This window comes from Barbus barbus (genome assembly GCF_936440315.1).
Source record: "Barbus barbus genome assembly, chromosome: 17".
Classification (NCBI taxonomy): domain Eukaryota; kingdom Metazoa; phylum Chordata; class Actinopteri; order Cypriniformes; family Cyprinidae; genus Barbus; species Barbus barbus.
This window is the reverse complement of record NC_136745.1, coordinates 27,714,339-27,777,074: the sequence shown is the minus strand read 5'-3', so window position 1 is coordinate 27,777,074 and position 62,736 is coordinate 27,714,339. Positions and strand designations below refer to the sequence as shown.

The window sequence follows — 62,736 nt, the reverse complement described above, 5'->3', positions numbered from 1 at the left end:
GTGAACCTTAATGTTTTTTGTTTGTTTGATTGTTTTTTGTTTTTTTTTACATTCTGAAACTAATAAGTAGTAATGTCTAAAAACCATTAGCTGAAAATACAACTACAATGTTTTAGAAAAAAACATTCCATGAGCGACATATAAATAACATTTCTTGTGCTAGCGTTTTGAGATTGTTATTAATGAACAAAGAAATAACCATTGAAGAGAATCTTGCCAGATCATTAGCTAAAGTTCTGAGAACATTCCTATTGTCTTCAGAAGAGTTTTGATGGTAATTGGTTTTTTCTGTCCTCTAATTCAGTGGTGTTTTTAAGTGCTGTGGAATGTAGGGGTAACTGTTGTATTTCTATTTCTGCTTTTCCATAAGCGTCACCTACTGTCAGACTGAATTTGATTTTCATTCAGCTTGTGTGCCGTTTTTGTTCAGACCAATATTATATTAAATACATAATCATTTAAAAATGTTCTTTTGTTAAAAAAAAAAAATGGTTTAAAACCAGAAATGTGTGGTCTAGTGACTAATTCATGCACAAGACAAGGCCTTCTGAAGGTCACGTCTGGGTTTGAGGATCAAGTGGACCAAGTCTTTGTGATGGTGGAGCTTGGTCAAGTACGTCCAGTACGTCATGAAGATAAAGGGCACAACCTTTCCTCTCTCCTGTGGAGAACCAACACCTTCTAAGGATGCTTCCCGCAGTCACAGCCAGTACTACGTCTGGGCCTGGCAGGAGCTCGTAGTGTTTTTCTTTTGTTTCTTTCAATGCATGCTTCCCTAACCTGAACAATGTCTTTTTTCTCCACAGCGGTTGCCATTTCATGCCAGCCGTCAAAGTGGCCTCATTCACGGGCTGAGCGTTAGCCCCCAAGCATGTCAATAACTCAGAATTACCAGGAATCACTTCAGAAATCACTTAAGATTCAGATCATTCCATATTTCTGGAGCTTTCAATGCAACCAGTGTTATTTTTACACTCCAGATGAAGATTAGTGAGAAAAATGGGTTTAAAAGAAATAAGAAAGCATAATGAACAGCTGTGGCAATCAGATCACCCCTACTGTGAGGCAGCTGGGCTCTGCTTTCAGAACAGATACCTATACAGAAGTGTTTCTTAATCAGGACTTCTGCAGAGGCTCACCGTTCATTCACCAGTACTGTATGACCAGGCTTTATCTCACAGAGTCCATAGTAGGATGGGGATATTTAGCCACTAGAGAGAAGATTGAAGGCCATCAGATGCTAGATAAAGGCATATTCATTAATGGATCTCATTGAGCCAAGCACATAATCTCAAACATCACAAAGCAGCATGAAAATGTACCTTAATTTGCATGCAAAAGCTCCCATACACTGTTTCTGTGAGGTCACCAAAGGATCACTGTTTTATTCTCAAAGTGAAACTGGAATTATTAACATCTCCCTATGAATGCACATACATTTTTTTTGTTAAAGAGCTGAATTTATTCTTATATATCTCCATATTCTCATATTGGATCCCCTCAAGACTTGAGTATGAAGGTATTGACCTCACATAAAATGTTTGCTGATGAGTTTAGTCATTACTTGTATGGTATCTCTTGAGACTGGCTTCTGGTGTACCCAGAGCGGCTAGCTCGGTGTCCTGGAACGGCACACCGGCAGGAGACGGCCAAACTAGCTGCTCAAGAGACGCCCGAAGGGATGGCGAGCTTCTCAGTTCTGCTACGTTTCCGGGCAGAAGTAACTGAGAGAAGCGCTCGCTGGAGACTGCTGCACCCTGGAACACTGGCAGGGTTGGCAGACCGATCTCCCGAGGGCACTGAGGAGAGACGTGCATCGTGTAATACGATGTACGCCGCTCTTCCCCAGAGGGGCCGGCCCTCAAAAGTCCTGGGTCATATGCAACAGGACGTTTTAGCCAAAGACTATCCAGCGAGAATGACGATCCGCAGATCTGCCTTCTAATAGAAAAGCCTTTGGCCCGGGAGCGCGACTCTGACTCCAATATTATCGGGAGTACGAGAAGTGATGCTCCCTAAATGAGGAGCTGGAACACGGTTCTCACTCGAGAAAAGTCCCAAGAGGCTCCTATATACACGTATGTGTATATACACACACATCTAACTTCTCCTAGTTAGATGAAATACATCATTTAATTCCTCAAAAATTAAATGCAGAAAGACAACCAGATGAGTGAACACAGACTGATATGAAAAGGATTCATAATGAGAATGATGTAATGCACCCAGTCGCCTCGGCAACGCGCGCTCTCACTAAAAGAGGAAGAACCGCACCGCGGGCTTCCAGCCCCAAGCGAGAGTGCTAGATCTGGGGAATGCAGGTGGAGATATGGCGAACCTGTCTCCAACCCATCCGCCAGATCCATGTTGCGATCCCCGCGATCTCACTCGCCACCATGCCTCAGCAGTGGCGGACCGGAACCGCGAGATCTTTCGGCGGGGAAGAGCACAATCAGTCCTTTATCTTAGAGCTGACAGCGCGAATATAATGATGTCGTCATTCATAATATGCTTGTGCAAACACTGCAGCTTTACAAAGCTCATCGACGTCTTTCACGTCCACCTCCTCGGAGGAAGACAAACGGAGCGTCGAGCCCTCTCTACGGGGGAAGAATCCGCGGCGTGGGCTTCCGAACACTGAGAACGGGCGCTGGATCTGATGGGAAAGGAAGAAGATAGGGGCTCTCCCGTCTCCATCCCCTCCACCTGATTCCGCGGGGCCAGCACCGTGAGGAACACTCGCAAAGGCTCCCTTCTCGAAGAGCGAAGCGGAAGCTGCTCACAGTGCAAGGCTCCCTCGAGAGCCAAATCCGCATGCTTCGCGCCCGGGCAGACCACACCACGCACAAACTGCGTGTATCCCCGCTCGTGATTGCAGCGAGAGCAGGGAGGAACACACAGCTTGAAGCGTGATCCGAGATCGCCCTTATGCTTTGATTTACTTATGGCCTTGGACATAGTGCTTTATTTTGACAAACAACACCAAATAAGACTCACAAAACAAATAACGGACTGACAGACACACAGTGAGCTTGCTGAATGACAGAAAGCTGAAGCCGGCTCCATCTCACGTGCTTTTAAAGCTTCCTGGTCGTGACGTCACCCGCCCGTGACGCCTTGCCCTTCCATTGGACTGATTGTACAGATAATTCAGAGCATGGTCATGCTGAAGGCGTTCCCAAAGCGTTTCAGATCCAGCTCGAGTTCCTGAAGGGGAAACATTATTTATACGTCATTCATGGAATGTTTTTTCTAAAACATTTTTGTAGTATTTTTGTCTAATGATTTTTAGACATTACTACTTATTACTTGTTTCAGAATGTCAAAAATAAAACATTCAAAAGTAATGTTCTCATAAAAGGTAAAATGGGATGCTCCCTTAATATATTCTTTGACATTTGCATAATCAAAAGAAGTGCTTTTAAAATGTTTTAAAAACCTATATTATTTGAACTGTAAAGTGGTTCAAAGCATCACTTTTATGGTGATTTTACAGCTTTGGATGTTACTTGGTGTTGTTTCAAAAAATGTTGATACCTAAACAACATCTAGTTCTATCTAAATATCAGATTTTTCAGATTTAAGAGGAGGTCTATTAATTAAATGTATTTTTTATTATTGATAATCTGTCCGGAGTTTGCAGGTATTGTACGCATAAAGCTCTGTATGTGTGATATTTGGATCCATCTACTCCATTTCGGTTGGGAAAATCTACAGGAAATGTGTTCATTAGAATATTGTTTCAAAATATTATTTCAGTTCCCCCAGAGAGTGTTTTCACAGGCCTGGATTTTAGTTCAGTGGATAATTGCTGGTAAAGCCCTTTAAGTTTCTCAAGCTAATTGTTGGCAAATGTCCACATTCAAAAGTTTACAAGTGAATCCAGCGAAATATAAGTCCCAACTGGGCTCAGATTTATGATGGGAAGGGTTGTTTTTTTCACTCTTTCCCAGAAACATTGCAGTATGATGAGCCTATATGGGATGTGTTCAGTGACACAACATGCCAATTAGCCATCACTAACCACTAAGAAATGCTTTCAGAAAACAAATCATTTTGCAGATTTGCCGTCTGCATTTTAACAGTATGTACAAAAATCTGAGAGTTTAACATTCCTCGAAATCTGGACGAAGAGCTGATTGAACATTCCATAAAGGTCCCACAAATGCAACAAAAATCTAAAAGCCTAAAAAACAAGCCTTCATTCTGACAAAAACATGAACATCAGTTAACCTGCTGCATCTCTGTCTTTTTAAGGACAGCATTTGCTAGTAATTGAAAGCACTTGCCTACGACAGAGCAGTTAAAGTCATTGTGCTCTTTGCCCTCCTTCATGTAAACTATATACTTCTGTGATAGAAGTCAAGCACTGTCACAGAAACAATCTGACAGTCCTTTTTAACTGCTCTCACAGGAATCTATTCATGTGCCATCTTCAAATGATTCAGAAGTCTTAGCAAGCGGCTGTTTGTGGCACTGCATACAGTCTTCACAGTATTCAGTCAAAAGCCTGCAGTCCCCTGATCAATGCATTCTATGTCGTTCTATTTGTGGCTCTCTTCGAATCCAGGGCATCATACCATTGATGCCTGGCCAAAATGTGGCTCCAATAGATCAATACCTTGACCTGTTACTAATATCTGCCATAAATTATGGCACACAAATCAGTTAATCAAGATAAATTGATTTGCACTTCGAAGAAAAGTCACTGCCAGACTTAATTAGGAAATCATGTTTTAGTGGATGTCCCAAAGTGTACTCTGAATTCACACCAGCCCGATCTCATTGGTGTATAAAGGTACTGCACACAACTTACGTGTTTTTTTTTTTTACATATGCTGAAACGTATCTAAATTAAAGGGAGCATTAAATGGAATTTCAATTTTTTATATGATGTTTTTCGAGGTTATTTTATGCATAATTTTTTGCACCATTAAAGGTCCAATATTTGTAAAACGACCATTTTCCATCCTCAGTTTCACATCAAAATCCACTGGCATATTTATTTATATCTACTCTGGCCAGTTTTTACTTGATCTGTGCACATTTCTCTCCTGATTCAGACAAGATTACTTTTTCACTGGAGAAAGCAATATTATGAATAGAGGACTCATATTTATGCCGGAAGCAACAGTTTGAAGGTAAAAATGTCTTGATAGATTTGTGAAGAAGCAAACATGCAGCTTTTCACTTCACTGCACTAATTGATGGACTGGAGTGGTGTAGATTACTTGTGGATTATTGTGATGTTTTTATCAGCTGTTCAGACTCTTATTCTGGCGGCACCCATTCACTGCAGAAGATCCATTGGTGAGCAAGTGATGTGATTCTAAATGTCTCCAAATCTGTTCTGATGAAGAAACAAACTCATCTACATCTTGCCTGAGGGCAAGTATATTGCCATTTTTGGCTTAAGTAGTCCTTTAGTGTAATTTTAGAAACACAATTTTAGGAATTTTAGCCACTTGTGAGCCCTTGGCTAATTGTTGCATCATTTATAGATCACTCAAGATAGTCAGAGACCATATCTAATGTCCAATGTCAGGTTCAGTCATGCAGTAGCTCAGAAGCACACTCCTGCACGTCATGTCAATGAACAGTTGCACTCAATTTAACGTAATTATAGGATGCAGTGTCCACGAGTCAGCTGACCCACACAAAGTGCTGCATACTGGCATAGGATAGTGTTTATTGATCAGAGCCACTGATGCCTACTGAGTGGGAACAATGAGGGGGAAGCAGATTGAGAGCCGCTGCAGAGTTTCACAGGGCCTGGAATAACATTTTTTATGGGTGGTCCACTTCGCCCCCGACTCCTGTGAGAAGCTTATATCATAGTGGGACCTCAGCTGGCCACTTTTTATGTTTCCCTCTGACGATGAATCTCGATAGATAAACACAATGATGCATAACAATAAAAATACAGACCCAGTATTCAGTCTGAGATGGAAAATAATGACTAATCTATCGCTCACCATGTAGAGCATGCATCCCTCAAGCTGGAATCTGCAGTAAAACCCTGAAAAACAGTTGTCACATAATGCTTTGATTGTGGAAAAGTTATCAGTCTGTTCGGCTGAATGTAATGACAGTGAGACATCAGTGTTTAAATACAGGATTTATGCAGTTCCAAGCTATGAAATTACTATTCTTGGCAGACTGACAATGTGTTTGCACGATTTGTGGGTAAAAAAGAGCTTTATTGTTAATCTATCAAAGCTTTTGTGATTTTCGCTTATGCACTATAAGCCTCACAGAATGATTGTAGCAGCTCCAAATCACATGTGGTACATTTAAAAAATCTGGGCTTAAATACAGGTTCACAATATGGTGAGAAATTAGTTCGAGCAAATGGATCAGCTTTAGATCTATTTGGATCTATCTAAACAGACCCAATCTTTTGTTAAATGGAGTTTTGTCGCGCGGTCCTGGAGCCAGAGCAGTCTGACTCTGTCTGACGGCAGAGGACTTTGCCCGTGGGCCCTGGTCATGAAAGTGGCTTCTCCCATATGCTCTCTGTCACCAAAATTCACTGTGTATTTAAAAAGAAATAGGTAACTCTGCCAGCAGAATTAAGCTGCTTTTTGTATATTTAATGTAACATAGTAGTGACTGAAACAGATATTCAGGGGAATATAAAACAATAACAAGCACATAGAAGTGATTTGATGGTCATTGTGTGATTTCTTGATTTGATTTTAATGGATTTTATGCGCTTAGTTGGTACTTGTCAGTGCTTGATGGATGATTTTAAGGTAGAATAACTGTAATATAATATTATCACAACCTGTGAAGGGAAATCTGGAGGTTGCACAGCTGGCTGTACCAAATGGCACTTGTTCAAGTGGAATAGGAATGAAAATCAGGACTGTCATTGTAATAAAAGCAGTAGAAGATAAATATTTTGTATATATATATATATATATATATATATATATAAATAAATACACAGTGCCCTCCAAAGGTATTGGAACAGTAAGGCCAATTCCTTTATTTTAGCTGTAGACTGAAAACATTTGGGTTTTACATCAAAAGATGAATATGAGATGAGAGATTAACTTTTCAGCTTTTATTTACAGGTATTTTCATCTGGATCTGATACACAACTTAGAAGATAGCACCTTTTGTTTGAACCCACCCATTTTTCATGTTACCAAAAGTATTGGAACATGTGACTGACAGGTGAGTTTTGTTGCCCTGGTGTGTCCTATTAATTGATTATTCAAACAATAAATAGCACTGAATGTCTGCGCTCAGTTTCAGATCCGTGCAGACTGCATTTATAGTTAGTTAGACGTGTAACCAACATAAAAACCAGAGAGGTGTCTATGGGTGAAAAACGAGCAATTGTGAAGCTGAGAGAAGATGAAAAATCAATCAAACCATTGCACAAACACTGGCAATAGCAAGTACAACCATTTGGAATCTCCTGAGGAAGAAAGAAACCACTGGTGTACTAAGTAACACCTCAAACGGGTAGATCAAGGAAAACATCTGCAGTTGATGACAGAAACATTGTGACAGCTGTAAAGAAAGACCCTAAAACAACTGTTAGTGACATCAGCAACAACCTCCAGAGGCCAGGAGTGAAGGTATCACAATCTACTGTTCGCAGAAGACTTCATGAACAAAAGTACAGAGGCTACACCAGAAGATGCAAACCACTCATTAGCAAGAAGAATAGGAGACGAGCCTCAAAAATTCTGTACACATTACACAGGTAATCTAATGACTTGGGCTTTCATCCCTTCTTCTGGGACAGGCTCATTAATCTTCATTAATGATGTAACAGATGATGGCAGCAGCAAAATTAACTCAGAAGTCTACAGAAATATTTTGTCTGACAATTTACAGAAAGATGCAACCAAACCGATCAGGAGATCCTTCATCATGCAGCAAGATGATGACCCAAATCATAGTGTCAAAACAACAAAGGAGTTCATCAGGGGCAAGAAGTGGAAGGTTTTAGACTGGCCAAGTCAATCTCCACACTTAAACGCTGTAGAGTATGCATTTTACCTGCTAAAGAAGAGACTAAAGGGAGTAACCCCCGAAACTGAAAGAGGCTGCGATGAAAGCCTGGAAAAGCATCACAAAAGAAGAATGCAAAAGTTTGGTGATGTCAATGGGTCACAGCTTGATGCAGTTATTGAAAGCAAAGGATTTGCAACTAAATATTAAATCTTTTTCACTTTAATCTGTTAATTCTATCTGTTCCAATACTTTTGCTCACATGAAAAATGGGTGGGTTCAAACAAAAGGTGCTATCTTCTAAGTTGTGTATCAGATCCAGATGAAAATACCCGTAAATAAAAGCTGAAATGTTAATCTCTCATCTCATATTCATCTTTTGATGTCAAACCCAAATGTTTTCAGTCTACAGCAAAAATAAAGGAATTGGCCTTACTGTTCCAATACTTTTGGAGGGCACTGTGTATATATATATATATATATATATATATAGAGAGAGAGAGAGAGAGAGAGAGAGAGAGAGAGAGAGAGAGAGAGAGAGAGAGAGAGAGAGAGAGAGAGAGAGAGAGAAATAATATACACTACTGTTCAAATGTTTGGCATCAGAAAAATATTTAATGTTATTAAAAGGGATCTCTTATGGACCAAGGCTGCTTTTATTTGATAGTAAAACAGTAATAGTGTGCAATTTTATTGAAATTTAAAATAAATATTTTCTATATTTATAGAAATATTTTAATGTAAATTTAAACAGCCTTTATTTAAAATGGGATTAAAAATACATATTTTGTAATAATGTGAAAGTCTTTACAGTCAAGTTTAATTTAATGCATCCTTTCTGAGTTATTCATTTCTATATTAATTTCTTTAAAACAAATCTTACTGACCCAAAACATCATATCATATCTATGTATGTATGTATGTATGTATGTATGTATGCATGTATGTATGCATGTATGTATGTATGTATGTATATATATATATATATATATATATATATATATATTATAATTACAGGGACAGATTATGGATTAATAAAGGCTTGATTCCTTACACAAAACTAGGCTATAGCCTATAAATGCTTCTCCATATAATGCATACTTATAAACTAATGCATTTTGATGTTTGAATCACATAACTAGTCTTTACAGTCAAGTTTGATTACTTTAATGCATCCTTTCTGAGTTATCAATTCTATATTAATTAATCTTACAGACCTTAAACATCTTAAAGAAAAAAAAAAACAGAGAAAGAAGAAAAAAAAGAAAGAAAAAACAGAAAGAGAACTTTGATAAGAAAAACCATAAATCTTCAATTTTGTAATATTATGTTAATATCTTTTATTAATGACTCAACCAAGATCCTGGATCGTTTGTACATAAAGCACCATGACCCAATATACTGTCTAAATGTTACTTTTAATAAGGTAAGGGACAAGAGGGACAATATATATCTAGAGGGTGAGGATGAATAAACCCGTATTGCATATTCTGTCAAAAAGCCTTTACTGAGCTGCTTCTTTTGGGTTTTTCATGCAATTGTATTATAAAAGGCCAGACCAGACATCTCTATCATCAAAGACACACCACAGAGAGTCTGTGATCGTGTGCTTCTGGAGGACCCAGATATGAACACTTCCTTGGGCAAGGCGATGAATCATCTACAAATGACTTCACCTCACAAAATACCAGTGCAAATTGCCTAAGGAGAAACCTGTAGATGCCCTATTCACGTCAGAATAATACCCTTGACAGTGAACAGCGGGGATATGCGATTGACCAGCAAACTCTTCAGGGAGAAACGTCTGACACCCTGTTGTTTCCCCACCACTCACCCGATCCATTAAAGGCTATTGTGGACAAGAATGTCTGCCGAATACCTGCCCCGATGCTATCTGGCCCTTGAGTTGGATATCTGCCTGGGATGTTGTTCTTAGAATTCAGATTTAGTTGTCATGGAGACCAACCAAACCGTCACTGCCCCAAAAGTGGCATGACACAGAGGCAATTTTGCTGTGTTTACCCTTGCCTCACACAGCCAAGGACAATATGACACATTAAAGTGATGGCTCACAATTCAGAGAAAAAGGAACAAATAAACAATAGATTGTGTGGAATAACTGCAGACTCAAAGCCCTCCGGGAACCTTCAGAAAAGAATGAGTTCATTTAAATAATTTCTATCCTCATATTTCAGACCCATATTCGAACTTATTTATAATGCGAATATCACTGCTTCATCATACTGAAAAGTATTTTTTGGACTGGTTGCAGACTCACTGGAAAAACATATGTCAAGCTCCAAAAGCACACCTATCCATGCAACTCAGTATTTCAATTAATTCTAGAGGCAATGAAATTCCATGTTTCTTTACACGCAAATTATGATTGCAGAGACCGATTATCGAACAATAAAGATTTGTTTTGCATGAATTGTAATCTAATGCATTTTTATGTTTTAATCACATAAACAGCTCAATACACATGACTTTTCTAACATAGTAAACTTGCTTGGTAGCGCACCTGGTAAACTACTGTATTTGCAATGCAGAGTCCCTTAAAACACAAATACTTGTTGAAACAAGCTAAAATGGCATCAGAAAATGTGTTTTTAATCTCAAATTTGCTTTTGTTAACATTATCAGAAAGGTTTATGGAAGGGTTCAAAGGTGGGGTAAGTGACATTTGAAATCACCAAAACAAACATGCCCCTACCCCAAAGAAGGGCTCTACAGTGCGACCATTTCTACTACTGCGTGCGACTTTGAAAAAATATAAAGGGAGCTTTAAAGGTTTCTAACGTACTTACGTGTTTTTGCAGCGTTGAGTAAAGTATCACAGGCGTATTCTCTCATTATAACAAAATAAGAGATAAGAGATTCATTGTGCAGTGTAAGGAGCTTCGTTGATTATAATGGAGTTTTGTGAGATTGCGATGAACTAAGATGAGTGACAGCTTTTAATGATTATTAAGGGAGTTTGCAATTGTGATATTGATTTAATACAACAGATCAGTTTAATAACTGTTCATTAAACAAGAAGTTAATATTAAGTGACTTATATTGTCTGACTACAACACTATTGCCTTATTTTGCTTTATATCATCACAAAAATAGTTTCAAACAAAGTCCCAGCCAAGCCACTGCGCATCTCCATTCAAACACAGCAGTGTTTCGTTCATGAATGAACTGCGTTTTTAAATGAATCTAGTGAGTCAACGATTCAATTACCCATTCATAAAGACATGAATCAGCTGTTCGAACAAATCAGTTTTAGTTTAATTTTTAACATATCTTTTCTGTTATTTAAATCATTTAATATTTCTACATTCAAAATTGTATATTTAAAACATTAACCTCAACATGAATTTATGAATTTAATTGCACTTATGCAACCTCTGAGCCTCATTAAACGTCTGAAGATACACCTACAAGCCACTTGTGTGTTCTTCTGTGCCACCTCTGTAGTACAAATTTATTTCTTAAATACTGATTTCATTTGATTGGCATCTTATTCTACTTGTTTTTATTCTGTAGTTTTAATTAGAAATTATAAAAAGCTTATAAATATATATATATATATATATATATATATATATTTTAAATAAAAGATGACACTTTTAATAAAGTTAGAAAAATGCCATTACAAAGGTAAAAACAAAATTCCCTGTTAATCACTTTGAGTCAAATATCACCTCGTAATGGGAAGGTTCATTTTTTATCAGAATATTTGATTATTGATTTGAAGGTGCTCCTAAATTTTTGACTGTGCTGCTAAATGTTTTAAATTAGGAGCACAAGCGCTCCGAAAAAGAAAAGTAAGCGTAGAGCCCTGCCCCAAAGGGTATTTTGATAGAACCGTCCCACATAAATGTAGCCTACGCAACCCAGGCAACGATTAGTTCTGTGAAACATAAGTCGCTTTTCCACCGAAATTACCTGGAACAATATGTCCCAGGAAATTGTTTTCCCCAGACATGTTGCTGTCTGCATTTCCATCACAGTCTAAAGTACTGAGAAGATTAGGCAAATAGTCTAGTGACGTAATGTTAGGTCTGCCTGGGTTGCGTAGGCTACATATATGTGGGGCGGATCTATCAAAATAGGGGCGAGACACTTTTGGGGTGTTTGTTTTGATTTCAAATATTAACATTGGCTTCCAGAAATTTCTTACCCTGACTTTAAACTTCAAGCTATTTCAACTACTTTAAACTTTCAGGCTTTCTCAAGCCATCATAAAGTTTGTCTTGACTAGCTTTTTTTCCCTTTTTTTTAAACTAGCTTCTTTTTGTGTTTCATAGCTGTTACATTAGTCTTTGCACAACACATAGGATGAAATCCACATAAATAAACAGAGTTTTATTGAGTAGACTGTATAGGTTTCTTTTTACAGTGTAAGATATCAGAGACTGAATCAGACAAAGTGAAGAGGCGATCAGAACATTGAAACATGAGGAGCTGGAATTCAGAGAGGCTCCAAGAAACAGGATGTAAGAAATCTGTCCAGATCCAGCACCAGCTAGTTTGAAAGCCTAACCAGCAAACCTCTTTCACAAAACAGCTTGCAACATTGAGACAAAAGAACACTTATTGATAATTCCAATTCAAGAAGGAGAGTCAAATTTGTTGCAAGTAATCAAGACTGATGTTCACATGTAAACCTGTGATAGAAAATCACGAGCTACAGACTCTCTTGGGTGGGTCTCCACACATAGAAGACAGACCAAACCAAAATTCCTTTGTCTAAAAGAACATGCCTTCATTCTCCATAGAACTACATAAAAGACTTTCTTTTTCATATGCCCATAAAATCATCCTAAAAGGACATTTTTATGCAGAAACCCATATTATGTTTGTAACCCACATATCATGTTTTAATCAAATAATATGTATGTCTTTTTAATCATTATTGAATAGCTGAAGGATTCAGATGCATGTGTGATATGTATGAGTTTGAAAATTCATGCTTTAAATGTTTCTTCCAATCAATTCTTTGTCAAATGTATCATAGTCTTCTTATAGAAATCGATGTTCAAAAGTATACTTTGCAAGAGCCTGTAAAGTTCGGACCTCTGACTGAACAGATAACGTTCATTTATTAGGGGGGTGGAGAAACAAAGCAATACCCCAAGCAAGGACAGTATCTAATTGGTCAAGACGTCTAGATGGGACGGTCTGAAAGCAGAGTTTAAAAACTCAGGACATCCATCAAACGCTCTCTTAGTCTCTCTTACGCTCTTACGCTTTTTGTGCTTCACTTTTGCCACCGCATGCTGTTTCATGTGTTAATGTAAGTTTGCTACAAAGTCCAGTTCCGACTGCACTCGCTTCAAACTTCGACCAGACCAACTCCGCATCCTCAGCCAACGCCCAGGACCTCACTTCAAAGACTACTGAACTTCCAGCCAATCAGACACTTTGGGGAACCCCCTGTCTGAACCGAGACACAAAGGAAACCCGTAACACAGGCAATGCAAGCAAGTAACGCCTCCAAGTTCTGAATTGGTGACTTTAATATAAATCTTAGCCTCTTTGAGAAACTCAAAGCGAGAGTTATATAAGTGCTTGATGGTTGTTCAGGTCTATGCAATTGAACACATTGCTGTAAACTTGGGATTTCACATTTCCATTCTCTTAAACTCATCCTTTCCTCACTTTCTCTCTTCCTGCAACGTGTGAATGTGTGAATGCTTGTGTTCATGTGTTAGATTAGTTTATGTCATAGGTTTATATAAATAAAATCTGATTTATATTGAAAGAGAAGTATCTTGTGTTTTCTGCTCACAAGTTAATGCCTTAATCTGCCGATCTAGTTACTGTGCTGTTTAATAGTGTTTTCACTATATTTGGATTTTAATATCCAGTACAGAGTTTGTTATACGGCTCGTTCAGTGAATCGCCGTAACACTGATTCTGTTCAAATCCCTATAAAATCATAAATGATTCCCTTTGAGCTAAATTAAACTATTTCTTTAAATTACATATTAATATTACTTGTATTACGTTACAACAGTGCAAAAATATGGCCACAAGCACGTATTTCCAATGATCCTTGAGGCTGTTTACATACTCATGTCCTAACGTGTTTTCTTGTACCATGTGTGCACGGGAAATAATCATGCAAAAATGAGATTCCGTCATGTCCTGAGTTTGATTGCACCCGTGGCACATGATCTTCCAAGAAATGTATCTTTGATTGCAACAGTGTCAAATATAATCATTTTGGAGATGCGTGAGAGAAGTATTCCTTGGACAGCACAGTGTGTGTCTCATCAGACGAAGAACAGAACATCATGATCCGATGTTCCAAACTCTAAAGACCAGGTCGGGGATTTTGAAGAAGTTACGGCCGTAATAGAGAGCCACTTCACCCTGCATCCAGCTTCAGAAGAGAGCCAGTAATGAGACTGCTTGGAGCGACTGCTAATGAGTACTGTGGACTTTCCATTTGAGCTTTAACTAGACGTATAATAGTCCTTACCAGCCAATTCACACAGGGTGCTTGAGGTTAAAGCTCGTGATATACTGGCAACAGCTTCAGCAATTCACTAGATAACTCAAGAGGCGACATGTCATTTCACAAGGAGAAAATTGCATCACAACAGGAACAGATTCCCTCACAGAATGACCGTCTATTTGTTCCTGAAGAGGATGGAGTAAACTTTGGTCAGCGTCTATAAATCAGACTGAACTTTTGTGGAAAGTGGAAACGTTTTTGTTGTTGTTGTTGTTGTTTTAGAGACATGGCACGACACATACCATTATAAGTTTTATTATTATTATTAAAATTATTTTTTAAATACATACTTACAATATGGTTTTATATTTTTTTATAAATATTTATAATATAATATAATACAATATAAAAGTTTGATCAGAGTATATAAATCAGAGTGAGCAACATTATTATTATTATTATTATTAAACTGATATTTTTTTTTAATTCAGAGAATAAGTTTGCTAATTATTTTTTATAATAATATAATATTTGTAAAACAACAATGAATATAATCAAAATAATGTATTATTAAATAAACCTTTGTACATTTTAAGAAAATGTCCTGTTCGATGTATTTTTACTGGACAACAAAATACTGATTAAGAAATTACAGCTTAACAGAGGGTGTGCTTTAGTTTCATGAGCATAAAGTTCAAGCTCATCTTCAACTGCATGTTGTCCAGTGTACTAGAAGTGCAATATGCCTTTAGTATCCTGCTGGAACAGGAGCAAAGGTTGCATTTACAACTTCCTTGACGACTGGTTCATTCCATCACAGTCTCATTAAAATGTCAGGTATAGGGAATTATACTGTGTAACAGGGCCTCATAGTGGATAAGTAGACCTGCGGTCAATTGACAACATAGAGCCACCTGGAATTCTTGTCTACAACAGTAATCAGGAAAATGACCATGTAATGGAAACAACCGTATGTTCTGACTCTTATTACTTCTGAGATTTAATTCTTTGTTTACTCTGCTGTATTCTCTGTGGCTCTGAAACATTTAATTAAACAATAAGTCAAAAGAGGCCATGCTGTCTTGTGAATATATATCATGCAGAAAGCTCTTACTTCCTGCAACCCTTTTAGCATTCAATACATTCAATATAATACAGCATAGCCTCAAGTGTCTGACTGCATGTAAAAAAACAAATACCACATATAAAATATTAAGATATGCATGCACTGAATATATACATGTTTATAATTTTATATATATTAAATATTATAATTTTATATTATATGAACATTTTAATTTTATAGTTAACTTAGTCTGTGACATAACTAAACATTTCTATGCAAATAATATTAATAATAATAAAAACATTTTGGATGCTGAAGCAAATGGTGAACAGGCGATTTATTTAGTAACTATAAGAAGTGGATTGTAAAATTCACCGATCAGGACCAAAGCAGAAACCAGAGCTATCCATTTTATGATTTCAGCAATTAACCTCTCAATTAATAAAGTATGTTAAATATATTAAATGTTTTTTTTTAATATTGTTGTATGTTTTATTGGAGATAATAAATGATAATTTTAACTTAACTAAGTGAGCACTGCAAATTAAATGTCCACACTCTGATGCAACAAACACATTTTGTAGTCAAAATGGTGTGATTAACCCACACAATTAACCTGGTGTACCACCATTTGTAGTCTACAGTGTGCTTAGTCATTGCTACCAGAATAGTTTTCTCATTATTGCAAAGCAGTCTGACACCAATTTGCCTGATAGAAAAGTTTGGGAAAGGCCCTCAGCATGACCTTACTGTGAAGACCTAAAGTTAACTTGTGAAATCATTATAAGTGAGACTTCATGACACTGAAGACACTTAATATCATACGCCATAATGTATCTAGATCATTATTTCTAAAAAAAAAAAAAAAAAAAAAAAAAGAAAGAGAGAGCGAGAGAAAGAGAGTGAACTGGTTCTACAAAAATGAAAAACAAAAAGAATGAAAAACCACTACAATAAAAAACAGTTAATACAGTAATATTGTGAAATATTATTTTAATTTCGAATAACTGTTTTCTATGTGAAAATATTGTAAACTGTAATTTATTTCTGTGATCAAAGCTGCATCATTACTCCTGGCTTTAAAGTCAAATGATCCTTTAGAAATCATTCTATGTTGATTTGATGCTCAATTATTAACAGTCGTTCTCATTATTATCAGCCTCCTTTTATGATATATTTTTTCAAGATTCTATGGTGAACAGAATGTTTAAAAGAACAGCATTTATATTAAATATAAATATTTTGTAATATTATAAATATCTTTACTGTCATTTTTTTTATTTCATTTTTGCTCAATAAAAGTATCAATTTCCTTTAAAAAAACAAACAAAAAAAAACATCCCCAACTTCTCAGTAGCCCCTCAATGCAGAACAAAGATCCAGGGGGCGAAAGATACATTACATGATGGAGATGGTCCTCACTGAAGAACACAAGATCCAGGGGGTGGTGTTGGATCCACATCTAGGGGGTGGAGCTTGGTAGGTTTAGGGGTGGAGATGGGTGGGTTTAGGGATCAGGGGGTGGAGACCGGTAGGTTTAGGTACTGTAAGGTAGGAGGAGTTGGATCTAGATCCAACCTCGCCCCCTGGATATTGTGTTCTTCAGTGAGGACCATCTCCATCATGTAATGTATCAGGGTTTCCACAAAAAAAAAAATAATAATAATAATAATAATAAAATAAATTGAAAATATATTTATTTATTTATTCTTTCTTTTTTCTTATTTTTTTGTGTAGCATTACATTATTATTATGATTAGTATTACTAAGTTTTGAAAAGCAGATGCTTTGGGTATCAGCTAAAGAAAAGTTGCAATCATTTTTTGTTCAAACTTCATCTACTACCCATCTGCGAAAGCCACTAATAATGTGATTTCCTCATAATTAAAATGTAACACCAAAAGTGCTGTGACAGATCTGGCATCGGCTGTCCAGATCAAATCGGCCTTATTGAGGCGATGGAATGTGAGATTTGTCATCCCATTATTTCCGTGTCATCTTGGTTCTCGAGGCAGAAAGCATGTTTTGTAGTTGTTCGGGGATCAAAGACAGAAGCTTCTGGCTGCTTTAACGAGTGTGAAGAGAACCTCCAATCTGGCAGCTCAGACCACCTGTTAAGGTTATGGACTCATTTCACAGGATGTGACTTTTATGAGGCAGCGAAAGGCTTCAGAAGACTAAATAATGATGTTTTACATCAGATCTCTGGCAGAACTAATGGACAGTGACAGTGAGTCACACAACAACATCAGCACTGACTGACTGTAACTTTGACCAAATCAGTAATTCAATCACCAAACATGCCATAGTTAGTCAGTTTCGATCTGTGCAGTTATAAAATTAGTCAACAGAAACATGGATAGTTTAGATGCTGAACTCAATTGGGACACTTTTTCCATTAAGATGACCAATTAACCTGAATTCACCCTAGTATATATGCGTCAATCAACAAGGACACATTAAATTGATCAAAAGTGACAGTAAAGACATTTTTAGTATTGGTATTTTATAATGATTGATTTGTGATGTCAAGATCATGTGACATTGAAGACTGGAGAAAAAGTCAGCTTTGCATCACAGGAATAAATTATATATTAAATTTTTTTTTTAATATATTTTTACAAGTAGCATGCGTGTGTGTGTGTGTGTGTGTGTGCGCGTATATATAGATTTTTTTTTTTGCACATTTGTTGCATTCAAAATCCATCATTATTCATTATTACTGCCTGTCTTCATGCATTTTCACTCTCTGCCAGTCAAACTTGAGAATCAGAACTAGCTATAACTATTTATAATGATCATGGTTAACTTAACAGACTTTTGATTTCATGGGGTATGCAAGTAAACTGTATTTCTGTTTTTACCAAACAGTCTTTACGCAAAGACAAGACCAGGATCAATGTGTTGACATACAGCACAACTGCGCTGACAACGACCCGAGTTCGATTCCCATCTCGAGGTACTTTGCCGATCTTCTCTCCTCCCAGTACTTTCCTGTTGTTACTCTACTGTCCTATCCAAATAAAAATGATTAAAAAAAATAACTTAAAAAAAGACAAGACCAGATGCATTGGAGAATTTCAGGAGGCAAAAACATGTTGGGATGTTATATCCCGGAATGGTCAAACAAATTCCCATTACTGGAACATGGAGTACCAGTTAATGGTTATAAACTTGATAATGATCTGTCCAACAGCTGCTGTAAAGCTTAGAGCTCAACAACATCTTCACCAAACTGATAATAGCTAAAACATCAAAACTTCTTCAGCCAGTTACCATATTCTTGCCCAAAACGTAGTCTGCGCGGATATGCATGGATGACTTTTCCAGGAAGAAATGTTGACGTGTAAAGCTGCTGGATCATGACCACTCTAATAAAATCAATCTCTCATCCTGATATGAGATTGACTGTTGCCCTTCACCCGGATGAACTGCAGAGAGGACTCGCTATGGGTTTTTCTACATCTACATGATTTAAACCACACCTGAGGCATGGACCAAAAAAGTGCTATACCAAACAGGCAACAAATTCTAACAAAACAAAAAACAGTAAAAGTAAACTAAAACAAAAACAGTCAACATAAACTAAAACAGCAAAACTAAACAAAAAGAGTAAAATCAAATTAAAACAAAAGCAGTAAAACTAAACAAAAACCGTAAAAAGTAAACTAAAACAAAACAAACAAACAAACAAAAACAAAGACAAAAAGTAAACTAAAATAAAAACATCAAACTAAACAAAAACAGTAAATTAAAACAAACAAAAAACTGTAAAACTAAAAGACAGTAAAAGTAAACAAAAGCAAAAACAAAAAAACTGTAAAACTTAACAAAAACAGTAAAAGCTAATTAAAATAAAAAACAGAAACAATAAAATTTAACAAACAGTAAAAGACCAATAAAACAGAAGCAAATAGCAAAAACAGTACAACTAAACAAAAACCGTAAAAGTAAACTAAAACAAGACAAACAAAAATCAGTAAGTTTAAACTAAATCAAAAAACAGTCAAACTAAACTAAAACCAAAATAAAACAACTAAACAATAAACAGTAAAAGTAAACAAAAGAAAGAACCAATATATTAAAACTAAAATAAAGTAATCAAAAACAGTAAAAGTGAACAAAAACAAGAACAAAAATCACTAAAACTAAACTAAAAGAACAGAAAAATAATGGTAAAACTAAATAAATCAAAGTAAAACAAAACAGACAAACAGGACATTTCTTTTGAAAATTCTTTCTTCTTTTTATCGTGTTTCTTAAAACATTTAAAACCACAAAAATAAAGTTTTTTTTTCATTTACATTTGTGGATAAATTAAGTTATGGCAAGTCAGAATATCATTCTGTTGTATATTCACATTTAAAAAATACTGACTCTTAAATCATTTTTCAACAGTTTGCTTTATATAATTCTCTCAGCAGCTGTTGCTCCAAAGCCAGTGCCAAGAGCAAGCCAGCTGGAGATCTCAGCGGTCACATGAGACCCCTGGTGCTCCTCCTACTGCTGCTGGCCACGGCCTTCTTCACACTCAGAGAGACGAGGGGACAGAATGAGAACTTGGATTTGGCCATAATGAACTGTGGGGTCCTAACACAGACAGACGGCGGGAGATCCCAATGGGAAGATGGAAGAGCTGGTCTTGCACCAGCCAAACAAAACTAGTTCATCAGCTGGCCCTCAATGACAAGATAAACAGAATAATTGGCAGAGGGGTGGTCACCTGGCATCTGCCAGCATGAGCTCACCCAGACCGCCGGCCAGACCGCCTGCACAGTCAATGGCTTCATCTTAAATTGCTCCAGAGGGAACGGGCCAGATTATTGACCTCGTGCCAATCGAACAGAGGTTCTGTGGAAGCTTGTTTCCACCACAGGCTAAAAACAAAATAAAAAAGGATATAAAAAAAGCCAACTTTTTGTCTCGCTTTTTTTTGTAATGTGATGAAGTAATAATTGAGAGACAGTCAGAATAGCAAGAATTTACAAAGCCAGAATTTAGAGAAAAAGTCAGAATTGAGTGATGTGAAGTGAATGTGAAGTGAAGTGGCATCATTTTGGAGCAAAATCCACACCACAAACATTAGTAAACATAAGTATTTAACCATTTTGTCTCACTCGAAAGCACTCAAAAAGTATTTCACATCAATCTTCACTCCATACCCCATAATGTCAAAGCAAAACACAGATTTGTCATAACTTTGCAAATTTACTAAATAGCAAAAACCAAAAATATCACACTGCATAAATACCCCCCCCCCCCCCCCCCCCCAAATTAAGATCTAAATACTTTCTGAATCAACTGTTTATATGAAACTCAAACTGACACCCTCAACTAACTCTCACTCACTGAGCTTGGCTAACTTTAGCTTTCTATTTCCTTTCAGTTTGGAATCCTGTTCATTTCCTCACCGTTGTGTAGTTTAAGAGCCTCTGAGGTGAGCATATTTATTAAAGTCTGATATATCCTTTTATAGAAATAATTCCCTAAATTGCAACACAAGCATATTCATATTTTGAAGTTATGGTTCAAAAGGTGACCAGCACAGTCCGCATCGCTGCGATATACGGAGCAGCATTTATTACAAAGAGCCCCATTAACATTTTTTATGTAAAGAATACTAAAATTCTGGTGCTTTTATTTTGAGGAAAATCTCTCTTACAGAAATGAATGATGGTCTGGCTGTAAAGCCATAACACAAAGAGGCTAAGGCAGATGGTGGTGTTCCTGTAAGGTGGATTATGTAGATTCAGCATTTCACAAAAGGACATGAATAGAGATGCCAATAAACTTTGCTTATCTCAACAGCTTTGGAGCTTTATTCAAATGTATTTACACCAGCAATGCATACAGAATCACAAAACAACATCCTTACGTTTAGTCCAAGAACGGAGCTGAAAACTGCTGGAACAAAGTGGATCTTTTCTCTTTACGGTTTTTATAGTTTATGTAGCATTTTAAGACCGCTTCTTATTGATTGGAGGAAATGAGGCACAGAGAAGAGCTTTCATATGAATAAATGTGAAATGAGCTCAAATGGAGATCGCAGATGCTTTCACTTATGCCCTGAGGTGGGAGATCTTGGGTGCTGAACTGATGACCGATAATTAATGGCACAATTACACTTCATTAAAGTGATGAGATTCACAGCAAATGAGAGTCCAATCAATACAGAGACAGTTCTTCAGGATCACACTGTTTATTACAGCTCACTCTCTCTCCTAACTTTTCCTTTTAATTTATTTTTATTTTTTTATTTTAGTCATGATCATAGAATTATATCTACAGATAAAGACAATGTGTGTGTTTTAGATCCTGTTCTCCATTTTAAGTTTTTCACAGCCTTATTCACAATAAGCTCCTGCGGTGTGGGAAAAATAAATAAAAAGTACAAATGTTCTATGCTGTCTCTCAATTACAAGTAGGTCATAAAAGTGGCATGCGTAATAATTATAAAAGAATGAGCAAAATGCTCATACACTGAGTCAAGCATTCAACAGATTCGTTCAAAATTGATGATTCATTCAGGAAAGGGAAATAGTTGGTTCTGCTTTAATTTTGTTTGGAAATATTTTCACTGGCAGAGCAAAAATATGCAATTTGTTAACCCTCAGGCCATGTAGATGTAGATGAGTTTGTTTCTTCATGGGAACAGATTTGGAGAATGTATCATTACATCAATTGCTCACCAACAGATCCTCTGCAGTGAATGGGTGCCGTCAGAATGAGAGTCTAAACAGCTGATAAAAACATCACAATAATCCACAAGTAATCCACAATATGATGTTTTCAAAAAACTTCAAACTCTATCCATAATCTTGTTTTCTCCCGTGTAAGGGCCTAATTCCCAGGAGCAAAATAAAGAAAGAATGCATGAAATGCATGGAACAGGAACAGATAAGATCACATAAAATGTGTAGAAACTTCTAGATTGGCTATGCAGCCATACTGCCATCCAACGTTGCAAGGGAAAAATACAGTGTATGCACTATTTTTGTTGATTGCTTTTATTGTATGAACAAAAGTGAAAATTTGCTTAAATTGTATTCACTCTCAGGCCATCCAAGTTCACATCGAGTTCACAATAATCCACACGACTCCAGTCCAATCTTGTGAAGTAAAAAGCTGCATGTTTGTAAGAAACAAATCCATTGTTAAAGCATTTTAACTTTAAACCGTAAGGTCAAAATACAAGTCCATATATTAGCAGAGGCGGACAGTAACTAACTACATTTACTTGAGTATTGAACTTAAGTACACTTTTTCAGTATCTTTACTTGAGTATTATTTTTTTCTGGAAACTTATGACTTTAACTTCACTACATTTGAAAGACAAATATTGTACTCCACTACATTTCTATCAAGCTACTCGAAGTAGAAAGTCATTACTATGTAGCTGCTTGAAAGTCAGTGGGTAATTTTTTTTTTCTTCTCCAAAACGTGACTTTCTTTTTTCAGACAGTTTATCAGTAATCAGTCTTGTAGGGCTACATGAAGTGATTTCCCAGCATTTTTGTGAACACTGACCAGTTGCAAATATGATATTTATTTACAACAATTCAATAATAAAAAGTTAATAATGTGGTATATATAAGGCACAATATTGTCTGATTTTGCTCAGTTTACACTTGAAAATATTACCTATAAAGCCACAGAAGAACTGTTGTGTGTCTCCTAATAAAACACAATAGGTGTTGGACTTGAAGCAGCACTGCGCAGACAGTGTGAGATCACTACCATCCTGCTTTTGTGGGGGTGGGTAGGGTTGTTAAATAATAATAATTTTTTTCCCCCATAGGCTTTTAACATTCTAAAAGCTCTTTATTGCAAAGATACTACAAGCTAGTCAGTGCATTCAGTAGGTGTAATGTATTGTAAGCTTCAGAGGTATTGCAAGGATTACAGTGCATTGACATAAAAAGGACATTTACTTTTGGTACTTAAGTACTTTTAAAAGCAAGTTCTTCTGTACTTTTACTTAAGTAAAAATATGTCTTTACAACTTTTACTTCTAATGGAGTAATATTTGACCAGCAGTAGCCTATCTGTCCTTTCACTCAAGTAATGGAGTTGTGTAATTTGTCCGCCTCTGTAAATTAGCAATATCATACACACGACTATGAGTGTGGTGTTGCGTTTAAACAACAGTTCAATGACATAAATAAGAAACAACCACGGAGTGTCTTAAAAAACATTCAGTGTAGGGAACTACTTCTTCCACCAATGAATCAAATCACAAATTTACAGTTTAACACATAGATAGATATGTATACGTATCTATGGTTTACATACAGCTGAAATGTTAATCTCATATTCATCTTTTGATGTCAAACCCAAATATTTTCAGTCTACAGCAAAAATAAAGGAATTGGCCTTACTGTTCCAATACTTTTGCACTATATATAGCCATCCCACATGATAAAATACTATAGTAAATACTATAGTGTTTTTGAACCATACTATAGTAAAATACTTGAATTGATTTGTTGTGGTAATTCTATAGTTGCTGTGGTAATATAACAACTATAGTAATATAAACAAATTACTTTACCCAGGCCAGTACTGTACTAAGTTTTCTACAACTATAGGGTATATTATACTCCAATACACTACAGTTTATTGTAGTAAAAACTAAAGTATACTACAGCATTTATCACAGTTTATTAGTTCACTATAGTTAATACTGCAGAAAGTGTTGTAAATACAGTATAATGCACTTTACTATAGTATGGTTCAAAAACACTATAGTATTTACTATAAATTACTATAGTATGTTTTCATGTGGGATTATAGAAGTTACTAAGCAATTTAGTCACAAAGGCAGCGCTCTGATTCAGCATTAGTTATATAAAAATAAAGTTATGAGACTTCACACTCAGCCAAAACTATTTGCTCTGGAACAATTAACAGATTAATGAGACCAAACTAATTATATTTTATGTTTAACCAATATAGAGACATTAGAGCCAGCGGCAAATTCCAGAAGATCTGGCTGAGGTGAGGTTGTTCTCTGTGTGTTCATGAGCGCTAAACGCCTGCTGGCACCCTGGAGCTCCATCTCTGAAAACATTGAAGCAAAAATGTCTTAATGATGGATTTGTTTCTTCAAAAGACAGCTTTGCACTTAACAAGATGTTAATTGATGGACTGGAGTGGTGTGGATTACTTGTGGATTATCGGCTGTTTGGACTCTCATTCTGACGGCACCCATTCACTGCAGAGGATCCATTGCTGAGCAAGTGACATAATGTTACATTTCTCCAAATCTGTTCTCATGAAGAAAAAAATGTATCTACATCTGATCTGAAAGTAAATATTATTATGTTATTTTTTATTTTTTTTGGTTGAGTTGATTGTGATAACCTGTGCAACTCGGCCTGATTTTTGGAACAACTGCACGTTTTTGCTCACGTGAAATACCTTAAAAAACTGTGTAACAGTATTGTAACAGTATAGTATCAATGTATTGTTTGACCATTATTCTGTATATGAATGCTTCATAGAAAGCGTTACCAAATATATTTATGTAATTGCTAAATTTACATTGAAAACATGCTTAATTGCAATGCTTTTTTTGCATTTTAACAAAATGCGTGTATTCAGAGGTATTTTAACAAAATGTGTGTATTCAGAGGTCTTGTCCTTGTCAGTATCCCGATGAAAGAACAGACAGTTGCTGTCTCCTCTGCCTTCCCACCTGCTAATGTCATTGAGATGATCCATGTCTTTCAGACATCCTTTCTCTCTGGCTGACTCGTAGATGTGACAAAAATAAAATACTTTTGACACGAGACAAACTGGCCATAGAAGGCATCATATACTGCAGATGTGCTGGCATGCCAAGTTCTCACGCCAAACTTTATAGCACGCAGATTCCTTTAAAAAATTATGCAGCTGCATAAAACACTGGAATTTTAGTACATTTTCATCTGCACAATACTGTAATTTTGGGAGCTTTTTGTTTTCTTAACACTGTTATGTCAGCATTTTTAATGTTAAAGCAATAGTTCACTTAAAAAATAAAATTTTGTTATCATTTAATCATGTCATTCCAAACCTGCACTGTATGACTTTATTTCTTACCTAAATAATACAGGTTAGACATTCCTCTAAATATCTTCTTTTATGTTTTGCAGAAGAAATCAGTTATGCAGGTTTGGAAAAACATGAGGGTGAGTAAATGGTAACAGAAGTTTCATTTTCAGGTGAACTATATACCTTTGAAGACTAGACACATGATGTGCTGCAGAACAATGCTGCACACTGGTGGTAGCTTTGAGTTAAAGCACCTTTTCTCAAAGCGTGCACTAAATGGAATAATTTTGGGTTTCCCCTCACTCATTTTAATTATAGATTAAAATCATTTCAATTATAAAAAAACACTAAAATCACAGAATAAAATATTCATTCAGCAGACTGTCAAAGGAAGCACCTGATGCAAAGGAAAATCCTATATGATTTCTAATCAAGACAAGAACAACTTCGCTTTCTGTAAACACTTATTTTGTATTAATTACAATACAAATTACATTTGTAGAAGACAAAATGTCATGTTACATGAAAGATATAGGTTTCCTGCCAATATCAATGATTACAAATAATCAATATATAAACTGTAGTCTTATCTAGTTGCATAGAAATGGAAACACCTGAATATGTATACAGAGATATTTTAAGAAAATAAAATACATCTTTAAAAATTTAGTAAAGCCTCCGAGGTGATTGCAGTAATTCTAATGCAAAGAAAAACACATGGAAACAATCCAAAAGCATGAACTTAAAAACTATTAGAAATGTTTCAGTAAATAAGGGATCACTATATATTCTTTAAAAAAATAAAGGTTCTTTATTGGCATTAATCATTCCATGAGGAACCTTTAACATTCATAGAACCTTTCCATTGCACACAATATTCTTTAAAATGTTCTTCACACTAAGAAAAAAAGGTTCTAAGAACTCTGGACTGAAAGTTCTCTAAGGAACCAAAAAACGGTTCTTCCATGGCATCACTTTGGGAACCTTTATTTTTAAGAGTGATAACCACTACATTAGATAAAAACTACATAAATAGTTCCTAGTTTGCCCTAAAAGGCATATGTTTCCATTTGTGCTAGCATTCTATCAGTGATATATCTGAAAAAGCTCCAGCATATTACAAATATCATCTGTATTCATACTCTGTTCCACTCCATCTCTGTTCACACAGATTTTGTCATTTCCCCGAGCCTGGGATAGGCATGCAGTCAGATCATCTGGCTATGTCTCCTGTTCCTTCAGACCTGTTCAACAGGTTCAGACACAATGCAATTAAAATGCTCTACCTGAGCCCTCGTTACTCTGTACATGAAATGAAAGCTGATTCAAAGAAATTCCTGACCAAACATTTTTATTCGGCTCCTTCAGCAAAGCCTTTCAAGGAAAAAAAATGCACATTTTCAAAAGCTGCTCTGTGGCTGCACAGTCACAGTGACAAGGCACATCGGCACACACTCTGGTGCTTCTGCGATTGAGGTAAACATCTGATGACTGGGTGAAAGAGTTCAACTCGCATTCCCCCAGACAAGCAGCGCTCAGTTTATCCAAGCTTTATGGCCATTTAAACATGCACAAGTACCCATAAAGCTGGGCAAATGTCACAAATGTGATTATATAAGATATAATTCTGACTGAATGAGCAACAAACTACAGTGGAAGGAGATAAAGAGTAAATATACAGGCTGGAGCGTGTCTAGCATAAATCATTTATATTCATGTAGAAAGACTGAACTCTTGAATACTGAGTTTTAATATTAAAATAAGCTAAACATGTTGTTAGATGTATAAATGATATAAAAATACGTAATTTTAAGACCAGAAAAAAAATCTGATTGTCATCCTGATTAGACAAAGGTTATTAGACACACAAGGACTTGCAGTTATCAAAGTTTGAACTTCTATTTAAAGGTCCTGCAGAACACAACACATTGTTTTTCAAAAGCAATTATGTTGTAACAGATACAGTATAAACAGATGATTACTTATCCATTTTAAGATGGTATAGGGATAGTTCTCTCAAAAATGAAAACTGTCATCATTTACTCAACCTCATGTGGTTCCAAACCTGAATGACGTTATATTTTTAGTAATGATTTAGTGTTTTTATGCAATGCAAGTCAATGTTTTGGACCCCATTAACTTTAGTGCATAGAAAACAGCTTTTGGTGCATAGACAAACATTCTAGATATCTTCTTTTGTGTATATATATATATATTGTGGCGGGGTGGAAGGAACACAGGACAACGGTGGCTCAAACTTAAAGCCCCGGAGGGTGGTTTATTTACAAAGTGTGCAGCAGAAGAAGTGAAGATCAGTGAATTCGTGCTCAGCGTGCGTTTTGGTGCTCTCGGTGTGTGAGGTGGACCGGCGTGGCTCTCTGGGGCTGGCTGGGTCGCCTACACACTGGTCTCTGTAAGAGTAGAGAGGAAACAAAACAGTCATTAGCACGGCGTCTTCAGGAAGTGCAGCTTCCCCTTCCTCACTGGCTCACACGGCTTATCTGGCCGTGGCCTAATGGGCAACAGGTGCTGCTGCTTCAGCCGTAACGAGCGGGCACAGGTGTTTCTCTTGTGTATCCAGGGCAACGCTGATAGCTCCTCGGGACGCTCGTCACACTCCCCCCCCCTAAGCGTTGTACTGGTCCTGGAGGAACAAAACGGTAACGACAAGGGGGAAACTGGGGGTGGGCGGGGAGTGACCCCCGACAGACCTGCAAACGCTGACCACATCCGTGATAGGCCGTCTGCGTTGGTATTTAGGGCCCCGGCTCGATGGCGCACTTCAAAGCAGAAGTCCTGGAGCGCGAGGAACCACCGCGTCACCCTGGCGTTGGTATCTTTGGCTCTCGCCATCCACTGTAGGGGAGCGTGGTCGGTATACAGGGTGAATTTGTGGCCGAGCAGGTAGTATCGCAGCTCCAGGACGGCCCACTTTATCGCCAGGGCCTCCTTTTCTACCGCCGCATAATTCCGTTCGGCCGGGGTCAGCTTCCTGCTAATAAATAAGACGGGGTGTTCCTCACCTTCCTGTACTTGGGACAGAACGGCTCCCAACCCCGTCTCAGAGGCGTCTGTCTGCAACAGAAAGGGGCAGCTGAAATCGGGGGCCCGTAACACCGGTTCCTCCGTGAGCGCCCTCTGGATTTGCCGGAACGCTTTTTCCTCCTCTGGGCCCCAGTGGACGGTGTCTGGCTGCCCCTTTCTGGTCAGGTCTGTCAGAGGGGCGGCTAGAGAGGAGAAGTTAGGGATGAAACATCGATAGTACCCCCGCCAACCCTAAGAAAGCTCGTACCTGAGTCTTGGTGCGGGGTCTTGGGGCGGAGCGGACGGCCTTGACTTTCTGCTCCTGGGGTTTTATGAGACCCCGCCCCACCTGATACCCGAGGTACTTGGTTTCGTAGTAGGCGAGGTGGCATTTAGCAGGGTTGGCGGTGAGCCCAGCCCGTCGGAGCTCCATTAGCACCCTCCGCAAACGGTCTAGATTGTCCTCCCAATGCTCCGAGTGGATTACTACATCGTCTATATAAGCGGCGGCGTAGTGCTGGTGGGGCCTGAGGAGGATGTCCATGAGTCTTTGGAAGGTGGCAGGTGCCCCGTGAAGGCCAAAGGGAAGGGTCCGATACTGCCAGTGGCCACTCGGGGTGGAGAAGGCGGTCTTTTCTTTGGCAGTATCGGTAAGGGGCACTTGCCAATACCCCTTTGTCAGGTCCAGGGTGGTGATGTAACGAGCCCTTCCTAGACGATCCAACAACTCATCCACCCGGGGCATTGGGTACCCGTCGAATGCTGATATTTCGTTGAGGCGTCTGAAGTCATTGCAAAAGCGGAGGGTGCCGTCCGGTTTGGGCACGAGGACAATGGGGCTCGACCACGGGCTGCGGGACGGTTCTATCACCCCTAACCTCAGCATGTGCTGGACCTCGTCCTCAATAGCCTGCCGACGAGCCTCAGGGATGCGGTAGGGCCGTTGTTTCACTACGATTCCGGGCGGGGTCCGGATATCGTGTTGCAGAATGTGAGTGCGGCCGGGCACCGGGGAGAACACATCTTTGAACTGACCGACCAGGTGCTGGAGTTCCCCCTTCTGCGCAGCGGAGAGTTCCGGGTTGGTGTCGACTAGGGCGGGTTCCACGGTAGCAAGGGCGACGGTCTGTTCGTTAGTCCCCACCCACTTCTTCAATAAGTTGATATGATAGAGTTGTTCGGGCTTCCGCTTGCCTGGTTGGCGGATCCTGTAGTTGACGGGGCCGACTCGTTCGACCACCGAGTAGGGGCCTTGCCAGGTGGCCAGGAACTTGCAAGCGGAGGTGGGGACTAGCACCATTACCCGGTCCCCCGCCTGGAACTCACGGGGCTGCGCCGGTCTATCGTAGTGGCGTTGTTGAGCCTGCTGCGCCTTGGCCATGTGTTCCCGCACGAGAGGGGTGACCCGGTCGATCCTCTGCCTCATCTCACTGACGTGCTCCACCAAGGACCTGTGCGGGGTGGGCTGCTGGTTTTCCCACGCCTCTTTGGCCACGTCTAGCAGTCCCCGGGGTTGTCTACCGAAGAGCAACTCAAAGGGGGTGAAGCCGGTGGACGCCTGCGGCACCTCTCGTATACCAAACAGTACATATGGGAGCATTTGGTCCCAATCCCTTCTGTCCTCGGCCGCCACTCGCCGTAACATCTGTTTCAGTGTTTGGTTGAAACGCTCCACCAAGCCATCTGTCTGGGGGTGGTATACGGAGGTGCGCAACTGCTTGACCCGGAGCAGGCTGCAGAGGTCTGCCATTATGCGGGACATGAAGGGGGTTCCCTGGTCGGTCAGAATTTCGGCTGGGATCCCCACCCGACTGAACAGGAGGAACAGCTCGTGGGCAATGTTCTTGGCGGTTGCTTTCCTTAGGGGCACGGCTTCCGGATAGCGGGTGGCGTAGTCGACGATAACCAAGATGTGTTCATGGCCCCGGGCTGTCTTCGGCAACGGCCCTACCAGATCCATCCCGATGCGCTCGAAGGGCACCTCAATGACGGGCAGCGGGATGAGCGGAGAGGGGGGTGGCGAGTGGGGGGACGTTCTTTGACACGTCGGGCAGGCCTGGCAGAACTGCCTAACCTCGGCCTCCAGTCCGGGCCAATGAAACCGATCTCGGATCCGTTGGGTTGTGTTCCGTACGCCTAGGTGTCCGGCCGCCGGATGCGCGTGGGCCAATTGTATAACGGCTTGGGTCTTAGGGCGAGGCACCACCAGCAGGCGTTTTTCCTCCCCTCTCCGCTGGGCGACACAATAAAGCAGCCCGTTCTCCATGACAAAGTGAGGGAAGGGATGCGGCCCCGGCTGACAGTCCTTTCCTTCTAGCACTCGAATCTGTCGCCAGCAGTGTTTTAGCCGCTCATCGTCTCTCTGGGCCTGTCCAAACGAGCCCCCTCCCACGACCTGTTGATACACATCAAAGTAAACGTTAGTATTTTGGGAGGGGGACTCACCTTCACGCCCACTGTCGGTGGCCAGGAGAACGGGGCGGCGACGCGATCCAGCCCGCGTTCGCCAACCGCGGCGCCCCCTTCTGGGACTGGCAGGCTGTGTCACTGCAGCTAGGAGAGCCTCAAAACCGGGCCAGTCTCTTCCCAGCAGTACGTCAACCGGCAATTTCGGCACGATCCCCACCTCAACGGGCCAGGTGCCAGGGTTTGCGGAGATCATCACCCGCCGCGTGGGGACTTCCTGGGTATCGCCATGGACGCACGCGATAGGCAGCCGGGTCTTTGCCTCACGGCGTGGCGGTAGGACCCTCGCATGAACGAGACTCACGGCGCTTCCGGAGTCGAGGAGGGCTCGGTGGGGACGGCCGTTGATTTTGACCTCGGCCTCCAGCGCGCCGCGGGGTAGCTCCTGATGTAAGACACAGCCTGCCAACCAAGGTCGTGGCGGAGGAGATGACGCGACGGTGGGCATGCTTACGTCCTGAGGTTCAGGGGGCGCCGCTCTGTTCACTGTTCGCCCGGTGCCCTCCGGCGCGCGTTGCTCCTGGCCCACCCTCCGGGGAAAAGGCGGTCCTCGCTCCCCCGCATCTCGCCGCTGGGCCGCCTCTGCCAGCTCGATCGCCTCAACCAGTTCCAGGGTGGTGGCGGGATTCCTCATCGCGACGGCCTGACGGAACGTGCGGGGCAGAGCTCGTAGGAGGCGATCGATGGTGACTCGTTCCACTACCTGGGCGGCGGTTGGGGTCCCCTCCAGCAGCCAGTGTTGGGCGAGACGCGCCAGTTCTGTTGCTTGGGTCCGGGCAGGCTTTCGCAGCTGGTATTCCCAATCGTGAAACTTCTGCGCCGCGCAAACCGGTGAGAGTCCCACTCGCGCGAGAATTTCCCGCTTTACCTCTTGATAGTCCGTCGCCGCTTCGGCCGGTAAACTGAAGTAAGCTCTCTGTGCTTCGCCAGTTAGTAGAGGTGCCAGCGCGCTCGCCCAATCTTCGGGGTCCCAGCCCTCCGTGACGGCGGTGGTTTCGAACAGCTGTAGGAATGCCTCCACGTCGTCGTGTGCAGACATCTTCTGTAACAACTGGGCCGCCTGCCGCCGGGGATCAGGTAGTGGAATATGCTGGCGGGCGGCTGTCCGGAGGTCAGCGATCTCTCGGTCAGTCTGGCCCTGTCGAGTGGCTAAGTGCTCCACGATCTGATGTTGCCGCAGACTGACCTCTGCGAGCTGCCGAAGAAGTTCTTCCATCGTAGGGAGCGGGAGGAGGAGGATCCGCCTGGGGCACACAAAAAAAAACAAAAAAAAACCAGATTAAGCTCGTGGGGAATAGGTGTGGGTCAGGGTTCCTTCCACTTTCATGCCCGCATTCTCCACCAGTGTGGCGGGGTGGAAGGAACACAGGACAACGGTGGCTCAAACTTAAAGCCCCGGAGGGTGGTTTATTTACAAAGTGTGCAGCAGAAGAAGTGAAGATCAGTGAATTCGTGCTCAGCGTGCGTTTTGGTGCTCTCGGTGTGTGAGGTGGACCGGCGTGGCTCTCTGGGGCTGGCTGGGTCGCCTACACACTGGTCTCTGTAAGAGTAGAGAGGAAACAAAACAGTCATTAGCACGGCGTCTTCAGGAAGTGCAGCTTCCCCTTCCTCACTGGCTCACACGGCTTATCTGGCCGTGGCCTAATGGGCAACAGGTGCGGCTGCTTCAGCCGTAACGAGCGGGCACAGGTGTTTCTCTTGTGTATCCAGGGCAACGCTGATAGCTCCTCGGGACGCTCGTCACAATATATATATATATATATATATAAAAAGTGATACAGATTTTGAATGACATCAGGTTATATAAACAATCATAAAACTCTGAATTACCGAAACAGACAAATATTAAATACAAAGACAACTTCAGATCAACACATTACAAAGTGTTACACAACAGTGTCAGAATCGCCATTTTGTGACTTCAAGCTTTGGGCATAAGAGACGGCATCACTAAGAGTGTGAAGCTGTATTTCTTTGGTCCCTTTCTTTGGGTCATAATAGCCTCCCCTCCGCAAAGAATCAATAACGGAGGTGCTGCATTGCGCCAAAAGCACATGGACTCCCAGCCCCTTGTAGTCCTTGCATACCTCTTTCAAAGCATTGACCCCAGCAGTGTCCAGAAACAGCACTGGACTGCAGTCTATGACTAATGTGTGCAAGCTGTTGTGCTGTAGCAGATACACATTGGTGGACACATCTAGCTCTTGCTTTTGGTCTTCGCCACCTTGTTTCTGTTTCCTCTGCTTGTCTAGTTTCCTGTGCCTGGCCTTCTCTTTAAGCGGATCCAGACCCACATTGCGGTACAACGACTTCTTAAAAAGTGCTTGGTTGGCATAGTAGATGGGAGCCTCGTATCGGAAAACAGCCACCCCTGGCTCTGGAGACCCTTGTAGGATGCAAGGTCCTCAAAGAGCTCGCGGTCCCCTGCTTGGCCCAGCTGACGGACCTGGGCAGACTGGGTTCGGCCTAACACACAGAACGCAGAGACCAGGACTCCAACTAGCAGACCTAGCTCAGTGTTCACTAGCGCTGATGTAGCCATAGTAATCAGCCAGATGAGAGTGTCCACACGGTTGACGCGCCACATTTGGGGAATATCCCCAAACTTTCGCAGTGCCCCGTGGAGGTTGACGACTATGATGACAGCCAGAACACATCTGCGGGGAAGAAGAGGACACAATTACACTGCCATTCAAAAGTTTGGGATCAGTACGATTTGTAATTTTGTAACTGTAATTTTGAGAAATATTATTGCCATTTTAAATAACAGTTTTCTATTTTAATATACTTTAAAATATTATTTATTCCTGTGAAGCAAAGCTGAATTTTCAGCATCATTACTCCAGTCTTCAGTGTCACATGATCCTTCAGAAATCATTAAAATATGATGATTTATATATAATCAGTTGGAAAAAGTTGTGCTGCTTAATATTTTTTTTTGTGGAAATTTTTACATTTTTTAAATCAAAGGTTAAAAAGAACAGTGTTTATTCAAAATATAAATTTTGAGTTACAATATACACTACTATTCAAAAGTTTGGGGTCAAATTGTCTTCTTTTTTTAAAGAAATTAATATTCAGCAAGGATGTGTTAAATTGATTTTAAAAAAAAAGTGATAATAAAGACTTATATTGTTAGAAAATATTTCTATTTTGAATAAATGCTGTTCTTTTTAACACTTTTTAATCAAAGAATCAAAGAAAAACGTATCATAGGTTCCAAAAAAAAAAAAAATATTAAGCAGCACAACCGTTTGAACATTGATAATAAATCAGCATATTAGAAGGATTTCTGGAGGATCATGAGACACTGAAGACTGGAGTAATGGCCGATGGAAATTCAGCACTGTGTCACAGAAATACATTATATTTTAACCCCTTAACTGTCACTCACAGTTTTGAACAGACATTATAGAGCACTATTCAAACTTAAATTTTTATAATTCATGAACGAAAACATTTTGTAACATCATTTTTATGTACAATTTCCATGGTAATGCAATGTCTGATTTTAAAATGGGTTTCAAAGGATGCATTTTGAGATTTTAAGTTTTCAACTGATATATAATTTCTTATGATTTCTAAAGCGTGATAGGGAAAAAGACAACTAAGAAGACTGTCTGTGACAAAGGTCAGAACTCCTGTTATGATGTAATTTTTTCAGGAGCACTCGTCATAAATTAATCTATTAATTTTCCTACATAATTTTTTAACAAAAAAGGTGGAAAAATATCTATTTAGGAGTCTTAGACCTTTCCAACGATATATAGTTTGTCATGATTAGATTAGGATTTAATTGTAAAATAGTGAAGTAAACTTAGGCGTCCCACCGAGGGGACGGGTGACAGTTAATAGGTTAAAGTATTTTAAAATATGAAACCAACATTAGAAATTCCAATAACATTTTGCAATATTCCTGTTTTTTTCTGTATTTTTGATCAAATAAATGCAGCCTTGATGAGCATAAGATACTCCTTTAAAAACATAAAAAATCTTACTGCCTAACGTTTGAACGGCAGTGTAGGTAGACAATTTCAACATGAAAATTGGACATGTTATACATACTTCTGCAACGAGTAGAAGGCAGGTGCTATAACAAGTAGGACGAGCAGCAGCACAAGAGCGGTCACCAACCCCGAGAGCTGAGTCTGGCAACCAGTCGACTCCTTCACAAGAGTCTTGGTCAAAGCGGCGCTGGTCGTGAAACAGCGGAAGAAGGAAGGAATGATATTACAGAAACCAATAGCATACATCTCCTGGTTAGGGTCCACCACATAACCATGCTTCTTGGCAAACATCTCGGACAGAGACACAGTAATGGCGAAACCAACAATGGCGATTGAGAACGCATCAATGGCGATATTGGGTATGAGAGCCCAGTTGGGAAGCTGCGGAGGCATGAAGCCTGTGGGAATGTTTCCGGCTACATCCGAGCCATAAGTTTCCTCAAACCATCCAAAGTGGGAAGTAAAAGTAGCAGCAATGACCACAAAGAGTTCAAAGGGAATAGGGGCCTTGAGCTTGGCCTTGAAGCGGTCATTGAGCTCTTTGGTGGGTACAAGCGCAAGTAAACAGATCATGCTAGTTACGAGGTCACAGATGTTGGTATGACCCAAATTCCTAAAAAGACTGACCCAGGTTTTTATGAGCGAACCCCAGCCTTGGACACGAGGAAGGTGAAGGCCCAGAAAGTACTTTATCTGGGATGTGAGGATGGTGAGAGAGGCACCAGTTGCAAAACCGCTCAACAGAGAGTCCGAGAGGTAGACAGAGACAAAGCCAACCTGTAGGAGACCCATCAACACCTGCAACCCAAGCAGAGAAATTAATAATTTAGATATTTAAAAAAAATCTGATAGAAGATAACTAACCTTGACTAACCTGGTAGACCCCTGCTGTGAATGTTAGTGTTGCTGCCACCATGACTGCATAGCAGCTTCGGTCACAGATTGGACCAGTGCTGTTGTCCACATTTCCCAAAGTGGTCTGATTGGTGTTTGATGGATATCCAGCCAGAGTAAGTTCCCTGTCCCACCAGAAGACACAATACCCCAAACATCCCCACAGAAATATGCCTGGATGTTCCCAGTAGGGCATAGATAATGCTGGCAAAGAAAGATGTATAGAGCCCATAAATAGGGTCTTGTTCTGCCAGTAACGAATAGGCGATGGACTGGGGAACCAAGAGGATGGCCACGATAAGCCCAGACATGGCATCCCCAATGATCCAGTCTTTGAATTGATATCTTGGCAGCCATTTCACGATTGGGAAGGAGTCTACGAGAAGGGCTTTGACTCGAGCAGAACTGCAGGAACACTTTTTTCCCACCTTCTTTCTCAACACGTCCTTCCAGGACACTTTCTCTTTTACACGCTCTTCTAAAAGGCAAGGAACATCAGGCCCCTTCTTAGCATCATCCTCTGCTGAAACACTGTCATGGACTTCTTCAATTGGCGTAATGTCCAGAAATTCTCACTGAAACGGGACCAAAAAAGCACATTGATTAATTGGTTTTTAAAAAGCTGTTTAGTTTACACAGATGAAGCAAGAGAAAAGGGAGTATCGTGGTAATCTTAAGTATGATTATTATTGACTTTAAAATCATCATTTACTCATTCTCATGTCATTACAACCCTTCTTATCTTTCTTGAAACGCAAAATTACTTATCAGGCAGAAATTACAAGCTTCTGTTTCACACGTGTGATTTAAACCATAAAAATGTCATAAAAGTAGTTCATTAAACTCATGTTCCAATCAGAATTGTTTTCCCCACGATCATCGTTTTCATGATAATCATCGCTGTCACGGCCGAGTACTCGAGTACTCGGGATCGCTGTTGCACATCCCTGGGCACAACAGTATTTATGTAAAGGGAAACAAATCAAGAAATCAATCTATTAATGTCAGTACTAGCAGACTGTATTATACAACCACTATACACAATTTACCTTGACTCACTCAATTAATTTATAAAATACAACTTCTTCATCAGAGAAAACGGATGGCAAATATTATCACTCATTATGACTGTAGGAACAAAAATGTAAGAAGCATCTGGCACAGTCTTGCTGCTTTGCCAACTATGGAATTCAAAGTCTTTTGAGATCTGCTGCATGATTTGTTAACTTTACAGAAAAATTCACTTAGAAGTAACACACGAGGACCATAAAGTATTAATGATTAAATGATCAGTAAAAATTTTACTTTAGGTTAATTATCAACTACTTAGCAGTACATAAATGACACTACACAGTACATAAACAGAGTGCATTAACTACTGATCTGGACTGTTTGCAATTACTGCAAAACATCTAATTTGAACACATTGTCTTTGCATGCTCTTTCTTACATTATAATATGTGACCCTGGACCACAACACCAGCCATAAGGGTCATTTTTTTTAAATTGACATATATACATCAACTGAAAGCTGAATAAATAAGCTTTCCATTGATGTATGGTTTGTTAGGATAGGACAATATTTGGCCGAGATACAACTATTCGAAAATCTGAACTCTGAGGGTGCAAAAAAATCAAAATACTGAGAAAATTGCCTTTAAAGTTGTCCAAATGAAGTTCTTAGCAATGCATATTACTAATAAAAAAATAACTGGATATATTTACGGTAGGAAATTTACTAAATATCTTTATGGAACATGATCTTTACTTAAAGCTGCAGTCCGTAAGTTTTGCCTCTTTGTCGCCATCTCTGTTTGAAAACCTGGAATTGCAGCTCTGTGCAGAATTATCTGTGTGGGGTTGTGCTCCGGCACGGCTCCAGCGTGGATGAATCTAATGTTTTGAGGAGTATGTTTGGCTGTCAGTCACCACACTGGTGTGGATACTGTACTTAGGAATCCCAGATTCTAGCCTATGTATAGAATATATGACCCAACTAAGAATTGTCACCGTATATTGTCATCTGAACAAGTAAGTAACAAGTCTGCCACATTTGTTCTGACCAATTGAGGAAAAAAGCATTACAATAAATCGCGCTAACAATGGTAATTAAATCTAACGATTGGTTACCTCATATCACATCTAACCATGCAAATTATTATTATTGTTCTACTTTATTCTCAAATTATTAATGTTAACAACATCATCATTGCTTGACAATGAGTAGGCTATAGTGTGTATTAGCGTGTAGATTTCAGTTTCTATACAGTCTAATCTCTAATTGTCATACCTATGGAGTCAAAACAATGCCGCATATATTTGCAAGAGAATTGAAGTTTTGCAAACGAAAATGAAAGTGTTGAGAAAAAATGATGTACTTTTTGCACATCTGACTCAATGTATCAACTCAAGAACAACTGCAATGTGTTTAAAACTCACCTCAATGAGATCGGTTCATTTATTCATCTAATCACTCAAGAGTGTCACCTCAATGCATGCACAGACCTATACTTAAAGTTTAGGATCTATTCCGTGACACATGAAGCTCACAAAGTTTTCGGAGGTCTTGATGTATGAATATTAATCTTTCGTGCTCAATGGGTCGATCTGATTGGCCAAAAGCAGACATAGGCAAGTAAGGCCTGAATGCATGAATATTCATAAGACCAATTCAGCGTTGCCTATTTAATAGTCATAAATTCAACCTTCGTAATAGTATGATTCATGCATACTTAATTTATTTTAATCCCTGTCTGAATTAGGCAAAATGTCTTACTCATTATGTCTTAAGGAACAGAAATATAAGGTTTAAATTACTCTATGTAACTCTATTGAGATCTATTGAGTGAGGGAACATATTTTAATTTTAGCTGGATGCGACTGGATTTCTGTTACATAAAAGTTCACTCAACAGATGGGGATAATCAAGTATTAAACAAATGCACTTTGGTTTTATTGCGAACTATTATGTACATAAACAGTGTGCCAGTAATAATGTGCAATGTGTTCAGCAAACACTAAGATTAGATGGCATTAGTAAACTTTCAGTCCAGTTAATCAAAGCTTTTGGCTGTGACTTATCTTACTTTTAGAGCTGATTTGATTAAACAGAAAGGTCTGATTAAATGCCAACGATCAACAATCAACACTGAAATGAGGCTGACTAATGCACAAATTATAAAAATGTCTCTATTGTTTCGCTATTTCGTATTTTTATAATATTATACTAAGATTTGTGGTAACGTAAGCTCATCTTTGACTGGATGATATTTTGATGATTATGTTTGTTTCTGTGTGGGTGTGTGTGTGTGTGTGTGTGTGTGTGTGCGCGAATTTTGACATTTTTTACATTTTCCTAAACAGATTTTTGTTGAGCATGTAAAATTGTGTAGGTTAAATAGCTAAACCTTAACCCTGGGTCAAAAAAAGTTCTCTGCTGCTATGAGGCCACAGGTCTTAACCCATATGGCCTTCAGATTCTACACAGGCTTGAGGAAAGTCAGCCACACTCCCCTGCGAAGAAACTAAGAGCACAGTGTGTTTTCTTTAAACATTAAAGAAAAAGAAAAACAATTGCTAACTGCTTATTCTAGAGATCCACAGAATTTTTAATTTGATATTTTTTTATCCTCAATAAATGTGTGCTGTCTTAATGACTCATTGATCATTTGATTTGTTCCAAAGGAGACATTAATTCAGGAACAAAGCAAGCTCAGAGATGCCAATGCTGCTGTTGCGGATGTTTATAACCCTTTTCTTGGCGAAATAGCTCAAAACAGACAAGACTGTGTGAAAAATGTAAATTATTATATTACACTTAATATCAATTTAGTGTTTAAGTTCAAATAATCAGCTAATATACAGGCATACTTTATAAAGGAAACAAGCAAGGTCATGTAATGTGATTCAATGTCAGATGGTGAAAACTCTCATCTCATGCATCATATGATGTTTACACGGTTACTGGGCTTTGGCATATGAAACAGCATTTATTAAACACTGTCAACAATACATTGCATGTAAAAATTATGCTTATAAAAATAGTACTTATTAAAACCAAGTCACATCCCATAACTGTACACCTCTAATTTAATCAAGCTGCTAGGAACCAACTTTTGTAATTTCAATGCAATGTTGATTGAGATGCAGCATCTTCTGGAACTTTAGCCACTGGTGTAGCTGATGGACAGAAGATTGCTCTGACTTTATGAATGGCACTATTGAAAACACGACTGCAAAACTGCAACATATCCGCTGAAGGATAAAGCCTCATTTAAAACCTGCATATTCATAGTCTTAAAAACACAAATCTAAATAACATTACTGAAATCCTACATTTATATGTATGTAGCACATCTGGCAGACACTTTTATTGAACTTATGATGCATTCACACTACCCTACAATAATACTGACATTGATACTTGCCATTAAACCCATGACCTTGACAATGTCTTTCCTGCTGCAGGAACTAGAGCTGAGCTACAGGAACTATAGGAACATACTCCTGTTAATAAACCATACATGCAGTGACGTTACCAAAGAGCTATATTGACAAAAGCACAGACTCGCCAATGACAAACATGCTAAATCTTCAGGAACACATCGTTCATACAACAGCCCTTCGATGACCAGTGTTACAAAATTCAAGATAAACGGAAAGCATGTCATATAGATAACAACAGGTGAAAAATAGCCCATGACATCATGTTCAAACAATCAAATCACAGACAAGCTGAAATCTAAAATCAGTTAAAACACCCAATCTGTTTGAATGCAGAGCCCTCAATTAACTCTTTGAAATGAAGTTTATCACACAATCTAATCTGTTTTCATTCCCTGAATCCTCTTTATTTAGCCCTAAAACTAAATTTTCTTCCAAACAAACTTTCCAGTGGTGTTCATACCTGAGCCCATTATAGAGCCGCTGTGCAATGCAATTATATAAAATAATTCCTAATGAGTGCTCTCTGCCGTGCCTTCAGGACAGTTTATCTTGCGGAATACTGTTATAGACTAATACTGTTAAGACTGGTTATGAAACTTGATGGCACTACTGGGTAAGCATGGAAGTACTTACGCAACACTTTTGAGTAGAGATGTATGGAGACCCATTTCCACCACATAAAAAAAAAAATGCTTGATAAATCATAATTATAAAATGAAATGTCATAAGTAAAAGATAAATTGAAATTATGAGACACCAAGTCAAAATTCTAAGAATGTCAGCAGACATAAAAATGCATGCTGTGAAGCATGACTATGGTAAATGTGAAGAGGATGCTGGGTTGTAAAAAGTGTTGTAACTGCGTTGAAGCAAATAGTATTGCACATGGGGGTTATGAAATCAGAAAGAGTGTAGCACAACAAGAATGAGCTAAATATAATGTATTTTATACAGAAGTGGTGAAAGCTGTTGAAATGAGGACCAAATGAAAGAGAAAGTAGACTTAAAATTAAAATATACTATGTGCAAACGTGAATGCTTGACCAATGCACTGCTAGTGGGTGGTACTGTTAACTTGCATTCTTATGTTGCTATGGTAATAACAAACCACATCTCAAGAGATACAGTTACCTTCAAATATCTCCCAGTTGCAAGAATTTGTTATGCATGAAAATGAGCTTGTTTCACCAGAAGCTTTTGTGTTTACATACACTATATTGCCAAAAGTATTGGGTCATCCCCTTCTAATGAACAGGTTTGACTACTTTAATAATTTCCATGAGTACAAATCTTAATGTTTAAGCATATAATGATATTCTAGGGAATTGTGTGCTTCTAATTTTATAGCAACAGTTTGGACAGGACCCTTTTCTATTCTAACATGACAGTGTCTCTGTGTATCAGACACGGTTCAAAAAGAAATGATTGATTCAGTCAGTGTGGAAGAACTTGACTGGTCTGCAGAAAGCCAGCTGAACACCTCTGGTGTGACTTTAAATGCAGACCTTGAGCCGAAAACTCATCACCAAACACCAATGACTTGTATATGTGTTCAGTCATTTTAGACACTTTTAAAACTGTTGCAACAGATTATATATGCTGTACGTATTATAAACTTAAATTATGCTTTCAATTGGGACAAGAAGGGTGACAAAATACCTGATTGAGGTGACAGTAGAGGGAACTATTGAGAAGGTTTTCAAGAAAAGAGATCCAGAAAAATGAGTAGTGCTAGTGAAAATTTTGATGATAGTGTTTACTTTAGAAACTTTTGTTTTTGTAATTCCTATTTCTATATAGAAAGGAGTGAAATGTGATGTTTATTCAGTCTCATCTTATTAATAATTCCCATTTTTGCTTTAAATAGCCTATGTTCTTAAATGTTTAATGCTAGGGTGAAGGTTTGATTTTGACATTGGACATAACAGCAGAAAACACCCCCTTCTCCCCACCCAACTACCCCAATATTTTCGTGTTTAGGCTATAATAGATTTTTGACCACAGTTTCATGTCAGCTAAAGTCTTAATTTATAGCTATGGTAACTAACATACTTATAATTCATAAAGAGAGTGTTAATGCTAGCAAATTCATTAGGACAATAAGTAGCCTACACAATTTTGATTAGCCTACGTAAAATCAACAACAGCTGGCTCTTAAATCTGGCTCTTAACCTCTTTTTCCTTTATTGAAAGTTGATCTAGACAAGTGAAAACTATCTCTATTATTCCCAAAGCTGTGAACACTGGATAGGCCTATCTCTATAGCCTATTTATCCTATATGTGTCCACTTAAGGTGTATATTTTATTTATTTATTTATTTATTTGTCTTAACCTGGGAACACATCCCTTAAGAAAATTAACCATGGTTTTACTACAAAAAAAAAAAAAAAAGTTTGGAGTTTGGCTCCCTCTTGAGGAGGAAGAGTTTAGCAGAAAGCGTCCTGTCACGTGACCTAAATTAATATTCAGAAGCCATTCCGGCCGCCTTTCAACAAATCAAGTAGGTCTATTGGGCAAACGTCACTCAAGCATCTTAATATTCATGAGTCAGGCTTCGCCATAGTAGACATCGGGCTATGGGTGGTACACTGACTGACTGAGTCTGCTGTGAGGAGGGAGATGGATGAGACGCCGCTGTCTACCGGCTGTGGTACTGAATATTTCAAATATAACAATAGAGTTGGCTCGTTTTGAATGGCAACGATTTTACTGAGGAGAGCAGGGTGTGAGATTATTATTGAAATGTTGAATGCATCTTTGTGTGGGTAATTCTGCTGATTTGTGCAGTGAATGAGATGGAGGCCGGTGGAGATGAAGAGGGAGAGGCTCGGGAGGAGAGCACGGAGGTGAGAGATGATGCATGCATGAAAGGATAAATCTTCACTGCCTTCACATCTAATTATTATAACATTCTCTATTCATGAGCATGAATTAATCTCAGAGTAGTGAGAAAAGGGAAAATCGGAGATCAGGCTGTGGCTGTGTGAGTTAACCGGCTTTTTATTCATTCGAGGGTTGACACCCTTTTCATGTGACAGTGTCTGAGCATCTTTTTGTCTGTCTTGTAAGTGTTTAAGCAGATCATGCAGATGATGACCTTACATTATTAGTATTTGTCCCCATCAGTTTGGCACACATCATTTGTGGTTGTTAATGTCACACCTCTTAAATCCACCTATTGTGGTTTCATACTCGTATTTCTTTTGTGGTTTCGTTCATATTAATAGTTATAATTATTGAATCAAACCAAATACACTTAGATGCACAAACTAATGGAAGATTAACAGTGACACAGGTTTCAGTGGATCACATTTTTTTTGTGTAACAAAGGAACACCTTTGCATGTGTTACATAAAGGGGAAAGAATAATTGGTTTTGTTAGTCCCTCAGAGAACTGGCCTTTTCTTAAAGGTGCTTGGAGGTTCTCCAGAGGATTGCATCACTGTCACCATCTGAGAAAATATGAACGTATCTTTTAATTTTCACAGTGTAGGGAATAAGACAAGCGTATTCATTTTAGGGCATAGGAAGATCCATAATTATAGATTGATTTTCAGAATAAACTTGCACAAACATAAGAGTAAATGCATACATGCCCTCACATCTACATCTGGTTCAGGCAGAGGAACCTCATTATTGTGAAGAAAACCACTAAAACCACACCTTGAATAATGTAATCCTATGTGATTTTCAGTACATTATTCTATTCAAAAGTTTGGGGTCGGAAATATATTTTTCATGCTTTTGAATGTCTCTTAAGCTGAAAAGATGCTTATTTTTTGTGGAAGCCGTGATACATTTTTTAATGATTCTTTGTTGAATAGAAAGTTCAAAAGAACATCATTTATTTAAAATAGGACTCTTGTGTAACATTATAAAAGTCTTTAATGCCACTTTTTTATCAATTTAATGCATCCTTGCTAAATAAAAGTATCATTTTGAAAAAAAACCTTGCTAAGTAACCCCAAACTTTTAAACAGTAGCGAAGTAGTGTTTTAGCAACCACTGTGCTCTCAATTCAAACTGTGTAAGTTTGTTACACTCTTTATATAATTGTCTCAGAAGGCATCACCTGTTCTCTTCTTCAGTGCCAGAGACTCGCTGCAGAGAGAGATGAAGCTGAGAGGCAACTCAAGCACATTAAACGGGGTAAGATCAATAAAGTCATCGTCTTTTTTCTTCATTTTTCAGGCATGTTTGTCATTCAAAATGGGAAGAAAAATATTGCAATATGCAACATATTAAATATTCTGTTTATAGGTGTGGTCTATAGTAACTTGAATATCATCATTAGTGGTACTGCAGCAAATTCATTTTCTGATCTTCTGTATAGACCAGAGGTCAACAATTAGCATCCTGCGGTCCAGATCCCGGCTCAATCTGGACCACAAATCCTTACTCACAAATGAATACAATATTTATTCATAGCACCACACTTAACTCTTGCAGGCTTTTTTTTGACATCACCGCAAAGCCGTAATTACAAGTGGGACACTTCTTTAAACCCAGAGTTTCTGAGTCGGGTTCTGACCGATTGTGGATTTTACTGATACTGATAGCTAGATTGGCCCACACTGAATTACAACTGTGCTTTACTGTTTAAAAAAACCCAATACTGAACCACACTTTGTAAAAGAATTAAAATATTAATTATATATTGATCATTAAAGTGAAGTCATAGTTCATGAACTAATATTAAATGTTTTATTAACAAAGTTCGGGAGGAGCACGTTCCGATAATTAACCTAACAAGAGATGTGGGGTGTATATATAAACAGCAGACTTACCTCTGTTCATTGGCAGTTTTCCAGCATCCCTCCACCACCCCTTCTCCGCACTTACTGTATAAGTGTCCTGTGCTAACCTGTAGGGGGGGTACTCTGTGTTCAGGCCAAAATTCTGAGCTCGGAGCCCTCCCCTTCGGACAGCCCTCCAAATACGCATAAACTTTATTGTATTTATTATATGTACGTGTGAACTCGTGAACAGAAGCAATAGAATACCGCTGCCAATTGCAAAATGGATCAACCAGTCGACCTCTAATATTGATGATAAATTTGTGGAAATTAATGGATTTTTTAAAAAATTTACAATAAAACTAAGTCGCATCTACAAAATTCAACAGTATTATACAATTACGAGATAATATAGCAATTAAATTTACAGCACCTTGATAAATTGAATAAAAACTAGTGCTGTCAAACGATTAATTGTGATTAATCGCATCCAAAATAAAAGTTTTTTTTTTTTTTTTTTTTTTTTTCCCGGCCTGTCAGTAACACAGATAACACATGACAGTACGTATGTGTAGCTATGCTATCATCATTCACAGCCTTTTTTTTTTTATATATTTTTTTTTATATATTTTTTTTAATTTTTTTTTTTTTTATTAATTAATTAAATTTTATATACCCTTTTATTTAACCATACTATGACCGACAAGACCAGGGGACAGAGAAAACAAGAGAGAGAAAAAAAAAAAAAAAAAAAAAAATAATAATAATAATAATAATAAAAAAAAAAAATAATAATAATTATAATGATAATAATAAAAATAATAATAATAATAAAAAAAAAAAAAAGGAATTAGAAAACAAAACAAACAAAAAAAAAAAGTTGTGGATAAAGTCAACAGAGAAGGGGGAGAGAAAGAGAAAAAAAAGGAGAATGGGGGATAGAGAGAGAGAGGAAAAAAAAAAAAAACAGACAATTTGCTTCGATACCTGCTGACAAAAAGAGAAAACAACAGAAGACACAACAGAAGACACAACATCAGAGAAACTGCAGCAACAACCAACATCTGTATGAATCACAATAAATTCTAAATGTTAAATGTTATTGAGCAACACGCATAACTAATATTACAAAATAAGTTTTGAAGCAACAGCAGATCAGAACAATGTGTGTCTGTGAGCACCCGTTTTTACACCAATGTGAATGCTTGAGTGTACACCTGTGTGTGTGAATGTTTAATAGTGTGTGTGTGGGGAACAACAGCCCCATCCCGCAAGGCATGAAGCAGGCATGGAAGAGACCAAAATGGAAGAGATGGATTTATTTTTTATTCACAAAATAAAAGTTTTTGTTTACATAATATAGGTGTGCACTGTATTATGTATATATATAAATACAAACACATGCATGTATATATTTAAGAAAAATATGTTATGTTTATATATTAAATATATTTATATATAATATAAGCATATGAATATATAAATGTAAATATTTTCAAAATGTATACTGTATTTATATATACATAATACATATACAGAGTACACATACATATATTATGTAAACAAAAACTTTTATTTTGGATGCGATTAATCACGATTAATCGTTTGACAGCACTAATAAAAACATAAAACAAAAGCACATTAATTCACAGACTTTATCATTTTCTAGAACAAAATCTTGCTGAATTGCTCTGACCAAGTGATTTGAATATGCCTGTCATCGTAGTTACAACTTCCCAACTCGTCAATACGAATTTCCCAGGAGGACTTGAATGCACCGTTTCACTACCAAGCCAGCCCAGAAATGTTTAATTCTGTTCACACTTTAACCACAGAATTCGAAAAAGTTTGCTCAATAAGTGTATTATTTCATATTTGTGATTTTTCTGGTGTCCATCAAACCTGACTCCATACATCACCTTTTCACTCAGAGTAGGCGGTGAAGATGAGCTCACTTGGCTCTTCCCACTAACTTGATGCTCGTGTTGTCTTATCTCATTTCCGATCCCCTTGCCCTCACCCATATTATCATGACATTACCTGGGGGCTCTTCTGAATGCTCCATTATTGTAGGTGTTAGCGCTTATTCCGGTCTCCATGGCTACTGGGAGCCGCCCGTGGAGATGCATTAGTGTTAAGGTGACCTTACCTGCTTCCATTCCATTTTGTGCCATGTAAGGAAACCCAGCCTCAGTTACTAATTTGTTAGCACTCTTGACAACACTCTAGCGGCTGCCAGCTTTAGGAACAGAATCTTGAAATTGTTCACAGGTGAGAAAATGCTAAATTTTTTCTGCAAGATTAAAAATAGGATTTCATTTAATAGGGTTTTACTTGCTCATACATAAAAAGATGCCAATGCAATGTTGTTGTACTATATATATATATATATATATATATATATATATATATATACAGTATATATGTGTGTGTGACAGCATAACAGATTCTCTCTGCTGGAGTCCTATTTGTGATTCAGTATGAATATATTTACAGTTATTTTTTATCAAATTATCAATATCTAATTAACATTGTTATGTATGCAAAATTATAGATATGATAAAGGATATAATTTAACCTGGAAGCCTATTATCATAAATAAGTTGAATAGTGTGAATATTAGTTCATAATATTGTTGTTGTAAGTGAATATTGTGATGAATCCAGACTGTTTTAAGCGTCTTTTTATTGGAGTCCTGGAATTGTCAGACATTCCCTACGGAGGCAACATAGACCAGGTTGAATTCAGCTCTCATCACTGTCTTGTTATATCACTAAATTATTAAAAATCACCAATTATGAATTATTTATCTGTAGTAAATGAATAAGCACCCGCTTTTCAACCTTCCATTGTTGTTCAAGCCAAACCCCTCATGCACCCTCATATCATTTCTGAAATGCAAGTCACCCTGAATTTGATTTAGTGAAATTATATTCAATACGAATGCCTCAAAATTTTCACAATTACCTTGTGAGTTATGGTCAATTTTTGTACCGCACTTATAATTTTTTTTATGCAATGAAATAGCAGTGTATTTATTTTATAACCTCAACCTCACTAAGTGGCACAAATTCTTGCTTGGCTAACATGACACAGCAAATGTCACAGCAGTTTGGCCTAGTTGCTGTCATACAGGACAATAGTCTTGTGCTGGGTGCGCGTGATTGGTCTGTGTTCTGTTTAATGATTGGCTGCTGCAGTGGAACTGCTGTTGAGTATCTGGGAGGTACTAGATCTGCGTCTGGCAAAGCAGCTGTCTCCCACCTCCTATTTGGGAAGCCTGAGTGAGCTTCATTAAGAATACCCTCTGCTCTTATGCAAATTAAAACACAGGACGTGTGCTAAGCTATCAGCCCCATTACTCAGCTTATTTACCTTTACACTTTACATATCTTACCGTTTATGGGTGGAAAGAGAGAAACCTTAATATGTACATAAAAATGAATGCTGTTTGCATTTTACACATCCGTCCTGGGTTTGGAGTAAATTATGGGTTTCAAGCAGAGGCACAATTAGTGCTGTAGTTGAAACCAAAATTGCTGGGTGATTAAACCTTAACTGTTGAGATTTATTAAAAGAGCTTAATCGCTGTGATCAAAATTGGGATGGAAGCGCTTTAGACTAATGCCAGCCTAAGGCTGTGTTAAAGTGGCAGACAAATGCTTGTTTGAAGCAGTCTGGAAAGGATGCTGCAGCAGTTCTTTAAGCTTTCGCCTCTGTTCGACTGACTCCGCAGAGCCATATTTTACTCATGCAGCATTAGGCGTGCTGGACTTGCTGACCTAGAATCTGCTCACAGAAGAAAGCCCAGAAGCAGGGCTCTCTCGGTCAATCATTGCAAGCCAAATGAGATGAGCAGATGAGTTTGGACTGATGTGCAAGGGAAAGAGGGAGCCACACCCCTGTTATTGTGCTGCTTTATTTTTATGGGCGGCATGTGCAAACTCACACACCCTGACTCAGAATCATGTGCATAGATTGAGGCTGTTTTGCTTTTATTGTAACTAATAAATGCCACGTATGAAACATTTAGATGGCTGACATGAAATTTCAATCAGTAATTTAAACTTTTGCCAACGAATAGAAGACTGAGAGTACCATATGCCAGATTGAACAGATTATGTAAATCTTTTGTTCATCAGTCAGTAAAATTAATTAATCAGAATAGGGGTCTGAGTAGGCAGCACGATTCTGAGGAATGGAAGGCCATTGATGCTGGCATGGCATTAAATCATAAATAAATAAATACATTTGATGCCAAATTAAATCGTTATAAACTTTTATTTTGGGTGAACTATGCACTATTCATATTATCACTATTCAATATATATATATTGTTGCATTTTTGTATTGCAATACATATCGTGACACAATATATTGATGCACCCCTATTTCTTTGTTACCTCATGTTAATTGAAAAATATCAGCTGCTCTTTATCTACATTTGATTACACAATGCACAGAATGATTGTAGCATTACTGCATTACATTTAAATTTACAATAAAACTAAGTTGCATCTACAAAATAAAACAGTATTATACAATATAGTGCAATACAGTAATTGCATTATTGCATTTTGGTTTTAAACATGAGCTCTGATAGCTGTTGAGAGCTGTGAACTTCACTTTGAACTGTCAGGTTATTCTCTCATTGGCTCTGCAGATCTGCGCACTGCAGCACTGCTGCCCGTCCTGCATATTTAACAGGAAACGAAGAAAAATGTGCCTTAAACCGTCTGAATTTAAATAGTATTATAGTCATTTATAAGTATTACATGCTATACCCTAAGAGCTGTTTTAACAGTTTGATCTGTGCTTATTAATTATGATAAATTTTTGCACATCAATTTTGCATGTTTGCTTTTTTCTGTTGTGTTAAATGTGATATCAGAATCATGATCACCCCCTGAATAAGGGGTCATGCATTGACTACTACCTGCTTTCCATTCTCACAATGTACAGTATGTTGCCACATGAAACGAAAATGAGGACGGATATTTATTCTGTGGAAGGGCTCGAGGGCAGGCCGTTGATGTACTTTGCTGTGACTGCATGTGGAGAGACGCATCGTTCCTGCATAATTCAACAGCCTTTCATGGAATAATGTATAATAAACTCCCTATCTTGCTCATTTCCTGTGAAAAGCACAGACAAAATGATGCATTACCACTATTTTGTCTCATACGCATATATTTATGTAATATTAAAAAAATCAATAATTTTAATTTTACCATGTTAAAAAGCTGCTGAAAGTTTCTGCTTTTTAGATGCTATTTGTATGTATTTTAGAAATAGTGCAATGCACCATTGACTTGTTCAGGAGCCTGTTTGATGTGAGCTGCTCTGGCATTGCTATGACATCCAATCCTGTATTTGTGAGGCCAGTGTAGTGTATAGAGTTACCACACCGGTGCTTTGTAGCGACAGTCCATCAATGGTACCCAAAGTGTTGGGAAATGGTCCCTATTGTGAGCATGTAACTGATAACTGTCCATCTCATTAGACTCTGGTAATGTTTCACTGATAACACAACCACATCTAAATGAAAATGTACTTTTTACAGTTGCTGTTTTATATGCTGTTAATGAATCAAGTCATGCCATATATTTTCATATATGCCTCATTTCTGTCTTAATGGCTCATGCAACACTGTTTTTTTTCCTTTTAAATGTATTTTATACATTAAACCGCAACACTTGTGAATCATATTATACTTCTATCTAAAACGTGTATAGAATCTAGATTTATATCTAATAGATTTAGTTCATGATGGATTTCACTGTAAATATGACCTGATGTGCTTTCAGTTACTCATACATGCATCTGATTTCTCTGCACAGTTTCCCAAATGGTGATCGAGGAAGTGAACGTACTACAGACCCAGCTTGAGATTGAGAAATCGTGCCGGGAAAATGCAGAGGCTCTGGCTACCAAGGTGTTTTACCCAACAATACTGTACTCCTGTTTCATTAGAAAACCTGGTAACACTTTACAATAAGGTTCCATTTGTTTACATTAGTTAACTACAATAGTTAACAAACTGAACAATGAAAAACACTTATAAAGGATTTATTAGATTCCAATATTTACAAATACATTATTGAAATCAAAAGTTGTATCTATTAATATTATTTAATGAACCTGAGATAACATGGAATGAACAGTTGTATTTTTATTAACTAAAGTTATTAAAGATTAATAAATATGAGATTAATGTAACAAATGTATTGCTCGTTGTTTATTAATGTTACTTAATGCATCAACTGTAGTTAACAAATGGAACCTGATTGTAAAATGTAACTGAAAATCTTCATGATTTTATCAGTTTATTTCTGTTTGTTGACATCTTTTAGCTTGTCATATACAGTATTTTTACTATAAAGCAATATAAGTATGAAAAAATAGGTCAACATGGTTATAAGTGTTGAACACAAATCCTTTGCATAACGTACTGGCTGTGAATTTGAAGTTGAGATTCAGATTAATCTGATTTATGAATGAATCTTTCAGAACATTTTTGAAATTTGAAAAATATTTAAATCAAAATCTGTGAAATATATGGTCAATAAAAAAGCAGTTGTGGTGTACCAGAACTTTACCGTAAAAAAATGGGAGCAACATTTGACGTTTTAAAGAATTAAATTACATTTACAGTAAAAAACACATATTTAATTAAGTGAAATGTAAACTAAAATCTGTTTTTTACTATTTTAAAAATTTCAGTGACAACCCATCAAACGTGAGCTGTCAGAGAATCAATGTTAGTTTACATTTTTTCTGGAAATTATATTTTATTTTTTTAAACAATATTTTACTGTAAAATTACATGAAGTGCCCATTAGATCTTTTCACAGTTTTTCTCTGTATGTAACCAGTTAACAGGTTTTTACCGTATTAATTTACAGTCTTTTACTGTTAAAATTGCATTCTTTGTTTATAGTGCAAGCATAGCTATGACAAATGGCAAACTTCAAATGTCACTAATTTAGAGCGTTAATAATTTTGTTTTGACCTCTTTTAGTTGAACTGTGAGAACAGGAAGCTGAAGTATTTGAGCCTGTCCTCACGGCCGTGTCTGGACGAGCTGCTGCCTAGTATTTCTGACTGCATTTCCCTAGAAGAAGAGACTGACACGCCAGATCCTGGCTCTGATCCTTTTTCACAGTATAAGCAGCAGGTCAAAGGTAAATATCATAGTGTATCTCATGAAATTAGTTGCAACTTAAGCATTCTGTCATCATATGGTACATCCATTGCAACTTTTGATTTTTCCACAGATCTCCAAGAAACCGTGAGTTCTTTGCTGGAGGAGAAGAAGCAGTTGACTTGTCAGCTTCAAAATCAGCAGAGGCAGATAGAGGAGCTGACAGCGCTCGTGAGTAGCAAAGCAACATTTGAACTTTTTACTCAAATCGAGCTCAGTCAGGCTTGGTGGCAGTGAATGGGGGGGCTTGGACTGCAAAAGGGAAGTATTTTAACCTGTTCCTGAATAATAAATGAGCTTGAAATGAAGCCTTAGTGATCTGTGGTATGGCTGATCCTAAAGGGATACCGGAGTAACATTGTCTAATTGAGTTTCTTTGCTGATGAAACATATGCCTCATGTTAATTTACAGACTGAAAAGGAGCAGGCCGAGATGAAGGAGCTTTATAAAACCAGTGAACAGCAGAGCAAGACCATTAAGAGGTTCAATAGGGGTGAGTATGGCGTTGTGAACGCAGAGCCGCTTCATTTCCTTCGCTTGTATTCAAATGCATGAGTATGACATCATCTCAAACGGCCTGCAGTGCATCTGTGCTTTCAAAGAAGATTAATGTTCCCCACCAGCCCACTCACTACCGGCTGCACGTCACGGTCCCTGATCAAATTATCTGTAAAAGATTCACCACAGGAAGTCCCTTTCTTCCAGCTGGGGGTGATGCACTTTGTTTTGACGTCCTCCCAGCTCTCTCTTTGCTCATTTGTGTTATTACTCTGACTGGAAACTGCATAGCTCAAGTCAAATGCTGCACTGGTTTATGCTGAACTTGTCCTGCACATGCTCACCATTTAGTGGATTTAAATGTATTTATTTATTTATTTTTAATGACAGTTTTGCCTATGAATTTTGATGGAAGTAGCCATGATTTAAAATAGGTGATATATGCAGACATGAGATTGTATATTAGTTAAGTAAGATAGATAGATAGATATTTAGTTGTGAAGTCACATTGTTATTTAGACCTTGGAACCAAGAATTAGTTCTTATTTTGAACCAGTTTTTGTTTTATATGGAAGAATGCATGACAGTGAAGAGACAAAACAACCAATTTCAATTATGAGCTGGTTCTTTTTAACAAAAACGCCTAAAAAGGCTTAAAAAATTTATACCTTTCAAAAGTTTCAGGGTCAGTAAAATTGAGTCAAAAGCATCTGCTAAATGACTAAATAAATAAAATTAATAAATAAATAAAAAGCATTAATTTTTTATTTAGTATATTTGTTAAGATCCAGTTATTCTTCACTTACTAAAATAATTATTAATGTAAAAGTGGAATCAGTAAATTCCTTACGATTACCATTTGTGTTGTCCGTAGAGTAATCTATGCCTGAAATACTTTTTTGTATTAAAAGGATTTTACCAGGTTTATTGCTTTATTGGAATTAATCAGGTGTCATTGTTGATCTCTTTAGTGTCTATGATGGCCACTCATGAATATGAAAACATGAAGGAGCAGCTGGATTTGGAGCAGAGCCTCAGGCAGAAAGCAGAGACCTATGCACATGAGGTACGGGACAAAACACATCTGAATTCACTGCATCAATAAAACTGAAGTCCCTGCTCAGACAAACTGACCCGGTGACCTCAAAATCCAACCTATAGAGAAGATAAATTTATTTATTGACCGATGAGTATGAATTGTCCTTGACTACTACCTGCATCACAGCAGTATGTTTAATTAATAGCTCTTAAGAGCTAAAGAAGAAACATTCATTTGTGTCCTGATGTTCATTTTCTCCTGTAGATGATGGTGAAGCAGAAAGAAGCAAACAGACAGAGCATGATTCTGCTGCAGCAAGCAGATCCCAGCTTTCAGCTGCTCAAAGCTTTAGAAGATGTGGCCAGTGTGACCAAAACATTAGAAGAAGAGAGAATACAGCACCAAGAGAAGGTAGGTGAAACTTCAAAATTGAATTATAATTGTATATGTGCAAAACTATAGTATAGGTTTTCTGTTTTATTAGCTAATGACAAAAAACATGAGTGAAAGTTTAACCGTATTTGCATGAACACAATAAGCCTAATCATTAATTACATGATAGGATTAGACAACGGAATTAAATTTACTAAACCCCTTTTCAGTGTTTTTAACACTGTCAGCTTTTCATCGACTTAAATCCTTTTGTGGAAATTAATCCTTTAATATTTGTTTGTTTTTTTTTTTTATAACAGTTTTGTCTTATTCAATAGCCACACACAATCCAGTTTAATCAGGCGCTCAATAGTGCTGTGCATTCATCTGACTTACCTAATGATAAGTGCTCTAATAATGTAATAACCTTCAATATATGTAATCTTCAGGAAATCTCAAACAGAACACTTTTATACTGTAAATTTAATGCCAGAAATCACTTGCATTTAAATGACTGGTTTTAGATTTTAGGGCCAGATTTACTTACAGCTTGCACCAGCACAAACCCTTTTTGGCATTAAAAACTACAGACTTGGTGATGAAAAGATGTGGACACGGTTATTTTTGTGGCTGACTTTATTGTATATGCATTTGTAGGAGTTTCCCTTTCAGACGCAAATTTTATGGGAGGAGAGTATTTTAAATGAATCATGAAAAGTGATTTGCGATTGACAATTTTCTGTATTTTTGCGCCATTATTTAATGCCCAAAAATGCATGCAGAGCTGGGTAATTACTTACAAATTGTAGTCTGTTACTGATTCCAAATTATATGACAAAAAAAGTAATTATTAACATAGTCCATTATATTACACATTTTAGGGAATATAATACTTTTAGACTACTTTTAGATTACTTGTGATGTAACTAGTTTATCACATTTCAGTTCCCCCACAATGTCTTGTTGGTAATACAGTACCTTTCTTAGGGTCTCCTGTGAGTCTTCAGTTCTACACTTGCAGCCTCAGCAGTAACATGTAATATTTTTCAAACCACATTAAATGATAAACGCACGTGGGTGTTAGACTGTGAACACAACCACAACTATATTAAACCAACACCAGAAGAGACATCCGGAGGCTTGACAGCTGTCATAATTAGGAGATTCATTCAGCATCTGTCTGTCATATACAGTATATAAACTGTGGCAGCAAATAAAGAATTTGCAGGGATACTCATTACACATGATAGTTACCGCAATCTGAGCAAACTGGAAGAGCAAGGGATGAGATGCGGCAATATTCGGTAGTACTGCTTTTGGTGGCAACTGGGATTTAGTGTCATCAGTCAATATACAGTCTGACCCGCAATTGAAATCCAAAGAGCATGGATCCTAATTTCAGACGTCACGTAATCAATAGTCTGTGTTAGCAAAGCCATGTTTACAAATCAGCCTGTAAATATGAACTAATTCTGTACCAAAGTCAAGGGCATTTAACATTTGGCACCAGTTTGGGTTCCATTTGAGTTCACTGCACCAATCCAATCCAATCCAAACGAATGACAGATTTCCACAGGAACAGATCATTTAAATGAAACATTTCTGGCCATATAATCTATTTTTGAATATTGGTGCGTTCAAGATTTCCTGAGAACTTCGTATTTTCGAGTTGGGAAGTCAGGTGTGTTCAAATTACTTTGGTCAGAGCAAGATGGTATAGAAGCTTGTTTTCGCCACTGAATAAATGACTTTTTATCTCCCAATTCTGAATCTTTTTTTCTTACAGTTGCGAGTTTATATTTCACAATTCTGACTTTATAATTCGCAATTGTGTGGGAAGTAAACTCAGTTGTAAGAAAATAGTCTCTATTTTCTTCAGAATTGGACTTTATAACTCCCAATTGCAAGCCTATATCACAATTCTGAGAAAAAGTCAGTATTGGGAGAAAAAAGTCAGAATTGGGAGATGTAAACTGTTAAAAACATGCTATTTTAACTTTATAACTCGCAATTGCGATTTTATATCATGCAGTTCTGAGAAAAAAAGTGAGAATTCCAAGATTAAACTCACAATTGCGAGAAAAGGAAATCAGAATATCTCATAATTCTGACTTCATAACTCCCAATTGCAAGTTTATGTCTAAATTATGAGAAAACAGAATTGTGAGTTTATTTCTCACAATTCTGCAATAAAATGTGTGTATTGTGAGAAAGTCACAATTAACTTTTGAATTTTTTTTATTCAGTGATGAAAATGGGCTTCTGTAAGATGGTGATTTACCTTATCTGCATGAAATTCAATGAAATTTGAACTCTATACCTACAAAATGACGAATAAAGTATGTAAATTGGGTGTGATTTTGCCTTTTTATGTTTTTATTAAATTTATGAAGGTTCTGTAAATTAAATGATATATTCTATTGTAATTGTACAGTACTATGGTATTTTGTACATGCAACTTGATAGATAGATAGATAGATAGATAGATAGATAGATAGATAGATAGATAGATAGATAGATAGATAGATAGATAGATAGATAGATAGATAGATAGATAGATAGATAGATAGATAGATAGATAGATAGATAGATAGTAAATAATATATAATTTTAAGCATTTTAACAAAATTTACTAGCAATACAGACGATATATCCATTGTGTCCGACATGATTTTTCACTTACACATGCCCTCAGACTCTGGGCTTAAAGAAAATCCTGATTTTCCTACTCATTTGACATGTGCATTCAACTCATAAACACACTTTCCTCGACTTGAACTCACCATATATCCCATTGTTTGCAGGTAAAAGCTCTCGAGGCTGAACTGGAAGAATGTGTTTTGCGTAAGCAGCTAGTTCAACTGCAAAGACAACTGGAGATATTAGACGAAGAAAAGAAAGAGACTGAGGGACGACTGCAGGAGGAAGAGAAGAGAAACACTCTTTTGGAACAGAAAGGTAAAACTTAGGATGACTTTAAATTAGGGCTGCAAAATTATTAATCACAATTAATCACATTCAAAATAAAAGTTTATGTTTACATACTATATGTGTGTGTTCTGTATATATTTATTATGTGTATATAAATACACACACATACATGTATAGATTAAGGAAAAATATGTTATATGTATATATTAAATATTTGTATTTATATATAATATAAAATACATATTTTTTTTAGAATATATACATATGAGTATTTATATATACATAATAAATATATACAGAACACACACATATAGTATGCAAACATAAACTTTTATTTTGAATGAATCATTTTGCAGCCCTACTTTAAATTTGAAGGCCAGATACTGGAAGTTCTATAACAGAGAATTTAGGCATAAACCGCAGTGACCCACATACAGTAACATCCAGCATCCTTTTGTCGTTTGTCACAGTTAAAGAGCTGCAGGAGGAGAGAAGGAGCTGTGCATCAGCATCCGTCCCCTCCCCTGGGACTGCTCCTCCACCGGCCCCTCCTCCTCAACCACCTCCCCCTCCTCCACCCCCACCTCCTCCACCTCCCCCGCCTCCTCCCTCCCGCTGTAACCCCCTCAGGTAACGTCCACTTTACTGCGCTGAAGCCCAGCCGTCATACACAATCATTAAGAGCAGTGCTGTTGAACATCTAGTTACATCTTTCTGTGTACGGCAGCTCTCTCATTGCCATCATGAGGAAATCTTCCAAGGGAAGTAAAGGAGCCCCCAAACTAGAGCAAGCCCCAGGTAATTGTCCCTATAGTCAGAACGGTGTATTTTTATTCTCTTATTGGTCTCTGGACAAACACATTCTCTTTCAATGCAGTAAATGAAGCAGTGGATGATGTCAAAGTCAAAGCTGTCAATGAAATGATGGAGAGAATCAAACACGGCGTGGTTCTCAGGCCTGTGAAGAGTCAGGACACTAAGGTGAGTTTCTGAACCTGGACCAAGATTTATAGTTTAATTGACTCTTTTCATGAGTTTTAAGTTTGAGTCAAATTGCCCACATCCCACAGGATGTTGAATTGGAATGACAGGAAGAGGAATTTACTGTGTCGCAATTCAAAATAATACACACACAGCGTGTTTTAATGTAGCCAAATCAACTAAATTATAAATCATTATAATTTGATGATTTGCTGCAAAAAAAAATATTTCTTATTATTTTCAGTGTTGGGAGCAATTGTGATGATTCATATTTCTTAAAAGAACAGCATGTAACATTATACATGTCTTTTACTGTCACGTTTATTATTTATTATTATTATTCTAGTACATCATATTCTGTGTTTTTGATAACATGGGTAGTTCATGCTGTAAAATAACATATTATTAAAAAAATAAAATGAAAGCACATCCTTTCTTAATTTGAAATTACACTTCTGTATTTTTGCACCTCAATTTCAGGAAATGAATTGGAATTTAAAAGGAATTCTCACTCTTTTCTAAACGCTGCACCTGTAACACCCTCACATTCTTACATTGGTTATGAATATATTGTGTATTTTGTGTTCACTGATTGATGTTCTGTTCTGTTTTCTCTACTCTGTAACATCATCTGTTGACCTCATCATTGCAGAGATTTGGCACAAAGGTATGTTCAAATCACACATATTGTTTATAGTATTTAATAACAATTATTACACCAGATCACTGTTCCACGCGCACCAGTGTTAAACTGCTCAGACCGCTCTGTTACAATCAAAACAAATCCTGTGTTTTACATCTCAGCACCATTTGGTCAATATAAAGACCCTGCAGAAATGGTTCATAGCATTTGGTCGTCTTCCCTGAGGAATTAAAGCATTTTGTGTATAGACAGTTGATGGGCTGAGAGGGGATCTTGTTTAAGTTATTGATTGGCAAAGCCACCGAGATGATCCTGAGGCTCACAGGGCCTGTATAACTCCTGATCAATAGCTATAGTCCTGATTTTTGAGATTGTTTGCTTCCCATTATGCTGCGTTTTGGCTTTAATTTAAAAACACCACATGCTGTAGCTGCTTGTTACTAATTTACGTTTTTGTAGCAATGTTTTGGCGATCAATATCACTAGTGTTATTTTAGTATTCATATAATTTTATAGTATTTAATAATATTTTGAATTAGCTTTTTTATATTTTAATTTTAGTTTATGTTATGATTTTGTTATGTGTAATATGTAATTTGTAATATTTCTATTTAGCTTTTAATTTGTTTATTTATAATTTTACTACAACTCGAATACAACATTTATTTCAGTTGCTTGACAAGGCAACATTTCTCATTTTAGTTTGCAAGTTTTTAATCTAATATTTATATATAATTTCATCTTTATTTCAGTTACCAGAACATTTTCATTATAATGTGATGATTTGCTTCTAAAGAAACATTTATTATTAATAACATTGAAAACAATCGTGATGAATAATATTTTTGCTCAAACCATAATACATTTGATGAACAGAAAGCTCAAAAGAGCAACATTTATTTCGAATAGAAATAATTTGTAACATTTTAAATGTGTTTGCCACCTTTGTTTAATTATTATTTTGATTATTATTATTGAGTACTTCATAAGATGTGTAATCTGTGTATGATAACATAGGTAATTCACGCTGTAAAAAATAAACATTATTAATAAAGCTAAATTAAAGCACTACTGTTTGATTAATTAGACTTCCAGTCATTCTATTTTCCAATTAAATTCTACTTTTTAAATTCAAATTCTAATTCAAATTTCAGAAACTGAATATAAAATAAATTCTCATTCAGTTCTTTTTATTTCAGTTACTTGACATTGCAACATTTCTATATTTGTTTTTTCAAGTTTTTAATCTAATATTTATCTAATGTTTTAGCTTTATTTCAATCACTAGCACATTTTTTGTAGTTAAATTGACTTTGTTCCTGACCCACAGCAGCCGAGCCCAGTGGCGGCAGCAGCGGCAGCAGCAGCAGCGGTGGAGGAAAAGCAACAGGAAAGTGCAATGGAAGAGCTGAAAGGCATTCTGGTAGGGTTTCTGCATGACATTCAATCACCTGATTTTGATTATGAAGCCAGCTATTGATCCACAGATTACAGAAACGTATCCATTTTCTGTTAAACGATAACCTGTTCAGTAGTGGCTGCAAGAATAAATTAATAAAACATACATTTGCTCAGAAATGCCAGACTCCAAACTTCGTTCATGACATTCTCTTTTCTTTCTGAATCGATAGGAGACGGTGAAAAAGAGTCCCAGTCGTGGTTTCCAGGAAGTAGTTCATGCTAAAAAGGACAGTGAACTGGAAGTAATTCTGAGGAGGAGACGCAAGCAAGCCTGTGATCCAGACACTGAAGGCAAGAGGATAAACTCTACCCTTCAAGAATATATGAAACATACATTTAAGGAAGTGTGACATTTAATCAAGGGGCTTTTGAAATAGATTGCAGGTTTTAGTTCACAACCATGAACCATGAATTTGCTACTTTCTATAGCTAGTCAGAGAATTATGTTTGGGCAAAATGAGTGCAGAACAAAATTGGATTCAAGATTACTGAAAATAATCTAAGCAACTGGAGCGAATAATGAGAATCTCTCATGTGTTGCTCTGTAGATGATGGGCAGCTGAGTAAAGTCTCCTCATCAAACAGCCTGAACGGCCGACACAGTTCTGACTCTGGCAAAGACACAGATGGGCCGGGCAGCAGCTCTCTGTCGGGCAGCGAGCGCGGATCAAGAACCAGCTCAGACTCGGGCCGAGAGCCAGCCGTGGCTCGACAGAGCTCCGATTCTTCCGAGTCCAAAGGAGCTGCTCAGACAGCCAGTGTCTGCAGATCTCTCTCTGAGAAAGAGTCCTCTGAACCAGTCCCCAACGGGTGCTGTTCAAGGTAAGGTTACGCTACGCTACTTGTTTGTTCAGCCGTGAACCACAATAAATCCTTTAAAGGAATAGTTCATCCAAAAATAAAAACTTGCTTAAAAATGTCAGGCCATCCAAGATGTAGATGAGTTTGATTTGGAGTTATGTAGCATTGCATCACTTGCTCACCAATGGATTCTCTGCAGTGAATGGGTGCCGTCAGAATGAGAGTCCAAACAGTTAATAAAAACATCACAATAATCCACACCACTCCAGTCCATCAAGTAACATCTTGTGATGTTAAAAGATTCATGTTTATAAGAAACAAATCTATCATTTTAACTTTAAACCATTACTTTTGGCCAAAATATCAGTCCGGAATCCATAATAACGCTTCCTCCAGTGAAAAAGTCAATCCCTATAGTCTTCTCACATCAGAATCCACTCACATATTTGTTTATTAATCTGTTTTTGCTTGATCTGTGCATATTTCTCTCCTGATTAAGACAAGGCAACTTTTTCACTGAAAAAAAAAGAAAGCAATTTTATGGATTATGGACTCGGTTTAAAGATCAAAAACACATACAAACACAGCTTTTCACTTCTCAAGACATTAACTGATGGACTGGAGTGGTGTGGAATATTTGTAGATTATTGTGATGTTTTTATCAGCAGTTTGAACTCTCATTCTGACGGCACCCATTCACTGCAGAGGATCTGTTGGTGAGTAAGTGATGCAATGCTACATTTCTCCAAATTTGTTCCAGTGAAGAAACAAACTCTGGATAGTCTGAGAGTGAGGTCATTTTTGTGTGAACTTTAATATTGTTACCTATTTTTCCAAATGTTAACCTCATTTATATATAAATATTACATGAACTGTGTCAAATTGTCATCCATTTTTGCTTATACTTTTATAATCAGTGAACTGAAGGATGGCGATCCAGAGAAGTGGGCGGGGCCCACCGGGATCGGCCATACGGATGCAAGTGACGACCTGCAAACCACCATCAGCTCCTCTGCACAAAGCCCCAATGCAGCAAACAGTAGCACAGACGCCGAGTGTTAACGGCAAGTGGCGCTGCAAGGACAGCTGCATTATTTGCACAAAACCATGCTTTCTAAATTTGTTTATTCCAAATTCAAAACCGACCATTCATATTTTCAAGGAATATAGAAAGATCATTTAATCTTTTGCAGCATAAAAAAAACAACATCTTACCAGACACATTTTTTCCTTTCAGTGTAAATGTACTGTACAAGTAAACACAGGGTGTTTAGACGTTAGAGACATCAGTCATACGCTTCAGATTCATTAAGCACAGTAGTTGCTGTTAGATTCATCTTGGATTCATGGATTCAACATCTGAGTCACATTACCATAAGAATGCAAGCAAGGAAACTTTAATGATGAAGAGTGTAATTTCTGTGCCACTAGCAGCAGAATTTGAGCGACCAGATCAAGGAAGTCCTGGAGAAATTATCGGCTAACAGTCCCATTCATCTCAATTCATCTGAGACGGAGCAGAACCTCACGGATGTACGTGATTTATGAGCTGCCATCTTCGCGACCTTTGCAATCCCCCACATGTCATTCCAGAGCTGTACAACTCTTTCTCCTGACGAACACAAAAGAAGATATTTTGAGAAATGTCTGTGTTTTTTTTTCCACACAATGGAAGTCAATGAGGTCCAAAACATCACTAGACCCC

The 62,736-nt window shown here is 37.9% G+C and overlaps 1 protein-coding gene and 1 pseudogene across 2 annotated transcripts; one reads left to right on the top strand and one right to left on the bottom strand.

The window, feature by feature from the left end:
* Positions 1-32,902: 32,902 nt before the first annotated feature.
* Positions 32,903-36,862, bottom strand: LOC306883627 (sulfate transporter-like; annotated as a pseudogene). The gene is made up of 4 exons: positions 36,835-36,862; positions 35,898-36,461; positions 35,082-35,821; positions 32,903-33,673 (listed from the first exon to the last, which is right to left on the bottom strand). The product of its transcript is annotated as a sulfate transporter-like (transcript).
* A 6,112-nt stretch (positions 36,863-42,974) lies between these two features.
* Positions 42,975-62,134, top strand: LOC306883011 (shootin-1-like). The gene is made up of 18 exons (XM_079438060.1): positions 42,975-43,014; positions 43,152-43,210; positions 44,453-44,513; positions 50,941-51,035; positions 52,122-52,284; positions 52,378-52,475; positions 52,717-52,798; positions 53,775-53,869; positions 54,107-54,253; positions 57,019-57,172; positions 57,616-57,775; positions 57,873-57,943; positions 58,023-58,126; positions 58,779-58,793; positions 60,100-60,192; positions 60,401-60,521; positions 60,779-61,052; positions 61,949-62,134. The coding sequence occupies exons 1-18, from the start codon at positions 42,984-42,986 to the stop codon at positions 62,091-62,093; spliced, it is 1,968 nt and encodes a 655-aa protein (XP_079294186.1). The 5' UTR covers positions 42,975-42,983; the 3' UTR covers positions 62,094-62,134.
* Positions 62,135-62,736: the final 602 nt, after the last annotated feature.

Bases quoted from the DNA above. Each gene is read 5' to 3' on its own strand.
- LOC306883011 (XM_079438060.1), top strand. From the start codon at position 42,984: ATGGATGAGACGCCGCTGTCTACCGGCTGTG. The intron at 52,285-52,377 runs GTAAATATCATA...ATTTTTCCACAG, and splicing joins GTATAAGCAGCAGGTCAAAG to ATCTCCAAGAAACCGTGAGT. The intron at 54,254-57,018 runs GTAGGTGAAACT...CATTGTTTGCAG, and splicing joins GAATACAGCACCAAGAGAAG to GTAAAAGCTCTCGAGGCTGA.